This window comes from Saccostrea cucullata, unplaced genomic scaffold, assembly GCF_032062105.1.
Source record: "Saccostrea cucullata isolate Sc308-1 unplaced genomic scaffold, CSIRO_AGI_Scuc_v1 ctg1443, whole genome shotgun sequence".
Classification (NCBI taxonomy): Eukaryota; Metazoa; Mollusca; class Bivalvia; order Ostreida; family Ostreidae; genus Saccostrea; species Saccostrea cuccullata.
Genome location: NW_026930741.1, coordinates 57,501 through 115,452, shown reverse-complemented (window position 1 = coordinate 115,452; position 57,952 = coordinate 57,501). Strand labels below are relative to the sequence as shown.

At 35.5% G+C, this 57,952-nt stretch overlaps 5 protein-coding genes across 5 annotated transcripts in view; 2 read left to right on the top strand and 3 right to left on the bottom strand.

The window, feature by feature from the left end:
* Positions 1-749: 749 nt before the first annotated feature.
* Positions 750-20,033, bottom strand: LOC134229900 (uncharacterized). The gene is made up of 31 exons (XM_062711683.1): positions 19,749-20,033; positions 19,318-19,457; positions 19,087-19,157; positions 18,602-18,762; positions 18,349-18,515; positions 18,056-18,227; positions 17,253-17,890; positions 16,806-17,077; positions 16,464-16,673; positions 16,133-16,351; positions 15,841-15,977; positions 15,497-15,644; positions 15,134-15,204; positions 14,779-14,936; positions 13,444-14,640; positions 13,260-13,354; positions 12,628-13,161; positions 12,297-12,474; positions 11,950-12,134; positions 11,193-11,848; positions 10,896-11,107; positions 9,406-10,638; positions 6,099-9,229; positions 5,714-6,016; positions 5,320-5,616; positions 5,110-5,199; positions 4,761-4,896; positions 4,400-4,536; positions 4,148-4,221; positions 2,888-4,047; positions 750-1,219 (listed from the first exon to the last, which is right to left on the bottom strand). The coding sequence occupies exons 1-31, from the start codon at positions 19,968-19,970 to the stop codon at positions 871-873; spliced, it is 12,753 nt and encodes a 4,250-aa protein (XP_062567667.1). The 5' UTR covers positions 19,971-20,033; the 3' UTR covers positions 750-870.
* A 10,828-nt stretch (positions 20,034-30,861) lies between these two features.
* LOC134229889 (uncharacterized) lies at positions 30,862-32,592 on the top strand. Its single transcript, XM_062711671.1, has 3 exons — positions 30,862-31,376; positions 31,802-32,059; positions 32,537-32,592. Exons 1-3 carry the CDS (start codon positions 30,977-30,979, stop codon positions 32,590-32,592), a joined length of 714 nt encoding a protein of 237 aa, XP_062567655.1. The 5' UTR covers positions 30,862-30,976.
* Positions 32,593-40,100: 7,508 nt separating this feature from the next.
* LOC134229899 (uncharacterized) lies at positions 40,101-44,563 on the top strand. The gene is made up of 2 exons (XM_062711682.1): positions 40,101-42,613; positions 42,734-44,563. Exons 1-2 carry the CDS (start codon positions 40,334-40,336, stop codon positions 44,285-44,287), a joined length of 3,834 nt encoding a protein of 1,277 aa, XP_062567666.1. The 5' UTR covers positions 40,101-40,333; the 3' UTR covers positions 44,288-44,563.
* Positions 44,564-46,721: 2,158 nt separating this feature from the next.
* LOC134229898 (uncharacterized) lies at positions 46,722-54,034 on the bottom strand. The gene is made up of 19 exons (XM_062711681.1): positions 53,802-54,034; positions 53,227-53,447; positions 52,823-53,146; positions 52,677-52,737; positions 52,324-52,585; positions 52,071-52,198; positions 51,893-51,966; positions 51,667-51,801; positions 51,356-51,538; positions 50,733-50,944; positions 50,138-50,500; positions 49,899-50,052; positions 49,609-49,820; positions 49,439-49,514; positions 48,486-49,355; positions 48,167-48,351; positions 47,595-47,795; positions 47,172-47,362; positions 46,722-47,037 (listed from the first exon to the last, which is right to left on the bottom strand). The coding sequence occupies exons 1-19, from the start codon at positions 53,973-53,975 to the stop codon at positions 46,765-46,767; spliced, it is 4,299 nt and encodes a 1,432-aa protein (XP_062567665.1). The 5' UTR covers positions 53,976-54,034; the 3' UTR covers positions 46,722-46,764.
* A 1,482-nt stretch (positions 54,035-55,516) lies between these two features.
* LOC134229897 (nuclear speckle splicing regulatory protein 1-like) overlaps positions 55,517-57,952 on the bottom strand; it is a 14,050-nt gene continuing 11,614 nt past the window's right edge. Inside the window, exons 6-7 of the mRNA XM_062711680.1 lie at positions 57,450-57,561; positions 55,517-56,312 (exon numbers count right to left, since the gene is read on the bottom strand). Of these exons, the coding sequence (XP_062567664.1) occupies positions 55,601-56,312; positions 57,450-57,561 (824 nt within the window). The 3' untranslated portion in view covers positions 55,517-55,600. The remainder of the gene's footprint in view (positions 56,313-57,449; positions 57,562-57,952) is intronic.

Here is a 57,952-nt window from a genome sequence, read left to right as displayed (position 1 = left end):
ATTGCAGGAGACATCGATTTTCAATGGAATGATCTTTTAGGAAACATGTAGCACATGTATCACCCACAAAGATTTTTAAATACATATATGTCCTTTTTAAAGCATTTTACACAATATATCCAAAAATTGAAGTGGGTGATGGCTGTAGATATCATTTTCTATATGAAAATAACCACAGAAATGAGTCATTATAAGGCTTTTTTTTGCAGAAAGCCAATTTCATAAATTTTTAAGAAAATTTAATTTTAAGGGCACAATACAGACCAAACTGTTCCTTCTTCTTATTTCTCATTATAATAGTCCAACCGCTCCTATACAATTTATCATCTTTGGGTCACAAATTTTCACAATTTTGAAAAGGATATCTTGATCACCATAACCATACAGCTAGTTTTTCTGCTTTATACACGTAAAGGGGGAAAGAATATTTAAAAAGAGTTTATGCACTTTCACTATACGATCATTGGAGCCACACCCTGACTCAATAACCAATGTCTGTATCCCATAATTGGTTCAGTGGTTCAGGAGAAGAATTGAAAATATTCAAATGTTTTTGAATGATACACGACGTACGGCTGAAGATGATGTAGACGGAAGAAAACGATAGCAATAGGTCATGTGCACCTGAGCGACGCATGTGACCTCAAAATCTTGCTATACCCTAGCCTTAGTCAGTTAGTGAAAACCAATTGTAAGCTTGTTGGACATTTCCTCCTTCTTTTTTTACATGAATTCAAAGTCAGCAAGATTTTTAATGATGCTTTAATAAAGATTCTAAACTAAGTTCAAAACAGCAAACAAGAAGTCACGTTGTTCTGAATTGAAAGAGAAAAGGTAAAAAATAAGAGTTTTTTTTCATGTCGATTACAATTATTCGACTGAAAACATCCCAGTAATGCCGCTCGGAGTTGCAACTCTTTGTGGTGGCTCGGGAATTCCAGATTCGGTCGAAGAAATTCCATCACGTTTAATAAGTTGTCTGCCAGTAAATATCTTTTTCCGAGGCATTGCCCACTTTTTGAATGCAGTTTCAGACATCGATGTTGTGTCGTTCTTTCTTATATTGGCATTGTGTTCTGCTAAAGAATTCATGGCTGACATCCTCTGTTCTTCGCTCTCAAAGGGGAAGGATTTCCTCCAGGTTTCATCACTTGACGTTGTTGGTATATCGCTTTTAGGAGCTAAAAGCTTTGGATTGTATCTGCCTCTTCGTGCAAGTCTTACAAAAGAGATAAATGAAAAAGATGTAATAATGTCTGCACATTGAAAGAAAAAGCATTTTACAAGAGGCCCAGGGGCCACATCGCTAACCTGAGCACATCGGCTAGGAAAACGCACAATCAGATCGGAATTGAAATGTTTACTAAAGAGGGGGGGGGGTTGAATTCTAATACTACTTGAGAGTGCCTCCATATCAATTCTGCATATAACTTCTAAAGAAAGTTTTTAAGAAAAAGATTTTTATAGATTTTTTAAACCTTTTGTTTGTATATTACTTTGTAATAATTTGAATTTGACTCCCCATCATTTCCCTCCCTATCCTAAAGGGTACTCATGATTTTAAAATAAATTAAATCTTCAATACATGAGGATTAACATGTTAATATGACTTAACATAGCTTCTCTGTTACTGAGATTTTTCCCTTTATTGTCCTTTGTAAAACTTTGATCTACCATTGGTACCCTTCCCAACTCTTCGATGTTATGATTTGTATAAATTTAATTCTACACTTCATAAGGATGCTTCCATATAAATATCACTAATCATAATTTGCTATTCTAAAAAAAGGATTTTTAAAATATATTTTAATGTAAAACTTGAATCCCCCATTGTTGCCCCACCCTTTCCCTGGGGGTTATGATTTGAACAAACTAGAATCTATAGTATCCGAGGATGCTTCCATAAAAATATCACTAATCATGGCTTTGCAGTACTTGAGAAGAATTTTTTAAAAATTTCCCTACATATTCATAGTACATTAGCTGAGGAGGATTCAACATGAGTTTCATCTTTCCTGTCCCAATGGTTCTTGAGAAGAATGTTTTTAAAGGTTTTTCCTTTATATTCCGATGTAAAACTTTGATCGGCCATTTTTCCCCATCCCTTGCCCCAGGGGTCATGATTTGAACACACTTAAATCTACACTACCTGACGATGACTCAACATGAGTTTCATCTTTCCCGTCCCAATGGATCTTGAAAGAAGATTTTTAAAGATTTTTCTTTTATATTCCTATGTAAAACTTTGATCGGCCATTGTGGGCCAACGTACTCTATCCCCGGGGGCCATGATTTGAACAAACTAGAATATACACTATCTGAGGATGATTCAACATGAGTTTCATTTTTCCTGTCCCAATGGTTCTTGAGAAGAAGATTTTTAAAGATTTTCCCAATATATTCCTATATAAAAATTTGATCGGCCATTTTGCCCCAACCCTTGCCCCCAGGGTCATGATTTGAACAAATTTAAATCTACACTAGCTGAGGATGATTTCACATGAGTTTCATTTTTCCTGGCCCAGTGTTTCTTAAGAAGAAGATTTTTTAAAAATGCCCTTAATTTTTCACTAATTCATAATAATGTCCCCTTGGAAGAGGGCGTGGCCCTTCATTTGAACAAATTTGAATTCCCTTTACCCATGAATACTTAATAGCAAGTTTGGTTTTTCCTGGCCCAGTGGTTCTTGAGAGGAAGATGAAAATGCCCTTAATTTTTCACTAATTTATAATAATGTCCCCTTGGAAGAGGGCGTGGCCCTTCGTTTGAACAACGAGTGATCAGAAAAGCTCACTTGAGCCTTCGGCTCAGGTGAGCTAAAAATGTATTTAGAAATTGCATTTAATTTCTTCATGTACATGTAATACTGTGGATGTGATAGATTACCTTCTATTTGATGGTGGGAGAAACATACTGTCAGAGACTTTGCTACTGGGTCGACGCTTTTTCACATGTCTCCAGAATAACAGGACGGGGAAACCAATGATGAAGAGGAATCCTATCGCTAGTCCAAAGGTTTTAGGACCATTCAAGACACATTCATACCGACCAATTAAGTTTTCACAGTCGTAAAAGACCGAACAGGGGTTTGGGTGACATTCATTAATGTCAGTTTCACACCATTGTCCATCGTAACCAAGGCTACAATCGCAGGCAAAATTATGGAAACTATATGCACGTGATGAATCAGTGCAAGACGTTTCTGTTAAGTTTATGCATTTACCGTGAACACAAGGATTTTTCAAAACAAAAACTTGGATAGTTATCTCTTTACTGTAGCCATACAGATTTCGAGAGTCAAGCTGGTCGTCATGGGCTCTGATTCCAACTTCACTGAGGCCACTAAATTCTTTACTCAGATGGTGACTTAGATACATTTCAACATGAGAACTTGAGTGAGAACTTTGAATGCGGTTAGTCCCAGATTTTGTCAGCTTGAATGAAGAAAGTTGGCTTGCGGAATCGTTTATCAGCCTGATTGTTAAATTATTGTTTTTATCAACGTCATCGGCCGAGATAATTCCATATATATTATCTCTTGTGATATTTCCCTCAAAAACAATTGTATGCGTATCTCCACTAGAATTTAGTGGAAAATGAGGATGGAATTCTATTGTGGGATCATCATTTGTAGGATCGATTTCAATGTCAAAGACCTTGCAGGATTTTGTTGCTACAAACGGTGACGATACATTTACTTCGGTTACGCATATCTTTACAGAGTCATTTCCACTGAAATCCTCGTTTGGAACATAAATAAACCAACCGTCTAATGATATATTAGCTTGACCATTTCTAGAGTTTTCTTCTATAGAATAATGCAAACTGTCATTCTCAATATCATAGGATTCTATTAGAACCTTAGCAGTAGTTGTATTATCTTCCAGGTAGTGCAGAGGACCGTTTGTGGTAATGATCGGTTTGTTATTTTGTGCATCTCTTTTGATTTTCATTACTGTAAACATTCGAGGATGGCTTTCCAATGTTTTATTGCCTGTACTTCTTTTGTTTCTTCTAAGATCTGTTTGGAATACTTTAGAGCAGACCTGAGGCAAATATAATTCAATAATTACATCATCTCAATGTACAAAATGTGTCTTATTACATTAAAAACGATAAGTGAAATAAAATAGTTTTTGAACATACCAATGTATCAAGAATATTTGTAGGGATGTTTGAACCCTTGCACATTTCCTCAACGGAGACCCATTTCTGTATTTCTAAGGAACAGAGTAAGCCGTGCATTGAACAATTGATATTTATATCAACACAAGTGATAACTGTACTGTTTTAAATTTGAGCAATCTATCTCTATCCAGGTATACAAGGATAGAGTTGCTTGAAATAACATTCCATCTATCAGATAAACACAAAGCCAGGAAAGATTGGATAACTCACCTCTATCCCAATACACAAGAGCTGGAATGTTCATATTTATATCAAAATCGGAGGAGTTTACGGCAATTTTTGTGATGACATCCACCAATTCCTCTGTGGGTGTGATATAAAAAGAAGGTCCTGTGTTCGAAAGGATTCTAAAAAAGGGACTAGGAGTCATTTTCTTTTTTACGTGATCTTGATTTACAAACTTTCTTAGACTAGATTTTTCTCAATAAATTGTTAGATAATTTGCATGTGACAAGAATTATTTTCGGACGTCATATATTTCGTGTACTGAGTACTATCTTGAAACTTAAACTTGATTTGAGATATCTTAAAGTGCTTAAATAGTTCATTTATATTAGTTTTCAAAGTTAACCTGTTCCTCAGAAATCGAGAGGTATCAGAAAATCTTTCTGTTGGGTTCACAATGTATCTTATGTAACTTCCGGAGGCAGCAGACCCGTACTCCTCTGTGTAGTCCTTCTCTGTTAGAATCCCACTCAGAACACCGCCTATTATCAGTCTCATTGATTAATCAATGCACAAATTATAATTGACAATATAACGTGATAAGTTTACTATTAAATAAAAACCGAAAATATAGCTAAAAAAGAGAGAAAAGATTACTTTAGAAATAAGCTCCTCCTTAATTTTTTTTTATTTATCAATTATTTATATAATATGTTTAAATTTCAAAATTTAAATGATTTCAAATTGCGTTATACCATTTGGGTTGATTTCAAGATTTCTTCCAACATGAATTTGATTCGAAGTTCTGCGTCTTTTATGTACTGTAAATTCTTTGTCTTCGTTGCCTGATGAAAGATAATAAAAGCATAAAAGCTTTTTATGTACATTTGAATATTAATCAGAATTCATTATCATTCATCCTCACGAAAATTCACCCCCAAAAAAAAGAATTTTGGTTAACATACGTTTTATACAGAATGGCTCAATTTGTCTGGAACTTGATAAGTGAGACCTCCCTACAGCAAACAACGTAATATAGAGACAAAGCCCTGGCTCCATATTGAAGAAAGTGTTTGCTTTGGCTTCTTTAAGTGTTTCTTCTGTCCAATTCCGTTTTGCGTATTCGCCAACAGTTGCATTTAATGATTTGTCATCAATTCGCAGCTCCCCGTTCTCAATAGCAGCTTTCTTGGAATTTTTTAATCCTATCTTCACCCGTGGAAATATGTCATCTCCCCTTGGCACAGATCCAACTTGCCACTCTTTAACAAAATTCAATTTAAATTTTAAAAAAAAGTCAAATAATGAATTTCAAGATAATTGTTAAACGATTCTTCAAATTTAGAAACCATATCCTACCATAAAATTCCACATCAGCCTTTCCACCTGTCCATGTTATTCCAAGTTCTCTACTATTTTCAGTTGTGAAGCGACCTTGACTTCTTGATTTACCAAACAGAAGTTTAACCTTCAGGCCACTGATATCAGGGGCTTTGGTTTCTACCGTGATGTTACACGTTTTCGTTGCCGTTAAATCGGCAGAGTTAATCGCTGTTATTGTGATGAAGTAAGTATGATCGTGAAGAAGTTTACCATCTAGGTCATCAATTTTTATCTTCGTAGCCAAACCAACTCCTGTTTTATTGTATATGTCTTCTCCACCTTCAAAAAATAACATTTTATTTTACCTTGTTACCTTTCATTTAAAAGTATTATTGATATCAATGTTTTTTTTTAGATTTACCTGGAGTTGTTCCGATGGAAATATTATACGCTACGATATCCCCAACGTCTTCAGAGCCATCCCAGTACGCAGCGATACTTTTATTTGTCCCCTGGAAAAGTGAAGGAGCGTCCATGGAGTCTGAAGGATCAAGGCAACGAACAAAATCAAGAACAGGTGGAGAAATGTCCACCATAACAGCATCGGAAGAAACAACGGTTTCCAGTCCTGCATAATTAATCGCTTTCACATTAATGTAATAGGTCGGAGCATGGAAGCTGGATCCATTGGCTTTGATATCTGTTTTATCGATTGTTGCATATTGCAGATTTACATTATTTATGGTAAAAGGCAAAATATTAAAATCTGCTTGATGAGTTTTACATAAAGAATCACAATCAATGTTACAATCGGATTTACAGGGTTTACAAAAAGTTTTAAATCTGGTGAACGGAGAAATTGATGCAGTGTTATTGGTGCTCTTGGTATCCGACAGACCAACAAAAATCTCTTTTATTCCACTCTCGGTGTCTGAAAAGGGTAAGCCGTGCATACACGGTTTTTCCATTGGTAAAGGTATTTTAAGGTCAGAAATAACAGCAACTGATTTGTAGGCAACAGGAAAGTCGGGGTCTGAAATTGGTGGAAAGTAGTTATCCTTATTCCAATTGTAAATGCCCATTATCCCTTCACTTGAAAGTCTCAAACCACTGTATTCCCCCTTCAATACACCATTAATGAAAAATCGCAATCCCCATGTTGTGTGTGTAGCCAGTTCATTTTTTGCTGTGCTGAAAGAAAATTCTGTCCCTGATGAAGTAGGGTTATATTCGAGAACAACTTGCTTTACCTCAGATCTATATTTGTCCTTTATCCAAAAGAAAGCGACCCAGTTATCATCAAACTGATAACCAGGAAGGTGGACGCCGAAGCTGTATTCTCCTTCCTTTCCAATACTCATGGAATTTCTTTTAGACTTGTTCATCGCATTTTCATTATTTTCAGGGTCCTCTTGTTTGAGAGAGTCTTGTGTTGTCCATGACTTGCTAATGTGGGTACTTTCTGTTGTCATGGTTAGGTTTTCGTTATCAACAGAATTCGTTATATTTTTACTCCGGTAATCAGATTTATCATTCCATTCTTTAAAAGATGAGTTAACTCTCTTTTCTGGTGTATATTCAAAGTTGGATACAACTGAATCTTTGTCCGATCCAAAGAATATTGTAGAGACCATATTAAGGCCCAACACAGATTTAATGTTAACAGTGTAATTGCCATTTCGTAAATCTTTATTTTCCACTAAAATTCCTCCCTTGATAACGCTTCTCAAATTATCATCGTGACGAATTAACAAACTTATTTTGTTTCCATCTGTTTCAATACACTTGGGAGAAAATTGATCATCTAAAATAGAATATGATTTCTTTTTATCTGCAAAAGGAACCAAAACTTCCTGAGATTCACATCTAAAGGGAGCATTGTTTGAAGGATTTGATATACCAAACAGTCCGTCCACGTGACTAGTGAATGGTTGGAATGAAAGTTCTTTGAACCAACTATTTCCTCTTTTCACTGCTCCTGGCATAGGAGATGAGAAATCAAATCGAATATGTTTTGAAACAATGTTTGCTTCCAAGCCTGCTTCATTCCAAGCTTTTACTCGTCCAATGTAGGAAACTCCTGGTTCAAGTTTTAAGTCATAGAAAACAATTTTATTATCATTTTCAACGCGATCCTCTTTCACAAGAGTATAAAAATCAGATGTTTCCGCATTTTTTGCATCTTTATCAGAGCAAGCCATTGTGCTGAAGATTGATATTTCGTATAATTTAACTTTGCTTTCCTTATCTTGGAAAGGATCCCATTCAAGTAAAAAGTGATCAGGTTCTGTTGAGTAAAGAACATTATCACCCTCGCTACCTTCAACAAAAATACCTCCCGGCTTTGGAGGAGTGGTGTCTATAAGAATAGGATCACCATGCACGCCGATGCAACGCCCAGTAACATCCGTTGCCACAACAGTAACAAAATAGTTGTGATTATGTTTTAAATGCAGATTCTTAAATTGGAAAAAAGTATCTCTCTCGACCTTAAAAACTGGTACTTGATCAAGTTCTGGTAAAATGCTATTAAATTCTACACAATTTAGAGTTCCGTTAGGTAGACTGGGGGAAAATGAACTTAATCCAATGCGGAAATAGTCTATACCCATGTCAGCCTGGAATCCAGTCCAAGAAACAGCAAGATCGGAAGTAGAGGACTGTATATTTGAAGACTCGATTTCCCCAGGAATTATTTCGTTTCTATACCCTACACGGATTCCATTAGAATAACTTTCCTGTGTACTCCCAGCACGACTCATTGCTCGTACAGTGATATAGTATTTGACAATTTTGGCGGTAAGGTTTAGCCCAGTAAATGTATATGTAGTGTTAAGGCCTACGTTTTCAAAATAATGAACGTTCGTTCTCGTATTTGGAAAACGCCTGTCGTTTCCAATGGCCACTTCGTAATATACAATTTGCTGGGTCGGGTCTCTGGAGTTCAAACTTTTGCCAAATGCATCCCAGTTAGCACTTAAAGATGTTACTGACTCTTGGTAGTTTAGATCCTCCTGAATACCATCACGAACATCGCCAGGAATAGGTGGCTGTATTTTAACCGCCACCCCATTCGATCTACTGATTCTCGTTCTATTTAAAGCATCAGTTGTTTTGATGACGTTAATATATGTTATTCCATTCTGAAGAGTCACTAAATCAGAATAGAAATGAGTCAAACCTTTTGGGATTAAAGATGGCGATTTAAAAATTGAACCATCTAACATTTCTACTGACCATTCAGCACTGATGATATTACATGGATCAGAATATATCCATCGTCCTTGAAGAATACCCAACGATGACTGGAAATCAATATCTTCATCTGAAGGCCCATCGATAACCATTAGAGAAGGCTGTGAACTTATCACAACTGGATCTGATCTCATTTGACCATATAATCCAGCTTTGTTGAAGGTTCGAACGGTGGCGTAGACTTTACTTCCTTCAGGCATAAAAATACCGTTGATCAAAAATTTCTCTGGATTTTCAAGGGTTATAAAATCTTTTATGTTTGTCGTTTTGCCATTCGTTCCAACGGCAACCTCATACCTTGAAAATAAAATGAACTATTAAGATTGTTTTCCTTTGAAGAGGTCTTTCAGAATCGATTTAACGTAAGAAATAATGAAATCAATTTTGTGCTATTTATCTTTTTAATCACGGTAGAATTATAGAAAGACATGGTGTCATAAAAACATTTATCAATTTATTGTAAAATACGATACCTCAGTAGTTCCGATTCCTTATCAATCCAACCAAAAGTCCTTACTTCGATAAATGTTTGAGGGATCTGGCATAACTGTCTGTTTGGCGGCTGGTCCAGGTCAAGTGAAGTGATAATTTCAACTCGGCCTTTCTCGGGTGGTGTTCTGTCTACACTTATTTCATAAGGTTTAACAGAAATTAAACCAACCCCATTGATTACCTTTATAATTATATAAATTTTAGAAACTAAATTGTTTTTAAGTTTGGTGTGCATATCTCGAATCCAGTTTCTCTTCAGCATTGGAATTTCATGAAATTCAGAAATATCAGGGACCGTTTCATTCGTTCCTACACCAACAAATACTTTTGTGATCATACTTTCTTGATCTTGTACCATTCCCCATTGGCATTCCACTAGAGATCTTCTATCTGATATAAACGGGGTGCAATGGTAATCCGTGATGACTGGAGCCGTAATGTCAATAGTGATAGCTGGTGAAGTAACAATTTTTTTGTTCCTGGCATTGTCTGTAGCGCCAATGTTAAGATAGAAAGTTTGACCGTTTGTGAAAGATGCTGCTCCAGCCGGAATGAAATTTATTCTTGTGAAAGTTCTTTGGTGAAGATCATCTTTTCCAGGCAGCGTTCCGATAGACCACCATGTTTCTGCTATACCCGAGGAGTCTGAAGAATTCCAACGGACTGACGCTGCATCAGTTCGATCTAGATAAAGAGTTTCTCCTTTCAGATCGGAATCAATGATTTTTTCTCCAAACTCGATTATCTTTATTTCTGGAGGTATTGTGTCCAATTTTATTCCGTCAGAAGTTGAAACGATATATTGTCCAACTTTGCAATTATAACCTGTTCTAGCCCGAACGGTAATATAATATGTAGAATCTTCGTATAAACGAAGGTGCATTTGGCCTTGACCAAAACTTTCATTATGCATGACAATACCGTAATCAGTGAACGGTAGAACATCGTATACAAAAGGTTGATAACCTATAGCCCACTCATACTTCACAATGTTACAACTTTCGCTTTTAAAACCGACAAAAGACATCGCTAAAGATGTCCTGTCTTCCGTGAAGTCCTCATCCACTAAAAGTTGTCTTCCATCAAAAACTGTTCCGGGAATATTCTTCTTCATGATGTAGATTGTTTTCTCTTTATTTATTGTCGAATTTATGCCAGCGCCATTCTCAACAATAACAAAAATTCGGTACACGTTGGAGGGTATTAATTTTAAACTAGGAAAATAAGAACAAAAAATTAGTTAAAGTAACATTAATGTCAAACAAATAACAAATAATTGAAGAAAATATAGTTTTACTTTTTATCCTATTCTTTTTTCGTTTACTATATATAATAAATTTTACAAAGAAATAAACCTCTCAAACGTGTTGTCAAAATGTATATAAAGTACTAACAACATTTTTGATTTACTCATTTTTATGCATAATATTTAACCTAAACTTTTGTGAAACTCAAGATTTAAATGATTTACTTTTCAATATCTATTGTGTGGGAGAATGCATAGGAACGATAATCATTGGGACTCGCTTGTCTTCCTTCTGAAAGAATTGCAACAAAAATCTTGGAAACACCACTTTCAGCATCTAGTGCTCGAAAACTGAGAGTAATTCGCTTTTCATCCGCATGCATGACCGTGCCATTATCAAAGGTATCTTCTGGCACGTTTATTAAACCAACGTGGACCTGAAAAATAAAATTTACATATCATTTTAAAAAAGCTTTACTTTTAAAATTTGATATCTTTTTAACGACAATTTCACAAGTTTACCTCTCGTATTTTCGGTGGTGATGTGTCTATCATTACACCTTCAGATTCCTGGGAGATTGGCATATCTGCATTATTTATTGCGATTACCTTTACAGAATAACTATGGCCTTCTGCCATCTGCAGAGGCAGTTTCACAGATGTCATATTTGTTGCAAATTCTTTCGTTTTAGGTGTTTTCGTTCCTTGATAAAAATCATAAATTCTATACCTATACAGTTTCATACCAGATTCAGGATCGATAAACAACCAAGAAAGAGATAAACTAGAATTATCAGTTTGGTACTTTCTCCCTTCTTTAGACGAGTAAATAAACTTAATGACAGGAGGGGAAAGGTCTACTACGAAGCCTGAGGATATAACCGATGATTCCAATCCAGCCTTGTTTCTAGCAGTGACTTGGGAAATAACATGATCGCCTTGTTGAAAGGACATCGAGAAGTCTTTAAATGTTGTGGAAAGTCCTGCTTGAAATGATCGTCTTTTCTCGCCGTTGACAAACACATGAATAGCATACGCAGCAATACTACTCTCTGGATCTCTGAACCCCCCAAAGTTAACGGCAAGCTCTGCAGTTTCTGACGAAAACTCGATATCTTCTGCCGGGTTATCGCCATCCTTTACGTATCCTGTGACTGGTGATGTTGTATCTATCAAAACTACAAGAAGGGAATAAATTATACATTTTTTAATAGTAACAAAGAAAAAAGGACAGCTTTAAAACATAATTGAGCTAGCAAGTCCAATATTCGAAGCATACCTCCATCAGATGAGGATTTTATAGTCTTTGGATTGAGTGCACTATTTTTGGCCACAACTGTGCTATAGTATTTTTTGTTATGGGTCAAATTGGCTTGGGAACATTTTTCTTTGACATCACGAGACAAAACAATGAAATTGACGATGTCATCTTTTCCAGCTTCAGTTCCAACTCCCCAGGTGTATCTGACAAAAATTATTTTATACTCTTCATCTCTGCTTTTCAGGCTTCTCCATTTGAGTGAAAAATTCTCCAGAGGGACGTTAAAAACATTCAATAAATCAATCAATCTCTGTTTTTCGAATAGGGGAAAAGTAGGACAAAAATAACTACTTTGTCATACATACTGACTGATTCCTGATTCAGGGTCATAGAATCCCTTCCAACTTGCACATATCTCATTAGTCTTTGATTGGTATGCTTCATCCTCATCAAGGGTGGAGCCATCCAAAACTTTACCTGGATATGGTTTCGTTCTATCAATTAAGATGGGGTCATCACTGTGACCGGCGGTAAAAAGTTCAACTAAAAAAAGATATATGAAGGAAAATATGCAGTACCCTTTAACCTATGCATTCATTTATCGAAAAAAAAATCATTACGAATAAGGCGGCTTAACATGCTTTCTAAAAGGAAAAAGGAGGGAGAAAGTATGCCATTAATTAACATCTTGCATACCGTTGTTTACAGCACGTAGGCGAATCCAAGCCGGTTCCCCATCAGTTAAATTCAGGTCTTTAATGACAATGTATGGATTTTCCGTCTGCTTGTAGTCAAATTTCGAATATCCTCGTACTTCCACGTCATGCTTTGTTTTTCCCAGTCCAAAGTCTACTCTTGCAATCTTTGATAATTGATCTTCCGCACCAAAATAGATGGCCATCAAGTTAAAATCCTCATCAAATATAATATCTGTCAAGCCTTTAAATTCTGGAGGTGAAGTATCGACGGTTAATGGAACAGAATGACAAACCGTTGTGACAAGAGATCCGCCATGCACAACATTGTTCAGTGACTGCACAGTGACATAATACTGACCATCAGACAGGTGTACGTCTCTAGCGTAACCGGTATTAGTCCAAAACTTTGGACTTGATAAGTGAGCATGGGGGTCAGCAAAAGGAGAAATGTCAGTTCCACAAATATGTCTACCTACTGCCCACGTGTAACCGAAAATCCCACTCTCTTTATCCACAAAACTGTCAAAATTAGCTGCAAAAACAAAAAAATTGTTTAACATAATTAAAGTATGAAATATTTTTTTTCGTACAACTTCCTATAAAAATACCTAATGGTGCCTGTATAATTACCTGAAACAAAATGGTTGGTGATAGTATATAACGTCTCCTTCAAAGATTCGTGTCCATTAAATACAGTACTTGCGTTTGGGCCGTCTATGATATGCCTGCAACAAAGAGCAAAGATCAACAACATTATACACTGTAATTCATTTCATTGCTTGTTATTGCTTCTCCAAATTTTTACTAAAATCACCTGTGGTTAGGATTTGTGGTAACATCAACACATCTTTGTGTTATTGCAGCATTACAAGCATCGGCTTTCACGTAGTCTTTTGTGGCATTTCCAACATTGACCGGCTCAGGTGGAGTGTAGTCAACCATAGTCCCCCTAGATGTAATGAATGCTTTGTATCCTAAGTCATTTGTTACGTCTGCGTTAATGAAGTATATCACCCCGTGTTGAAGGGATATGTTGTACGACACAAATGCATCATAGCCCAGTCCTAATCGTTCGTAGTTCTTGTACGTTCCACTTATTCTTAGTTCAGCATTTGGTCCCTCAATAACAGATTGGAGGTCACAAGTTTCAGTATGAAATTCAAAATCAAACGAAATGCATTTGTCTCCATAGTTGAGACAGTTTTCAGCGCATTCATCGGCAGAATTAACTTTTGTTCTTCTCATAAACATTGAAGTTAATTTTCCTTCCCTTGGAACAGTGAAATATTGAAGATGTCTGTCATTTGATCCTTCTCTTTTATGGGTGGACTGAAGGAGAAGAAGATCCCAGTCTACAACTTCATTTCCTAACTCCCCATGAGAAAACCCAACACTATGTGAATGTGTTTCAATGAGTTTGGAATCATCGAAGACAATTACTGTTCCTGAAAGTAGGTTTGGATGACTGGTAAATGGGTATGAAGCTTCGATTCGTCCATCAGGTATGGTGTTATCATAAGTATTTAAAGAGCACTCGACAACCGCAGTGCCTCCATTGCTGTTTTGAGCTTTCACTGTCCAATACAGAGGAATACCATTTGGTAAAGTAACAGGTGCTGTCAAAGAGGAACCTTTCATTCCCGTCCAATTAACAACGTTAGATCCACCTCTGTGTGTCCCGATTGCATACGTGAGGGTGACGTCACTAACCTCGTCATCAGCACTTACTTCCAGAAGAAAAGCCGGATCAGTAGGATCTCTGTTTTTAAACTGAGTTATGTCACAACCACCTTCACCACTTCTCTTGCGTCTCGAATTTTGAGAAACATGCGAAATATTTGGTGGGGAATCGTCTTTTTTATTGTGTTCCTTCGTAATCAAGTTCTTCTTTATTGTATTCATTTTGTATCTCCATATGCAAGCATCAAATACAGTTATAGAGAAAAGTCTGATTTTTGCGAATGCTTTAAGTCTCAATTCTAGAGGCACAAGTACCAAATCAAGTTTGAATCTGAAATATATTTGTTAATAATTGGTTAATTAAGCATTGAATCTGAGATATATTTGATAATTATTGGTTAATTAAGTATCCCTTAATTAGGAAAATATAGATTTTAAGAATTAAAGATTTTGTGTGGTTTAAACTTACACTGTAGCAATTGGGAACTTAGAAAATGTTAGTGAAATGGTTATTGGAAAAGATGTTTGGACTAAGTGTCCCTCTAGTCGAATTCCACCATAAGCAATACCAATGTCCACATTAAGTTCACCCCAAACAATTGCCCCAATGCGAGGAATAACCGTGCCCTGCAAACAGATGTTTATGGTAATTGATCATGAGGTAATGCTTTTTTTAAATGTCATCAGTATCTTCTATTAACTTGGATATGACACAACTTATTCTTAACTGTTATATAGAGGATAAAAATGAGTTTTTAGATAATGTATCCTCGTAAAATAAAACCTCTTTTTGATGCATAAAAATCAACAGATGATATACATACGTTGGCTTGCAAACTCATTAATGCCAATGAAATTTCTAAATCTGCTCCAATATTTGCTCCTGCTCCAAAGGCTTAAACGAGAAAGAAAAGACAAAATCCAAAACATATATGAAAAAATAGTATAATTATGTTTTAAATAGTACTATTATACTATTAAATAGCACAACCTATTCTCATTTTGAAATCAAGGACATTTGTAAAAATAAACGATGTCCTTTCAAAAATCATTTTTGAAGTATTGTAAAATATCAAAGTATAATTGAACTACATATGTTTAAAGGCAGTTGCATTCCATTCTGAATGTATGTCAATTTAGTTGCGTTAAAATATCTCTAACGTCTTTTAGATCCATTTCAAACTTACATAATTCGAGTGGAATGGGTCCAACCATAAAATGAAAGCTGATTTCAAATATCGTAATATCTATGTGACCAAGAGGCATAAATTTGCTCATTTTGAGATCCATTGCCGCTGGAAAGGCGTTCTCCATAGCATCAGGATCAATGGCATTCTGATGTAAATTGAATTGTCGTAACCTGGAGGATGAACAATTACATAAAAATATGCATATACCTTTTGTTCTTTTCTTGTCAATGTGTAATTTACATGTAAAGTTCATGAATAATCATACATTGTCTTTCATCATATACATTTTTTTTTTGAAAGTTCATTATTTTTCGTTTCTGTCTTTATGTAATGCTCTTTACCTCTTTGATTATTTCCTCTCTCAGCTTATTCACCAGAATTAACAGTGAATGGATATCTAGACCAAACTCAGAGGTTTCCTCAATAAGGTCCTGTAGGTTTAATGCACGGATTCTTGCGATGTATGGGTCATAGTCACCTGTAGTGATAACATAACAAATTCCATCAAACCCAGATACTACAGTGTATCATAGATGAAAATATGTTTGTATTCAATGTGTTTGTATAATTAAAGACATATGAAAATACAGAAAAGCGTATCAAGATATCGTTTGTTATCTAACAGTTCTTTACCTTGTCCTTTGCAGTGATCAGTTGAGGTGTTGTGCATTTGTAAATTGGACAGTATGTATACGTCAGCGTAGCATGAAAAATAGTCGGAGTTACACAATGATCCTGACATGTTAAAAAAATAAGTCGTCCCATTGGTCAGATTCCGAGCAGTCACAGACATAAGAAAAATTATATCTTTACTTGTCTCGCCATGAAGTGTGAAAGGAAGTTCCTTTGTTTCTGGAATAAAGATTAATAAAAATAGACTTTGCCTCTTTCAGTTTTTCCTCAAAAATCATTAAAGAAAAGAAACAAGCAAATGAAAATATGTTCCTAAACTACACTGGTTTACCGTTTATTGAGACATGAGTGAGTCGCTTCATTCCGTCCATTGATACTTCAAACTTTTGATTACATTGATTCCAGCGAACAGTTAACTTGATAAGGTGTCTCTGATATCCCTCTTTAAACACCGCTCCACAAGTCAACCCCAGACAGTCTCTGTGGGCATCACACAGGTGTCCATACTCCAAAGCAACAGAATCCAGGAAAGATGGGCACTCTTAAAAGATTATTGAAACAGTTTTACTGGAGTTAATCATAGTAATGGTGAAAAAGAAATGTCAAATGAGAAGGATCTAAAGACTTTGTATTGAATAGTGTTTTTTTTTTTTAAGAAATATGGATTCTTTACCTTCTAAAGGCTTCGTGAGAAGTTTATCCACAAGCGTTAACCTGTCTGCACTGGCTATATCATGATAGTCAGCTCCAGCTTCACGAAGCTTATGTCTTATTCTGTGGATAGGTAGACTGTCTGGGTATTCAATCGGCGCTTCTTTCATTGCTTTACTCAGTGACATTATACTGTTGTTCAACTGCATCATTAGAGTCCCATTGATGTTCAAGGACTGGATTTCCGAAATGGAAATTTCAAAAATGTCAAAATTTGGCATGATGGCTCCTTTTCTGTAATTAGATTATTTCATTATTTTGAAACTCTTGTGTATGACATGTATTCTTTTCAGTGTCTGAAACACATTTTGCTTTACTTTTTTTTTTTAATATCAATTTTTTTCTTTTAATATACTTACAATTACAGGTATTATCATTCTATTGTTTGAATTCAAAATAAATTACATACGTCTTCAGTATAAGTGATTCTCTCATTTCTCCAACTTTTGTACCGAACCTCTTAAGTTTGCATTTGAAGGATTTATCGTTTTCGTCGTTGCATTCTACAGCTCTTTTATCACGTATCCCCTTATATTTGATTTCTAAGGACCGCTTTCCCACATGATGTCGATGCAAGAACTTTGGTCCTTTGATTTTCTTGCTGTCTACTTCTCTTGTTGTCTCGGTTTCGTCTTCCTCGGGTTCATCTCCCATGTCAAGGTCGTCTGCCACTTGTCCAATGTAATGATAAAATGCCTCTTTGCACACTGGTTTCCAAAACGATTTTGGTTTTTTCTTCTTTATGTATTTAGAAGGATCGATGTATTCATAATTTTCCTCTGCCAAACCTGTTGAATTCTCTACTCTCTTTCTCATGGACACAGTGATAAAGTTAAAATCGCAATTTTCAAGATTATCAACAACCCTGCCAATTTTATGACCGCCAAGGAAGAACTTTTTCTTCCTGTTTCTAGGAATTTTTGGGCTTACTTGTTTAAGGTTTGACACAATAATTTCATACATGCTGACGTCTACTCTGTGAGGAATGATAAGAACCTCAGTATCGCTGTACCAGGAGACTAGACCAGTCATAGGATTAAGTACGTCCTGAAAGATGACAGATAGTGCATTAAATTTTTAATTTTGAAAAGCAACAAGGAAATATAAGTCGAGAGGAAGAATAATGATAAGATACGGTCGAAATTATATACCATGCACGGACTTAATGCGTTAATACATATCTATATGAAAACCAATACAATATAAACATACCATTTTACTCTTGGAGTCTATCATCAGATCTATCCCCATCATTCCGTTACTTATCTTCCTGTATTCACCACAGGCACATGAAGGTACATCACAAGGGCCGGGAGTTTTTGGAAACTTTCTGTGAAATTTGGCTCCGAAGATTTTTTGGATAAAGAATTTTCCTTTGTTAATGCTGTAATAAGGTAATATTCATAATTGTTTCCATAAATATTTCACTCGTTATTCTTAACTTCTTTGTTGGAAGACAGTGAGTTTATGTTAATGAAAGGTACATTATAAATACTAAAACTTACGCCTCTCTTACGAAGTCATAAGAACTCTTGATTCTCTTGAAGAGGTCAATTACTTCTGTAACTTTGTCCCAGAAAGGTTTGGCAATCTCTTTAACTCTATCCAGTGTTTGATTTAAAACAGGCATAACGGCATCCTTTACCAGATCATGGATGATCCTTTTGTTTTCCTGAGGAAATTAATTTTAAATTTACTTTGAACATTATCTAATCAAAGTGTTCCCGTATTTGAATCTTTTGTAACGTTTGTACTTACACACATCATAAGTCCGTCCGTGATGTCGGCCACGGAAAAATTTGAGGCTGGATCTGTTTTGTAGTGGAATACTTCGTCATTGATCAGACCCATAATGTCCATAACGTCGTTCATCATGCCTTTAACTTCTTCAATGGGGTGAAACCAGTATGGAAGTCCCCCTTTATTTGTAACATATAAAATTCAGCTTACTTAAGTTAGACATGAGGAGTAAATGATAATGATTTTTCCTGATTTGATTTTATCGCTCTCCCTCCTCCATAGCATTTGATCCCACTTCTGATGTTTTGGAGGTCCGTGTTTGCTCTGTTCCTATTTTGTTATGTTTAATGGACTTTTGAACTCGAATACTGTTCGTTATCTCCGCATATTTCATTGCTTTATCTTAACGTGTACCTGAAATATTGCAAAATGAGTTACAGCAACTGGTACATTTCGGGGCTCAAGAACTATCTGTTGATACATTTAACTAACAAAATCATTACCTTTAAAAATGTTTAAGGAATCCATTACTCTCTCTTTTGCTTCTACGAAAGTTATAACAGCTAGTTTAAACCTAAGGAAATCAGAGGGAAAATATCAACAGTGTTAATAATGTCATATTTTTGAAAAAAAACTCACAACACATTATCATAAACCATAATTAAAATCTAAGCATTCCTCAGTGATGATCAGTCACAAAGTTTTTATAAACGAATAATAAATATATATCTTACTTCAGAAGTGCGTTCTCCATGCCATGAAATGACGCTATGGGGTTTTCCCAGAATTTCCAGGAATCTCCGATGAGTTCAAACCCTTCCTTTATTTCTTTGCCGACAAAAGGTAAGGACACAGTGATGGCATCTGCCACACTCTGTCAGGAAAGTTATTAAATGTCAATTTATAAAGATTAAATAGGATAGAAAATTGAAGAAGCTCATATTTATAAATAGATTCATTAGAATAGGGCATATACATGTAAAGCTACTTCAGAATATCAAAATATAATCCATTACAATGAGCTAAAATCTACTTATAATTTTCTTAAATTCCTTCCAATAGCTTAAAACAGGAATTAAGGTTTTTTATTTTATTATTACTAAACAGCTCTTCGTCTACATGATTCCTGATAAAAGTAAAATGATTATAATGAACGAAAACTCACGTGATAGAATCCTAATATGTCACCTTTGACGTCATCGATGAAAACTTTAACACGGTTGATTAACTTTTTGACTCGGTCTGCCAGAGGGTTACCATCAAAATTGTTTATCTTCTGCAGCGATTTCCATACGTTTTCCGCCATCTCTTTTATCAATGAAGGTAAATCCTTCAGAAGTTGTACAAGGTCTGTGATCATCTTTTCTAAGACATGATTCCTTCCCATGTCAATGAGGTCACTAATTAGATCTACTGCTTCCTTTATTGGGTCCACAATATTGTGATAAAGTCTGTCAAAGGCCACCCTGTTATGGCTAAGTGCTGAATGCTGTTTTTCGCCCGCTTCCCATAATAATTGATAATTCATCCAAAAATATTTGATTTTTTTTCCCTAATTATTTTTTTTATCATTTAAATAAATCTATAAATTATTGTACTGGTTATGGATCAAAATTCATGAGATCGGTCTCTATAGTTCTAAAATCTTTTCTAAAACCTAAAATTTTTTTTTTTTGGAAAAAAATAATCTTTCATAAAAATACATTTTTATATGCCATTTTTGTTATCTAGTATTATATATGATTTACTAAAACACCCTGTTATGCATTATTTTAAAATTAAGATTTTCTACGTATTTATGAATTATGCATTTTAATAACATATGAAAATTTTACCTTTAGAATATTTAAGTCGTAGTGAAAGTTTATTTGGTAGCAGACTTTCACTCTGAAGATGTCTATGAATTGATTGATCAATCCCAAATTTGCAGTAGCCCAAGCTTCGTCGTGAACTTTTAAGTCAAATAAACCGCTAAAGGGGGCTGAAAAAGAAAAAACAAATTAACATCAATATTATATTCTTTACACATATATTTCATTATGTAGCTAATTCGAAGGCAAATTTTCAGAAACCTAATTTAAGTTTGATGTAGTTTTCCATAAAGATTCCAAACGATGCCCCAATCTTATTGCTTCCGATGATCTTCTTCCAGTCGACCTTTGGAAGGACAAGTTCAAAGCTCAGAGCTTTCAGGATGTCTGCAAAAGTTCCTCGTCTGACCCGCGTAACAACGGGATAGGAGTACCGGGCCCTGCATTATATATATTTGATGTTTTTTACATTGTTTACAGAGAGTGTATTTTTTTTTCAAATTTAAAGCGAATAACAGAAAGGGCATTTACGCTAGAATGATATTTTCTTGTTCGTGAGTGAAAGATTTTCCGGCAGGGTGAGAAGAATAAACTTCATATGATGCCTGTTTCACTATATTCTCCAGATCGTTCACAGCCGACTTCAGTAAAGCATTGGCGCTCTAAAAATTAAAACAAGAGATGTGTTTCTAATTAACTAAGTTAAAATGTTTATTTTTTATTTACAGTTGACTTTATTAATAAGTTACAGTTTACCTCATTACAAGAAAAATGTCTGAGGGCATAAGCGGCTGCTCTCCTCAATGACGGTGTGGCTTTGTTAGCTTCCATGTACGACACTATGTGCTGGACAGAACTGGGATGACCTGCATTACCTAGAGCATGGACCAGCATTCTCTTCTTTCGTAAGTGGTTGTTTTCTTTTGTGTGTGGTTCCTCTGCAGATCGGCGGTTCCTGGGCTTGTACAGGTCTTGAAATTCAGCTGTGTTATTTTAAAATAATTTCTATTAGACAAGAATCGATTAGGCCTGAAACTGTATTTTACAACATGAATTATTGAAGACAAGTTTACTTAATTTGGAGAATGAATATTATTAAATCACACTTTTTTTTAATATTACTTTCATTATGATGCCCTAAAGCTTCCTCCAACTTATGTACAAGCTGTAAAGCCAACGAAGCGTTTCCATTCTGACGAAGGTTTTTCACAATGGCACCAAGAGTAAGGCATGCACGCCTTTGTGTGTCACTGACAAAACTAGGCTCTGAATATATGTTAAAACAATGATTTTACAATAGAATATTAATATTAAAAACAATGATTTACATTAGAATAAAATTTATAAATGAACTTAACTTTTTAAAATAAAACAATGTCAGACTTCAAGTTACCTAGCTTTAAATTCCTTGAAAAGCATAATGCATTTACTGCAGTGATGAGTTCCTGAAATATATTAGAATGCACTCTGCTATTATTGACGCATTTAAATCAACTTTTTTGTATTTTGGATACACTACCCCAGGATGCTTCCACATAAGTTTCAGCTTTTCTGGCCCAGTGGTTCTTGAAAAAGATTTTTTAATGACCCCACCCTATTTTTGTCTTTTCTTGATTATCGTGAGGGGACTTGAAACAATTTAAATTCCCCTTTACCCAAGGATGCTTTGTATACTATTGTGAATAGACGGACGGACGGCGGACAAAATGTGATCGAAAAAATAAGAAACACAGCAAACACATTTATCTTTTTTATCACTATGAATACGTTAGATAATGAATAATCTGCTAGTTTTGTAAAAAGAAATCGGATGCCTTATATAGGAAACCTACATAAACTGGATTTTGAAAACTTATGGAATGAATGAGAGCATGGCGCATCTCCTCATCACTAGCAGCGCTGTTATTGAGAACATGTCTTATGACAATCTGTTGTGCCACGTCACTTCCGACACGTGCTATAACATCTATCATCAGATGGCGCTCGTCAGTGCATCTTGTATAATTTCTATCACACTCATTTTTAAGGAGGAATTTTTCAGCTAAAGCTATCAAGTCTGAGTCAATCAGACGGGTAACATTCTCCTGAAGCTGCTTGACACATTCAGTTCTTCCCACGGCAGCTGAAAGAACAGAATACAAAGGGTTTCACATTATGTTTTCAATTTGTAAACATTTGTGGTGAAACATCATAAAGTAAGCAATGTTAACAGATGGTTTGATTATCCTTTAAGCCATTTTAAAAAACCTTTTCAAGTTCAAATTTCAATCACAATGGACAAAACCAGGTTCCCTGATACAACAATTTTTAAAGCGTAAAACTTGTCCATAGAAAGAACAAAAAAAATTCTTAGACTTCGATATAAGGCAAAAACACTACTGCAATGCGTACACGGAAAGTCGGGGAGATACATCATCGAAGATGTAAAGATTTACTTACTTTTGTCGTCGTATCTATGTATGCATTCTATCATAGCATCTATGTTCTTTTCTATCGTCTTCAACTCTAGAGGTTTTTCTGGTCTCTAAAAATAAAATATTTATGAAAATGATACAAGTTGACCCAACACTCCTGTATGTTTTGAGTGGATAAATTCAATTTGATAGCTGACCTTTATAACTGTTAAGATGTCCTTCACTAAGGCTGCTATCACACCTTGTACCCCGTCTTCTTTATATTTCCTACATAACAAAATAAAGTCACTTGAAGATTTTTGTTTATTTGTATACGAAATGAAAATTATAAAATTGATTTTTGTTTATATCATAGTTATTTTTCTTTCTTAATAAGTGGTAAGACCACTGTTTTTAATTTACTTTTTCTCCTGAAATGTGACATGCGTCTCTCCTATTGTTTGGATGGTAGGAAATTCTGGAAAACAATTGTTGGTTGGTCATTGTAAATAAACTAATCAATACTTTTAATTAAATATCAGAACCTTATTTTTAGTTAACGAGGTGTACCTATAAGTACGTGTAGAATTGTTATTATACAAACCTCCTGATGAGTAGATCTTTATAGCTCCATTGTCATGCAACCCATTACTGAAAAATATTTCAAAGACATCTTATAGTTAGCCCTTCAACAAAGGTGACATACTATATCAGTTTACCATTTTAATTTGTATTATTTCTTCTAAATAATAATATCGACTACAAATTATTGCTTTTATGACACTACTGGGCTCCTGACTTCTTGTTCATGTTCTTTTCACATATTTGTATTGTTTATAGTTATTTTGAGATCGATCACCGTTCGTTATTTCTACCTTTTGTACCTCTTACTCCCATAAATTACTCCCTTTCCCTATACTTTGCTATGGTATATTATACTTCCAGTAGTTGCCCATACAATCATTTCGAAGAAGTAGCGTAAAAATTGAGAGAGAGGAGAGAGAGAAAAGACAAAAGGAAAGAGAGACACTTTACTGGAATCTAGAATCTTTTGTGTCGTATGTTGTTATGTTGTCCACCAGATGGATTCTGTGTATCATGCCGTTATTGTTGTAATGCAGGACCTAGATAATCACACAAATAACCAAAAAATATCAAATAATGCATTGTTTATGACAAAAGAAAAATTACAGAATAAAATCACTTAAATATGCTTCAGTATTTCAGAGAAACGTATCGCCGAAAGCCGTGTACTGTGTGTTTTTCCACCTGACCTTTTTGTGTGTACGAATGACATTGTCATCGCTATAGTGGTATCTGGATAACATGTGACCTTCAGACGTCTTCTGCCCCTCGTAAGTATGTAACAGATGTCCTGAAATATTTTACCGGTATTTACATGAAATATTTTACAAGCATGCATAAATTGAGAAATAACTTGAAACTTATTTTAATCATTTAGAATACGAAATCTGAAAAGATGAAATATGTACCTCCGTGATCTATTTCGTTTGAAGTGTATGTCCATCGATCTTTTTCTGATACCTTACGATGCAAAAGAAAGGAAATTTGAAATTTGAAATTTTTAAATGAATTGATCAGGAATAGAGCTGATAAAATACTGAATGATATTTTAGAGGTTGAAGGACAAAGTATAGATCAATCATTTACCTTAATTGGCCTGATAAAGTACGAACACAATTTTACATGGAATTAAGTTCACAAAGCTAACTGCCATTGTCCCGATCAATCCTTTACCTGGAGATGAGCTGACATTGTACAGACCAATCCCTTACTTGAAAGTTATCTGACATTGTACCGACTAATCCCTTATAACTGGAAGTGAGCTGATATTGTACCGACCAATCCCTTACCTTGAAGTGAGCTGACATTGTACCGACCAATCCCCTATCTGGAAGTGAGCTGACAATGTACCGACCAATCCCTTAATTGGAGCTGACTCTGTATTGACTAATCTCTTATCTTGAAGTGAGCTGACATTGTACTGACCAATCCCTTACCTGAAAGTGAGCTAATATTGTACCGACCAAACCCTCACCTGGAAGTGAGCTGACATTGTACAGACCAATCCCTTACCTGGAAGTGAGCTGACATTGTATCGACCAATCCCATACTTGGAGCTGACTCTATATACTGACTAATCTCTTATCTTGAAGTGAGCTGCATTGTACCGACCAATCCCTTACCTGAAAGTGAGCTGACATCATACCGACCAATCCTCTACCTTGAAGTGAGATGATATTGTACCGACCAATCCCTTACCTTGAAATGGGCTGACATTGTACCGACAATTGCCTTCTTCACAGTGACGACCTCCTCTTTATCCTCTGGATGGTAATGCACAAAATGAACCACTCCCGTCTCCCCCAGCTCAAACAGGAAACTGTAATAATCGGAGTTAAAATGAACCAATTTCGAACTTACCACACCCCGGCTCAAACAGGAAACTACCAATAAGATATTTGAAACAGCCCTGTCCTGTCTATCTCAATCGGAAACTGACTAGGGGAAGCGGGACTGTTTCATCTTGGTCTGATTTTTATAGTTTTTTCTGTTTAAGATGAAGGAGACAAGGCATATTCCTATTTCTCCTGTGTCCCACAGTCCAAACAAAATACTCTAAAATTAGACGGAATTTGAACAAGTCTTGTCTCCCGAAGCGCAAACAAAATATAAAAGTCAGACTAAAAATGAATTAGTCCTGTCCTATCTAATCAAACAGAAAACAGTCAAATCAGTCCAAATATTAACCACGCACTTTCTCAGCTCAACCCAACTGTACAAGGGCACATCAAATCGAAACCTCCCCTCCAAAAGGATATATAAATCAAAACAGCATTCGACATCGATTCCGATTTTTAAAAAAGTTACTACCAGTGCGCACAGTACTAACTCACTCACCCACAGACACACACACACACGCACACACACAGAGATGATTGGATTTCTCTCCCCTTGTCATAAGAATTACATAAATTTAAAAAAAAAAAAACAGACTAAATATGAACCAGTCCGGTGTCATCTAGCTTAAACAGAAAACTACAAAAAAAGATGAGTTTGTGAAACACTGATACCCCGTATGGTAACATAGCAAAGTTAAACTTTCTCAAATGCAAATCAGATTTGGTGGTACGCAAAGTTCTTTACATCCAAATTCAATCGAAATATAAGTCACAAGCATCTTTTCAAAAGTTATATGTTGGAGTTTGTTTAAAGGTAGATCAAACCCTTCAAAGGATTTTAAAGAAAGTCAAAGTTTGTTACATGTATGAAAAAGGAGGTTCAAAAATTATGGTCAAGGTTAAAGTTTTTAAAAAGTAGGTCAAACTCCAAGATCAAAGGGTCAAAGTTCTTTACATCCAATGAAAGGTCTTGTCACAAGGATTAAATATGTGAAGTATAAGAGTCCTAACCCTTCAGAAGTTAAAGTCAAAGTTTGTTTTTAAAAAGGAGGTCAAACTCCAGGGTCAAAGTAAAAGGGTCAAAGTTCTTGGTATCAAATGAAAGGTCTTTTCACTGGAATTTCATATATATAGTATAGTATAGTATTTGAAAGTTATGACCTACGTTTAAGTTTTTTTTTAATTTAAAAAAAAAACAGACTAAATATGAACCAGTCCGGTGTCATCTAGCTTAAAAGGTCAAACTTAATTGTTGGTATCCAATGAAAGGTCTTGACACAAATAATACATATTTGAAGGATGAATTTCCTAGTCATAACCATTCAAAAGTTATGGCGAAAGTAAAACTTTGGAATTTTTTAGTAAAATTGTTTCAAACTCCAAGATCAAGGCCAAAGGTCAAATTTGGTAGTACACATAGAAAGGTCTTTAAAAGGAATACACATGTGAAATATGAAAGTGATAGCTCCACTAAATCAAAAGATATGGGCAAGGTTAAAGTTTTTGCGGACAAACAGATAAACAGACAGACAGAGAGGAAGACACCATCTTTTTGATTACAAAAGTTATTTGAGTCTTTGATGAAGATTTAGACAGGTAGTTTGATCAACAGCTCACTGTCAAATGAAGAAGAACATCTACGCTGACACATTTAAAGGGGCATGGACACGGTTTCAACTGAATTCTTAAAACCAATTTACAATTTCTAACTAAAGCATCATCTAATGATCAGCAAAAAATTAAACACCATTTGTTTATTAATAAACGAACTTAAAAATTATAATGTAATGAAGTTAAAGTTTTTGTTTACAAAAGTAGAAAATTTCATATCTATAACAAAATGAAGTTCAAAATCAAAGTTCTTGAATTAGAATTTACTTCAATTGAAATTATCTGCTTTGAACAAGGATATATTAATATTTCAACCTATGTAAACAAAAACATGACACCTTGTTTAGAAGTTAAAGTCAAAGTTTGTTTTTAAAAAGGAGGTCACATTTTTGATGATCATAAGAAGGTCAATCAATTATAAAAATGTCAATGTATTTTTAGTAAACTGTGTCCAATGATAAAGGTCTTTTCACTGGAATTTCATATATATACATGTAGTATAAAAGACCTAGCCCGTATCATTTGAAAGTTATGACCTAGGTTAAAGTTTTTTTTAAAATACATAAATCTCCAAGGTCAAAAGGTTTTAAAGTTTTTTAATCGTTGAAATGTTTATTTATTATTGAACAAATTTCTAATTTTGCACACAAATAAAAAAATATATATTTTTTTATATACTTGACTTAATTTCAACATGAATATTTTGACTTAAGCTTAAGACGTTTCATGATCTTTCAAAATGTTTTTATATTTCATTACCGTTTTTAAAGTATATATTTTTAAAATTTAGAACTCACTCTCTACTTCCAATGTTTTATATTTCATACATGGTATATATTTTTAAAATGAACTCACTGTCTACTGAGGTTCCATTTCAGTGGATTATCCGCATCTAAAAGAAATCACCTTTCATTTAATGGCATTCTGTTTAGGAAAATTTTAAGAATTTATTTCATAGGCATAATTGAATCACATCTTGTTTTTTTAACGTGTATAAGCTTTTTGAAGACTTTTTAAGCTAATCTCTTTCAATTCAAATTGGCAAGCAGCAAAAACTAAATTCCTGCCAGTCAAAAGACATTATAATTTGAAACTGGACAACAGTATAAATAATTGAATTCTTACAGTAGCCTCGTTGTGAGTGCTGGGTGAATGAGTCCACTTTCAGCTCGTACAAGGTGTGGCTGTCACTATGGTTGACATCTCGAATTTGAAACTTTAAAAAAGAGGGAAATCACTTTTTGTAAGTTTCAAATCACTTAACAGTTTTTATGTGTAATTGAAAAAATAAATCAATATAAATGCGCATTTAAAAAAAAAAAACTCTGAAGTTCATCTTTTTTTAATCAATTTAATCCCCCCGGGCCATTAGCTTACCCTTATGACAGTGGTGATATTATGCATCCCCAGAGTATCCGTGGTAGAGGAGTAGGTGTAGTGATGTGTATAGCCGGGCTCGAAAAAGTAGCCCCCTGTTACATCCACGGTCACCCATAGACACAGGTAAAGTAAAAGCGAACCGGCCGCCATCACGGCCAGAACAGATCTACCTGGATTTCACACTATCTCGCATATGTACGTAGGTTGCTAAGGGATTATGTTTTGGGGCGAAGGAGGAAGTTCTTCGTCCGAGTCAATGTTTCGTCTCCAATACCGAAGAGATGTCAACCATCTGTGATAACCTTGTTTGTAGGTATTGATTATCGTACCCTTTTTGTGTCATGTTGAAAGATTTTGGCCCCCATGACACTCAGAAATTAGATAAAAGCAAACATCTATTCAGATATGTCTCTTTATTGGAAAACTGTAAATCAAACAAATAGAAAAAAATCTAGAAACAGAGGGATTCAAAAACTGATTAGCAAATCAGAAAGAAACACAAATTCCTTTATCTTTGACTGTTCAAAGAACTTAACTAAAGGGTATATTTATTCAATCAAACATATTGCACAATACTGATAAGATACATGTACTGAGTATTTGAGCATGAAAAATTAAATGCATACCCTCAGTTCCTATTGACAGTTTTAAAATCATTTTTGAAAAATGAATAAAATTGATGTTATCAGTTTGATCTATACATAGCTATCACATGTATCTTAAATAACCTTTTTTAATTACTTGGGCTATAAGAAGAAACACTCACTAGGATAATTTGAACCCATTGTGTGATTTCTTTTGGAAACATCTCAGAGTAAGTTTTCCGTAAGAGAAATCCTATTTTAAAACCATATTTTGGGCGGCGGGAGAAGGGTTCAGAGAGAAAACCCTTCTCTGCATAAGCTTTCGGTTATTCAGCCATTTAAGGACGTTCTAAACACTTCACACTAAAGAGCTCCAATTATTCGGTAGTTTTATGCAGTTAGAGTGATCTGCCCGTAGATGTAAGATTAAAGAAATTGCTATTTACCATTAATTACACGATTTGTAATAGATTAAAATATTTTTAGCGGTATATAAGAGTAAGAAGAAGAAATTTAGTTAATTATTTTCATTGATTTTCCCAATGTAAGTAAACAACAGTGATTTCTGCTCACAAACAATCCATTGTCTTTGAAATTTTTTCCTGCGCAAATAAGGCACGTGCCCTATGTTCTAAATGAATGCAAAAGTCTCAATATGCATATCTTTACATGATATATTTTTCTCTGAGTCTAAAAAGCAGTTACTATTAGTGTTTAGAGCTTCTTTAAGATAGAGAAAAAAAATCCCTCTGATCCAGCATAATGGTTCGCTTCATGATCAGGAGACCCGTGTTTGGATTGCCTTTGGCTGCACCGCGTCAAAACCGCGTTAACATAGGATGGTATTTTAATCATGTTCGTGATATGACCAATGACTACAGAGGTTTCTAGTTTTTTCTCGGAGATGCAAATTTTTAATAATAAAAATGTATTTTTCAGGTATAGTGGGTGTTTGGTCCATTTTTGATTTTTTAGGATTAGCTATCAAAAATATGAACCTAAAACACACTAATATTGACAATTTTTGTTACAGTGGCCAAACTTTTTCTTTTTACTCGTTTTGTGTGTGTATGTTATTTTGACCTGCATATATTTTTTGTGACATATTAATTTTGCAAATTTACATAAAGTTTACTTCAATGTTAGATTAAATAACAACGAAAATTTTGTTATAATTGTGTTCAGCTTCATTCGTACTACAACGTTAGTAATTCGTCGGCCTTGTTCACCTGTTTTTTTAAAGAAGGATTGAAACATGTAGATGATACTGGCTATTTTAAATATCAAAAAATACTGATCTCTTTGATTATAAGATATTACATAACTGTCTGAATAATCACACGATAAATACACAAGATATACACACATTTCCAAGAAACTTTCTTCTTGTTCACTTGTTTATTCATGCTTAATAAAAAGACTGTTGAAAAAAGATACATAAAATACAGTGTGTAAGCAAAGAGGCCATTTTTTAGAAAATCAATAATAAGTAAAGAGATGCATGAAGTTTTGCTGACAGTATTAGCTGCTAATATTCACTAAACATGGAACACAATATTTCAGTTTTGTTTCTCATTTTAATTTCAACCTCTAAAGAATTGGTATTCGGACTGGAATATCGGAAACCTTCTTCAGCAGTACTTTACGTTGTAAGGCCCAAGTCACTTTTGCTTTATGCATGATTTTATCTTTCCTTGGACAACACAAGCTGATGATATCACGCATAGCGGTCCGCCATGTTCCTGTCAAAAGAAATGCTGGTCAGATCGCAACTGTTGCCCGGATTTATATTTTCTCTCATCCAGAGCCATTCTGCACATCTGCTGCCATTCTTAATAGATCATTAGACATTAAAGAAAGTTCAACATTTCTTATGATCGATTCCTGCCCGAAAAATACAGTCGAGGAAACAAAACGGAAATGTGAAGGGGATTTGAGTTCCATTGAGAAAATTCTCTATCCTCCAGTGACCAGGCAAACCTCCTCCCTGGCCTACCTAAACCGTTACTGCACTGACTGCAATTTTGAATTCAGTTACGATCCCTGGCCTTTGAATATTGTCTGTGATGAGTTCTTAGACATCAACTTCTTTTCTTCCTATGATGAATTGATTGAAAAAGGGAAAAAGAATCGATGTATCATATTGTCATATCCTCCGCAAGAAAAGATCAACTACAATTGTACACAAGGTATGCAAGAAAAAGTGTACTTTGACTCTTGTAATAAAACCGGAAGCTGGAAAATATTTGACTCCCATATAAAACGAAGCTGCGAATCAAGGTATATCAATAATGACAAGATGTATAAAAACATGTTCTGTAAAATCTGCAACCCTCCTATCTATACAGAGAATGTGATTGGTCGATGTAATGTCACAGGTATGTATGATGACTATAATCCAACACAGGAGAGAGCATGTCTAAATAATGACGCCAACCAAGGTTCACTTCCGTACAAAAATGTATTTTGTTTATCGTGCAATAAACCATCACAATTCAATTCCAATTTTCTTGATGTCAGCGCGGAAATTAAGACAAAAATTGATGATATTAAAGATACCGGAAGGACTACAACTTTTTATTCTGACATTAGTATTGTGATTTTGATGAGGACTTCTTTTTAACTAAAATCACTGGTGAGCAATGGGACTAACAAAACCGCGAGAGATGCAGTTACCCAGTCTCGAAACATAAGTAACCTTTTATCTAAAATGATTTCTCTAGAAGGAAACGTAAACACCTATGGAAAGTCTAGCATTCCAAGCCTGTTTTCGTTGTCTTCATTCGAAAGTTATTGTTCTTGTGACCCAAAATGCATTTTACTGATGGTCTTTCCAGGTCTCAGAGCTGTTGTGCTGATGTTGCTCTGAACTACCCTTCAGTTTGCCTGAGTGAAAACAAATAATCGAGGAAAGACGCACAAAGGAACGCAGAAGAACTTCTGGTTACAAGCCGGTTCTATGGAAGTAAAGAATTTCCAGAATTTATTGTAAGAGGATGTCATCAACAATTTGAAGATATTTTTTCAATGCACCCTGTCACGGATCCATCAACTGATATTCCGTATCTGAATATGTATTGTTTACTATGCAAACAGTCTTCATCAACGAAAGTAGCAAGACACAAACCATGGGATATTAAAGCGAATTGCTCTGTTTATATAGACAAAACAAATTTTCTACTTTTTTCGGATTTTCTAAAAGCATTACGAGCTGCAGGCTGTGATACATACTATCACCCTCCTCGTTCAGTGACTTCTTGTCAAAATAGCAAAAGTAAAACGTGTTTCCGGAAATCTGACAACATAATAGACAAATGTAATAAAACAGGAAACTGGCCACATAAAGATCCGGATATTATCTGGGCATGTGAATTGATACCACCTGGTTCCTTACCTTTGTGGCACGAAAATGTCAATGGTCAAACGAAAAAGTATAAAAATGTTTATTGTGCGTTATATAGCCCCCAAGAATGGTCTGATACCTTTGTAGATAGATGTTTGTATCATTCCAGTAAAATCCACGTAAAGATGTGCAACTTTTCCCCCCAAATTTATTTTCTATATCCTTACAAGAATATCTTTTGTAAATTTTGCACATATGGACCTCCTAGAAGACACTTTCACGAAGTTTGCTATCGCAAAGAATCCACAGATCCAATCCTCGAACCACTTATAGAATAAGACTTCTCACCGTCAAGACTTGTCGTGAAATCCTTAAAATATTATATAAATATCCGAGTGACAATTTCAGCTCTGGAGCAGCCAGTGATGGTCAATGTACGGAAGCACAGAACTTTTACTCAATGATGATATTTGTATTTCTGTATTCTATCTCAACAGTCAATTTTTGCTTTGTTTATGCACGGGTGCAATAATTTGTTTCTAAATTTATCATGAAAGCGTTTACATTTTCTGTTTTTTGGGAGGCTGCAGAAACGTCACATGTTATCCCGGGAAAAACTTTGAATTTAGGTAAATCTTGTGTGCCACTATTTAGAGAAGCACGAAATCTCCGGTACAACTTGGATGCCTATTTCAACTGCTCTACTCAGTATAACGCTTCTTTAGGGGATATTTTGACACATATTCACCGATTTACATTTTCCAAACTGCAATCTCTTTTTGGATAAAGATCTGTGAGAGAACTAATAACGAACATTGATATACCTTGTAAACAAGGAATTTTTCTGGAGAATTATTTTCAATTGCATTTGAGTTTCAAATTATTTTTTGAAAATCCAGTCCAGAGACTTAAAGAGAATTAAATCTCTTGAATATCAAATACAACTTTAGCATTCCTGGATTTACCCTGATTTCAAATGTTCCTTCCGATGAATCTAACTGGTCTTGTTCCTTTAACTATGATGATGGATCTTACGCTTGGACTGAAGTTCGAGTTAGCAACATTTTAGTTTGCACTCAAATTGAGTTTAATCCACAAGAATTGGAAATTTATGAAACTGAAAAAAATACTTATATGCTTCTAAAAATGAACAACATGACTTTAGATGCTGATGATTTTGACATTTTGCCCGAAGGCACTGCACGAGTATGTGTCTCTATGTTGCGTCAGATTCACGATGACACAAGAACGACTTACAAACCTAATTTGAAGAAAATCTCACAGTATTCCATCACAGACTTTACCTTACTGACTTTATCCAGAATTTTTCTTTTTAATACGTTTTGCACCTACTGTATATTCCAGGAGCTTCGGACATTGCCAGGAGGAACTATTATGATTCTCATTGCCGTTTTGCTCACGACAGACGTTTTCATCCTTACTGGTAGCGGGAGGGAGATCAATACTACAGGATGTGTAGTTTACAGCATAATTACCCACTACCTGTGGCTGACCTCATTCTTCTCTATGAACATATGTAGCTTTCATTTGTATCGGGTTTTTCACTCAAAAGTTGCTCTGGTCAACCAAACTAACAAATGGTGTATCTTAGGTAAATATTCTACTCATATCTTTGTTACTCCACTGGTGGTGGTTTTAAGCAACATAGCAGTGACGATGGCAAAACAAAGCTATATCGGATACGGAAAAGTAAAATGCTTTATAGATGAAAGCCTGTACCTGATAGCATTTTTCCTCATTCCTGTTGGGCTGCTGTGTATAGCTCATTCCTGTTGGGCTGCTGTGTATAGAGAACTTAGTTTTCTTTATTAAAACCTTGTGCACAATAATTCGATCTCCCAAAGTCCGCAAGAATAAAGCAAAGACAAATGAGTTCTCCATATTTGCACGCTTACTCACAATAACCGGAGCAACATGGTTGTTACAGATTCTGGCCGGCTTTCTAGAAGATTCGACGTTCTCCCCTGTAGTTAGCGCAATTAACAGTCTACAAGGTGTATCTATTTTCATTGCATTCATGTGCAGTAGGAGAACGCTTCAATTATATCAAAAATTAATTTTACGACGTCGGAAAAAAAGGTTCCACAACGCATGTTACCAAAAGTACCGATAAAACGCTCATCAAATCCAGTACTTCAGTGTGACAAATGACTATTCAGTGCTTTATTTATACTGCGCATTCATAAAGTTAATTTTTATGTGCAGTTGAAAATCTCTGAAAATATATCAAAGATTAATTTTACGACGTTGGAAGAAAGAGGGTTCCACAACACGTGTTACCGAAATTACCGAAAATCGCTCATCAAATCCAGAACTTCAGTGTGACACATGACTATTCACTGCTTTATTTATACTGCGCATTCATGGAGTTTCTTCTTCCAATCAGTTTAGAATACACTGTACATATAAACCATAGTAGCATCCTAATACTAAGTCTTACTAAATGGCCTCATGGAAGAGCCTAATACTAATTCTAACTACTAGGCCTTATGGAGGAGCCTCATACTAAGTCTAACTACTAGGCCTTATGGAGGAGCCTAATACTAAGTCTAACTACTAGGCCTTATGGAGGAGCCTCATACTAAGTCTAACTACTAGGCCTTATGGAGGAGCCTCATACTAAGTCTAACTACTAGGCCTTATGGAGGAGCCTCATACTAAGTCTAACTACTAGGCCTTATGGAGGAGCCTCATACTAAGTCTAACTGCTAGGCCTTATGGAGGAGCCTAATACTAAGTCTAACTATTAGGCCTTATGGAGGAGCCTCATACTAAGTCTAACTACTAGGCCTTATGGAGGAGCCTCATACTAAGTCTAACTACTAGGCCTTATGGAGGAGCCTCATACTAAGTCCAACTGCTAGGCCTTATGGAGGAGCCTGATATATATAGTCTAACTACTAGGCCTTATGGAGGAGCCTCATACTAAGTCTAACTACTAGGCCTTATGGAGGAGCCTAATACTAAGTCTTACTACTAGGCCTTATGGAGGAGCCTCATACTAAGTCTAACTGCTAGGCCTTATGGAGGAGCCTCATACTAAGTCTAACTACTAGGCCTTATGGAGGAGCCTCATACTAAGTCTAACTACTAGGCCTTATGGAGGAGCCTAATACTAAGTCTAACTATTAGGCCTTATGGAGGAGCCTCATACTAAGTCTAACTACTAGGCCTTATGGAGGATCCTATTGTGAACCCCAGGGGTTGTTTTGATATAATTCAGAATCTCATACTAAGTCTAACTATTAGGCCTTATGGAGGAGCCTCATACTAAGTCTAACTACTAGGCCTTATGGAGGAGACTCATACTAAGTCTAACTACTAGGCCTTATGGAGGAGCCTCATACTAAGTCTAACTATTAGGCTTTATGGAGGAGCCTCATACTAAGTCTAACTACTAGGCCTTATGGAGGAGCCTCATACTAAGTCTAACTATTAGGCCTTATGGAGGAGCCTCATACTAAGTCTAACTACTAGGCCTTATGGAGGAGACTCATACTAAGTCTAACTACTAGGCCTTATGGAGGAGCCTCATACTAAGTCTAACTATTAGGCCTTATGGAGGAGCCTCATACTAAGTCTAACTATTAGGCCTTATGGAGGAGCCTAATACTAAGTCTAACTACTAGGCATTATGGAGGAGCCTCATACTAAGTCTAACTATTAGGCCTTATGGAGGAGCCTAATACTAAGTCTAACTGCTAGGCCTTATGGAGGAGCCTCATACTAAGTCTAACTACTAGGCCTTATGGAGGAGCCTCAGTGCCTCTTTATTTTAATCCAGTGTTTTAAGGACCAGTGTGTCTGAGCAATGATGACAATGTTAAGTTCTAGCTGAGAAATGTAATATTATCTAACGTCAGACAAAATTAAAAACTAAACTGCTCTGGGGAGTTAATTTCAAATTTCAAATTTGTATATTTGTAGGGAAAATAAAATAATTATCTATTCCCCTTTTTTTAAATCCAGAAAACAACCCCCTCCTTTCGTTATAGGTACGTACATGTATGAAAATCAACAATAGATATAAATGTGCTACTGATAAGAATTCAGTTACTTCCTGATATAAATTATAACAAGAGGCTCATAGGTAGCAACCCTAACCTGAGTAACTTAGGACCTGCTGTTTTTCATCTGACTTTCCCTCTTGTAATACCTATTGTGACACCGTCCTACCCCAGGGGTCATGTTTTGATATAATTCAGAATCTGCACTACCCCAGGCAAGCTGTTCTTTAGAAAAATATTTCTCCTATATATTTCAAGGTAAAACTTAGATTCCCCATTGCAGCCCCGCCCTACCCATAGGGGTCATTAAATAAGTTAGAATCTACACTACCCCATTATGCTTCTACATAAGTTTCAGCTTTTACGGTCCAAAGCTTATGGAGAAGAAAATTTTTCCAATATACATGTATTTCAACGAAAAACTTAGATTTGCTATTGGGCCCGCCCTACCAATTCATGTCCAGTTCACGTTATCAATTCGATATTGTCGACATCGCAATGATGACAATGTTGACACGATATTGTGATTAAATTATCTACATTGTTTTCATTCATTATGAAGACATTGCAATGTAAACAATGTTGATGCAATATCGCGTTAACATCGTCTACACTGTTATTGTTTCTACATGACGACATCGTCAACGTCGACATTGAAATGTAAGCAATGTTGATACAATATCGCGTTTACATAGTCTACATCGTAATTATTTTTACATTGCGATGTCGACGATGTCGAAATCGCAATGTAAACAATGTTGAAACGATATTCTTCTATATCGTCTAAATTGTAAATATTTTTATATTGTATATCGACATCGTCGACATCGCAATGTAAAAAATGTTGAAACGATATCGCGTATACATCGTCGACATTGTTATTGTTTCTACATGTCGACATCGTCGACGTTCACATCGCTATGTAGGCAAGAAAAATAAGAAGGCAATGTTGACATGATGTCGACTTGATATCGACCAACATTGCAATGTTGACGATGTGAACGATGTAAACAAGAAAAATAAGAAGGATGTGTAGACACTATACCGACTCGATATCAACCAACATTGCGATGTCGACGATGTTAACGATGTAAACAAGAAAAATAAAAAGGCAATGTTGACACGATGTCGACTTGATGTCAATCTACATTGCGATGTCGACGAAGTGAGCGATGTAAAAAACAGAAAAGGGGAAGGCAATTTTAACAAGATTTGGACTCAATATCGTCAAACAATGTAATATATAGAGAGATAAACAAAGGTATTATCCAGCATTGTCATGTTGAATATGTAATGATAGTAGGAGAACTGGTATTTTTACAGCGATGTCGACAATATCGGAAAAGAAACATCGTGCACTGGACATAGCCTGGAGGTATGTGAGAGCATGCTTCAATTGTTAAAATAAAGGTAAAATTAAGCTCATCGAGGTCATTTTCTTGTGTTTCTATCATAATATGTTTAATGCTTTTCTTCCGATAAATCTGTTAAAACAGATATTGTATGATAAAAAATAATTATAATAATGTATATTCTGTAAGGCAGCGAAAATCAACATTTATCAACGAAGCCACTTTGATGTTTAAAGTGTCCTTTATTAACTTAACCTAGAATAATTTGTAGTATATCTTCCACTCAAGTTATGTAACAAAAAAATATTTTGTTAAAAAAACACTTTTTTTATCTAAAGTTGTCATAAATAGATGAGAATATCTATGATCGTACAATACACAAAGAGTTTAAAGCATTGCATGCGATGAATTATACAAAGATTTAAAAAGCATAAGTGTCACTGAATGTTGTCAAGATGAATACAATGGACAAAGGGCCGATGTGACCGCTCGACAGGGGCAAACAAAAATCATCTTCAAAAAAATCAAATGCACGTTCTAGTTCAGCAGCTTTTCTTAACAGTTAAACTTTTGATAAATGAAGGATATGAAGATAACGAACAGTATTCAATTTCAAAGTCCATAAAACAATACAAAATAAGAGCAGAGCATACACGGACCTCCGAAACATCAGAGGTGGAATCAGGTGCCATGGAGGAGTGAGCATCCCCTGCTGACCGGTCACACCCGCCGTGTGCTCCTTGACATGAACAGGAAATAACAGAAAAATCCGTCGTCAATTCAGTGTATAAATAGTGGACTAACAATTGGTATGAAAAAAGTAAGTCAGCATTTGACTCAATTATAAATTGTATTTGCTGACAAGGTCATTGTATCGACCATAGAACTTACGAAATGATGACTTTAAACTAGACTGTTGATATTCTTGTTTCATCAACTTGCTTGTCAATAATTTACCTCGTTTTAGAAATTGTTCATACGTAGATCATGCTCTTGCCTATCAAATAAACTGAGATATATACACTCCGTACGCAGGTGATGAAGGTCGAATAGCTTAATTCTATCTTGTTTTCCAAGCCTAACAAAACGCTTTCGAAGTTTGTTTTTTGGATATTTTAGTAAGTAATGTTAAAAGTAAAGAAATTCTTAGACCTTTGAAGAAACAAGTTTCCCCTAAAATAAAGTTTTTTACTTTCATTTCTGTCAGCGTTCTACGGCTATAATCTCTAGTTAAGCCACCCACAGTAAAGCAAAAACGAACACGTCGCCATCATGGCCAGAAGATATCTTCCTTGATTTCACACTATCTCGCATAAGTTCGTAGGTTGCTAAGGGATTATATTTTTGGGCGAAGGAGGAAGTTCTTCGTCCGAGTCAATGTTTCGGCTCCAACACCAAAGAGATGTCAACCTACTTTGATAACATTGTTTGTAGGTATCGATTATCGTACCTTTTTGTGTCACAATCTTTTTGAAAGATTGTGGCCCTTGTGACACTCAGAAATTAGATAAAAGCAAACATATAATGATATGTCTCCTTATTGGAAAACTGTAAATCAAGCAAATAGAAAAAAAATCTAAAAACAGAGGGATGCCAAACCTGATTAGTAAATCTGAAAGAAACACAAATTCCTTTATCTTTGACGTACTGTTCAAAGACCTCAATTAAAGGGTATATTTAATCAATCAAACATACTGCAAGATACTGAAATATAGATAAATATATATCAGCATGAAAAATTAAAATACACAAAGCAAAGTTCTTTAAGCTATACGAAAATAAACCTTTTTGTAAAGCTAATACGAACCCCCTCAGTTTGATCTAAACATAGCTACCATTTTTTTAATTACTTGGGATATAGGAAGAACCACTCACTAGGATAATTTTACTCATTGTTTGATATCTTTAGGAACATCTTAGAGTAAGTTTTGCGTAAGAGGAATCCTACACTAGAACACATGTTCGGGCGGCGGGAGGAGGGTTTAGAGAGGAAACCCTTCTCTATATGATCGGTCGGTTATCCAGCCATTAAAGATAGAATAAAAAACCTCTGAACTAACCAAATGACTCCTTCATGATCAGGAGACCCGTGCTCGGACTGCCTTCGGCCGCACCGCGTCAAACCTATGACGTTAACATAGGTAGTAAGCTTTCCTTTGTTAACTGTTCAATGGCACTGACTGCCTTATATAGGTCTTAATGAAGCCCTTAACCCGTATTCCTCTATATGAGTGAAACAAATTTTCGAAAGGCAGGTAAAAACACTATAAAATCAATCAATTAATATTAAATATTTCTACTTATAAATTGATTAATAATTTTTAGTCTTCCTATATTTTATTTATTTTGAAGAAAAATTTGCATGCTTTTAAATACTTAATAGTTAAAGAACCAGGTCAATGCAGTGGCTAATTTATTAACCATGCAATCTCCTTAAAGAATTTTTAAAAGGACAATAAACAAAAATTGAAGTTAAATTCGCAAAAATGTCAATATTTCATACAAGTTTTAAAAAAGAAACCTTCATACATTAACCATATATATATCGGGTCTTTTAAATATTAAAAATACTAAAGTCTTTGTTTATAAAATAAAGTATAGCTGCCTGAATAATCACACGATTAATACACAGGAAAAACGCAATTTAATAGACAATTTACGTTCTTTTTCTTCTTCACTTGTTTATTCATAGTTAATAAAGACTCCATTGAAAAAGAAACATAAGAAACACTTTGTAAATTGTAAGGCAATTTGAAAAAAATATTTATAAATAAAGAGATTCACGGAGTTTCACTGAAAATATTAGCTGCTAGCATTCAATCAACATGGACTACAATATTTCAATTATGTTCATAATTTTACTTTCAACCTTTAAAGTGGGTGCATCATCAGACTGGAATATCAGGAACCTTCTTCAGCAATACTTTACGTTGTGTGGCCGAAGTCACTTTTGCTTTATGCATGATTTTCTCTTTCCATGGACAACACAAGCTGATAATATCCAGCACAACTGTCCGCCATGTTCCTGTCAAAAAAAATGCTGGTCAGATTGCAACTGTTGTCCGGATTTGTACTTCTCCTATCCAGAGCCTATCTGCACATCTGCTGCCATTCTAAATGAATCATTATACTACGACGGAAGTTCTACCTTTCTTGTGGTCGATTCCTGTCCCAAAACTACAGTCGAAGAGACAAAACGGAAATGTGAAGGTGATTCGAGTTCTACCGAGAAAATTCTCTTTCCTCCTGTGACCAGTCAGAACACCCCCCTGGCGTACCTTAACCGTTACTGTGCTGACTGCAATAATGATTTCCAGTACGATCCCTGGCCATTAAGTATTGTCTGTGACGAGTTCTTAGACATAAACTTCTTTTCTTCGTACGAAGAATTGATAGAAAAGGGGAAAATGAATCGGTGTAACATATTGTCATATCCTCCGCAAGAAGAGATCAACTACAAGTGTACACAAGATATGCAAGTACAAGTGCACTTTGACTCTTGCAATAAAACCGGAAGCTGGAAAACATTTGACTACGATATTAAAAGAGGTTGCGAATCAAGGTATATCAATAAGGACAAGATGTATAAAAACATGTTCTGCAAAATCTGCAACCCTCCTATCTATACAGAGAATGTGATTGGTCGATGTAATGTCACAGGTAAGTGGGATGAATACGATCCAACACATGAAGGAGCATGTCTAAGCAATGACACTAACCCGGGTTCAATTCCGTATAAAAATGTATTCTGTTTTTCATGCAATAAACCTGTACGATTCAAGTCAAATTTTCTTGATGTCGACGCAGAAATAAAGACAAAAATTGGTGATATTACAAATACCGAAGTATCTACAACCTTTCATTATGAAATAAACATTTTTAACTTTGATGAGGACTTCTTCCAAACTAAAATCAATGGTGAGCAAGCGGATTTTAAGGAGAGGTCTAACGAAACCACAAAAGATGCAGTTACCCAGTCTCCAAACATAACAAACCTTGTATTCAAAAGAATTTCTCTAGAAGGTAACATGAACACTTGTGGAAACTATGGTATTCCAAACCTGTTTTCTTCTTTCGAAAGTGATTGTTCATGTGACCCAAAATGCATTTTTACTGATGGTCTTTACGGATCTCAGAGGTGTTGTGCTGATGTCCCTCTAAGAAATCCCTCGGTTTGTCTGAGTGAAAAGAAATTATCGAGGAAAGAGGCACAACGGAACGCAGAAGAACTTCTGGTTACAAGTGGGTGCTATGGAAGAAAAGAAATACCAGAATTTATTGTAAGAGGATGTCATCAACAATTTGAAGATGTTTTTTCAATGCACCCTGTCACAGATCAATCTGATATCCCGTATCTAAATATGTATTGTTTACAATGCAACCAGTTTCCATCAACCAAACTAGTATGGCACAAACCATGGGACATCACAGCAGATTGTTCCTTCTATATAGACATGTCCAATTTCTTACTTTTTTTGGATTTTCTAAATGCATTACAAGCTGCAGGATGTGAATCATATTATCACCCTCCTCGTTCAGTGACTTCTTGTCAAAATAGCAAGGGTAAAACGTGTTTCCGGAAATCTGACAACATAATAGACAAATGTAACAAAACAGGAAACTGGCCACATAAAGATCCGGATATTCTCTGGGCATGTGAATTGATGCCACCTGGTTCCTTGCCTTTGTGGCACGAGAATGACAATGGTCAACTGACAGCTTATAAAAATGTTTATTGTGCGTTATGCAATCCCCTGGAATGGTCTGATGCCTTTGTTGACAACTGTTCCTCTGGAGTCAGTGAAATCAGCCTTAAAAAGTGCAACTTTTCCCCCAAAATCTATTTTACATATCCTTACAAGAATACCTTTTGTGAAATTTGTACAAATGAATCTCTGAAAATTAAAACAGACTCTAGCAAAATTTGCTACGGATCCGAACACCCAGAAGTATCCGAGAGAAAAGACTTTCTTTTGCGATATTATTTCTCACCGTTCAGACCTGTTATGAAATCCTTAAATTATTTATATAAATATCCGAACGACAATTACAGCCCCGAAGAAGCCAGTGAACGTCAATGTAGGGAAGCACAAAACTCATTGATGGTATTTGCATTTCTGTAGTTTGTTTCAAAAGTCAATCTTTTGCTTTACTTATATACAAGTTCTTGTACTATACTTTATTCCCAAATGATTTTGTTAAAGCCTATACATTTTCTGTTTTAGGGAGGCTGCAGAAACGTCACATGTTATCCTGGAAAAACTCTGAATCTTGGTCAGTCTTGTTTGCCACTATTTAGAGAAGCACGAAATCTCCGGTACCGTATGGATGCCTATTTCAACTGCTCTACTCAGTTTAACACTTCTATTGGGGATATCTTGACACATATTCATCGATTTACATTCTCTAAATTGCAATCTCTCTTTGGACAAAATTCTGTGAGAGAACTGATAACGGACATTAATTTACCTTGTAATAGAGAAACTCTTCTGGAAAATTATTTTCAATTGCATTTGAGTTTCAAATTATTTTTTGAAAATCCAGTCCAGAGACTTCAAACAGAATTAGATCTCTTGTATATCAAGCACAATTTCAGCATTCCCGGTTTCATCATGATTTCAAATGTACCTTCCCCCGAATCTAACTGGTCTTGTTCCTTTAGCTACGTCAATACTTCTTATGATTGGGCTAAATATCGTGAAGTTCGAGTGAGCAAGCTTTTAGTTTGCGCTCAAATAGAGTTTAGTCCACAAGAATTTGAAATTTATAAAACTGGAGAGAATAACAATATTCTTCTAAAAATGTACAACATAACTTTAGAGGATGACGATTTTGATATTTTGCCCGAAGGCCCAGCAAGAGTATGTGTCTCTACGTTGCGTCAGATTTATGATGACACAAGAACGACTTACAAATCTACTCTGAAGGAGATTTCACAGGATTCCACTATAGAATTTGCCTTCCAGACGCTGTCCTGTATTTTTCTATTGATTACGTTTTGCACCTACTGTATCTTCCAGGAGCTCCGGACATTGCCAGGAGGAACTATTATGATTCTTATTGCTGTTTTGTTCGCGACAGACGTTTTCATCCTTATACGCAAAGGTAATGAGGTCAATACTAAGGGATGTTTTGTATATGGAATAATTACCCACTACCTGTGGCTTAGTTCATTCTTTTCTATGAACATATGTAGCTTTCATTTGTATCGAGTATTCCACTCAAAATTTGCTCTGCACAACCAAGCTAACAAATGGTGCATCTTGGGTAAATATTCAGTTTATATCTTTGTTACCCCGATGGTGGTTGTTTCAAGCAACATAGCAGTGTCGGTGGCAAAACATAATGATATCGGATACGGAAAAGTAAAATGCTTTATAGATGAAAGCCTACACTTGATCGTATCTTTCCTCCTTCCTGTTGGGTTGCTGTGTACAGTGAACTTAATTTTCTTTATCAAAACCTTGTCCACAATAATTCGATCCCCCAAAGTCCGCAAGAATAAAGCAACGACAAATGAGTTCTCCATATTTGCGCGCTTACTCACAATAACCGGAGCAACATGGTTGTTACAGATTCTGGACGGCTTTCTAGAAGATTCGGGGTTCTCCGATGTGGTTGGCGCAATTAACAGTCTACAAGGTGTATTTATTTTCATTGCATTCATGTGCAGTAAGAGGACGCTTCAATTATATAGAAAATTAATTTTACGACGTAGAAAGAAAGAGGGTTCAGCAACACATGTTACCAGAAGTACCGAAGAAACTCGTATCAAATAGGGAAATTCGGTGCGAGACATTTTAAAAGTGCTGTATTTATTCTACGCATAAGGTAACTTCCTCTCTTTGATACCCCTAGAATACATGTACAAAGTAGCATCCTAATACAGAACCTAACAACTCGGCCTTATGATGGAGCCTCAGAGCCAATTTTGATTACAGTGTCTTGCAAATCTGAAAAATTATTACAATGTTCAAGCTAATAAGTGTAACATTATCAAAAGTAAGACAAAATAAATATTAAAATGCTCACTGGAATCTGTTTTAAATTTCAATTTTGTGGGGGTTTTGTTAATTTGTAAGTAAAATAAAATAATAATCTATTCTCTTTTTAATAAAATCAGACAACAACCCCTTCCCAACCACCACCATACGTTGGAGGTGCCTATAAAAATATATTACACGATAGATATAAATATTACGCATATTTAAAAGAAAAGTTAAAATTATCAGTTTATCATATAGGGTTTTTATCAATTATTTACAATAAATTGAAAACTTTTTCTTTGATGTATTATATTTTTTTGTACTTAAAATTTTTTTTCAAAAAATATATGTTAACATTTCTTTTGAAAAATGTTCTGGCTTTAATATTGCATGTTTTCAACATTTTTTTGACAAAGGAAGGCAAGATATATAAGAAAATAAAATGTATCAAGAGGCCAATGAGCTGTATTGCTCATCAATCATTATAAAATCAGTTCAAAACTGAAAAGTACAAAAATGTATCTGGTGCAATTTCCCTCTATATTTAGTGGAGGAAAAAGGAACCGATGATTCTAAAACTTGTTTCCACAATGTATCATTATCTGCTGTTTCTTAAAATACCGTATAGCGGGTTATTTTAGCGGGGTGCTAATTTTGGCTTCTTTTGGCGCTTAAATTATTGGCATACCCTTAAGCAGGCAAAACGCCAAATTTTACACCCGCAATAACCAATGACAAGTTCCATTTTTATTGAAAACGCAGCTGTCAATGATATCAAAACTCCTTAACTGTAATTTATCATGGGGAATGGTTGTGAATAAAGTTTGAAAAGTCGTGAGTTTTTTTAAAGCTGTTGATTTTGGTAAAATCTTGTGATTTCAAATAGGCTTAAAGTTAATTAGAATTTTTAAGTATCCACATCTGGTTAACACCACTTCTGGAATATATTGTTGCACAGTACTCTTGAAGTTTCTCTTTCACTACTGTTAATGTTTTAGTGAGGAATAAATTAATTTATATTATTTAAAAGAGAAAATTGTCTATTGACTGTGCTGCTCTCAAAAAAAAATATTTTTAAGACTTACCGTGTATAATTTTATTGTATTTGCTGCAAACATTAAGGGCAATGAATCTATATCAACTATATGACTGTGCTTCTAACCAAAGCTTTGCTGTTCTGGGAAGAATGTTTTTAACCGATTTTTCCTATATATTTCATCAACTTGTTTGTCAACGTAATATACCTTCACTTGAGTTTCTGTTTAAGTGTTTTATGAAGGTTTTTGAGTGGTACATTAAATATTCAATAAAGAACTACGAACGATAGTATTGTTCTCCCGCCTACCTCCAAGTCAATTTTCAAAAGTTAATATGTTTGAATGATTTTCCATATTTATATTTATATTCATATTTTCATGAATTTCCATTAAAAATTACTTATTTGGGAAAACAAAAAGAGATAACCCCTTAATTTTGGTCACATAAAATAAGGGAAGCTTTTTTACCCCCCCCCCCTGTGAAACAAAAATTCCATTATACAGGTAATATACGTCAATTATCATACCAAAGCTTTTTGTGTTTCACGATTACCAAAAAAATGATTAAAGTTAATTTTTCACCAATTTCAAAGGGGTTAACAACTAAAACATAATACATGTGTATTTCATTAATGATATATGTTTAATTTCATATGCTTAGAACATGTGTCATTTATTCTTCAGCTACTTTAAAATACGGTGATGGTGTAAAGCCGGGTTTTTTTTTTTTTAAAGAGCTGAAGGTAATTAACTATTATACATTGGTATTAAAATAATTAATCAATTATAATTGAACAGATCTTTTCATTCAACAAAGATTTTATGGCCAAATTACTATTAATATTGAATGAAATAGGTTTAAAATGTAGGGCCGTGGCTCTCCTGTCTGGATCTGGATGAAAAGTTTGAATTCTCTTCAAAAAGAATGCTTGGGAGAAGTTGACATTAACTTTAATCCCAATGTAAACAAAACGTTCTAAACTTAGCCTCCGTAATGTACAAAAAAATTCTCGGTCGTATACAGTCAATAACGTACTTCGGTCTTTACTCAGTGCTTCTAGAGAGAAAGATAACATGGTAAAGGTTTAGGACCCCAACAATGACAACGGTGACAGAAAATGGACAAATTTTGGTGAGAAAAGATCACTTGAGACTTTGGGTCAAGTGTGCTAAACAAAAGACGATATTGATGCTGACAGATATACTTTATTAAATCATGTATAAAAAGTAGTTCTAAGTTTGCAATATCCAGTCCCGTTCCCAGTCTCGTTTTCGTTTCCGAGCCTCGTTCCGCTGCCTGCTGTCCTCAATACTTCTTTTCTTTCTTTCCTTGGATACAATCTCAATAGTGAAAGGAGCCGCGGCGAACCTGCTCCATTTGGGACAGGACAAACCAGACCAAGTCTCCAGCTTCCGTTGTAGAGTGGTCACGATCTTGTCAGGATTCACGCCGTGCATAACGTGGAAGTTTACAAAATTGACTTTCCGGTTGTGGATCATCAAAACCTTCATAATTGAAATATAGATTATTTGCATCCAAACAAACACTTTTTTTAAAATTTCTATCGTATGAAATTCTTAAAATACGTTATGATATGGACAAAAATACGGTTAGATATCTCTCAGGACCAGACTGTTACCTTGAGAACACTCCGAAGAGCAGAAATATCTTTGTAGCGGTCTATTACAACTGACACATTTCCCGAGACATTCATGGCGATCTCCTGTTCCACGATCTGTAGAAGAGGGCTAGGATTGTCTGTGGCACCAAATACCTCCTCCTCGATACTCGTGTTAGGATTCGGTTTGTAGGTTTTCGCAAGTAAAGTTTCTTTTAAATGAAAAATAAATGTAAATGTAAACATGAGTTGGATGAAGGATATGGAGATAACGAACAGTATTCAATCTCAAAATCCATAACACAATACAAAATAGGAGCAGAGCAAACACGGATCTCCGAAAAATCAGAGGTGGGATCAAGTGCCCTGGAGGATAAAATGAATTAAAAATAAGAAGTAATGATAAGTTGCTAGAAGTGTTAACTCGTTCCAATGCCAACTTACGGAATATCGAGTATAGTTGTACGGTCTCTTGACATTTGGTTCCATCTTTCTTACAGGCATACGCATGTGCAGCTGAGTCAACATTATCCGGGTTAAAAAAGGACATGCTCTCTGTCGGCTTGATCAGTGGTATACTTGCATGCTTCATAAAGTTATCCACGAGTTCTGAACATGCTCTTACCTTCCCATCCCACTTCTTTCCTAAAGTTAGTTAATAAAGACTAAGATATAGGTAGCAGAGTAGTTCCTCAAAACAGAGAATTTCCAACATCATTAAAAGTTTAAGGACTCTTTGATATCGAAAAGCAACCTATGTTTTCATTTTCAATGTTTTTTTCTTTTCAAATTTTAATGTTTTAATGGTTTTAAAAGTTCAGTTTTTGAATTTAGCAAACTTGAATGAAAAAAATGCTTCATGATTTTCACTGAAAAGATAGATTACTGATATATTTCTCCCTTGTTCTTCTGTAATTTAATCGAATGTTTCTTAAGTATATATTAGTTAATAACACCTTAACACATGTTCGGAGTCGCGATAATAACTGACAGATACTTCTTTATTGTTTCTTTACCCGATCCTGAACATCCCCCACAGCCAGTGACGATACACTGTCTAATCTGTTCTCGAGTTGTTGCTATGTCCAGCCGATCAGTTCCCGCCACACTCTGTAATTGTTTCAGGAGATCCTCCGCGAGTTCTTTTCGGGCCTTGGTAGAGTTCTGGCAGAACTTAATATCATGGAATTGTAAGCAGAATCTGCAAGAAATGAAATTAAAAGTACCGATCAACAAATATCAATGAATTTCTATCTATCTGGTATATAGCTACTCCAGACAAATGTTAGTTTAATTTTTTTTTATTAATATCCATTTATTTTCAATAAATATTACCCTGGTCTGTTCAGATTAAAGTTGAGATAAGTTTTCTTTTTGAGGTCAGGCTTTTTACACGCACTCTTGACATCATATGGTATGATACCTGGACCACCCTTCGTTATTTCTGACCAGTACAACTTAAGCTCGTTCCACATGCACTCTGTTTCTTTGTTAACCGGACATTTTATCTTCAAATCAATAACTCTATTATCGTCACGGAGAGGATAAAGATCAACATAGATGCTAATTCGTCCGATTTCTTCATTTTGCTTTACATGGATACCTAGTCCTCTTCGCTGAAGACGGAGGAACGGGGTGCACGTAACCATCAACATTTTAGCCAAGGATAGGACTTCATCCTCACTGCTCGACATTATTTCAGCTGCTTGACCCATCTGGAATCTAGCTAATTGTCGCCTACTCCATCCAACCTCTTGTTCGTTAGCAGATTTTGGTCTATATCCAGTGAGAACTTGTATTTTTCCTCTAAAGTCCTGCTGTGTCAGATCTAAACATTCGACGAGAGAGGGGTCAATGCGCAGGAAACGATGACCTTCAAATTTAAAATCAGCTAATTTGAAATGTTTGGACAGTTTTATCTCTTCTCTTGCACCATCTACTAAGAGAGGTTTCTTATTCTCGTGGTCAAATTCTGCACTGTAGGAATACTCATCTTCCTCTGATGAAGGGGGAGCAACGGCAATAAGCACGTCACCACTGGGATAAGGAATCAGAGTGGTTCTAAACCCATCCTGTAGTTTTACAAATACCTCTATTGCTGCATTATCGATATTGCGAACAAAATCAAAACCAGCACATATCGCAGCATGCCCAAGAATAGGAATGCTAACATTAGGGTTTTCTTTAACTGTTAGTCGTGCTCCCCTGAAAAATAGAAATCATCAATGCCTTTATTGGTCAAAGAATTCTCCCCTCTTTCTTAAATGCAAACCATTCAAATGACTTGCCTTCCTTCAAGAAACAGTTCGGACTCTCCTCGATCCACTTTATCTGCAAATGCCCTCTCCACGGTGACGTTCAATCCTACAATACATTAATAAGGTTATAAAATTGCTGGTGATATTTTGTTTTTTGTTTTTTCACAATAGGAAATGTCAAGACACAACCATATGCTCACCCTGCAACTCATCTTTTGCTATCAAGGCTAATCTTCTCATGCGAAATGCAAGTCTTGGGGCCATAACTCGATTGGCACTCCAGCTCCAAGGGTCGTCTGCATTAGAAAAGCTTCCATCCTGGCACTTTCTCATTGTTCCACATTGGTCATTGCTTTGATTTTCTCGTCTTTCATGTAGGAACTCGAAATCGTCAAACTGATATTCATACAATCTAAAGCAAAGGTAGAAAGTTAAATTTAGTACTCACGATATAAGTTGTCCTTTATTTGTTTCTCTGTGAGAAACCTACTTGTTCATTTCCTCGGAGTTCTCTCGATGAATTTGTCCTAAAGCAGGGCCGACGGCAGCCTCCACCTCGCCAAGATAATTAGAAGGAAAAGATTCCCCACGTCCAAGCTTCACCACGTCAAATTTAGGACACTTCTTTCCAGGCAATATAGACTCTAAAATTGATAATGCAAGGATTATAAGTACAAATCATATGCCAAATACAAATACATGTAATCATTTTCAGAATAAATTACAAACCAAGGCGTTTCATTGCGTTGACCATGGCTTCTTTATCCGCCGCGTCTTTGCCACTAAGAGAAACTTTCTTTGTCCTCTTAACTTCCCTTGATGGAGTCTGTTTATCACCCACTGCAACCTCTATGCCTGCTTCTAGTTTCACCTTTGACACATATTGAAAGCCTGAGCATACTGCCATTTGTTCAAGGCGCTTATTATCTTTATCATCTTTAATAACAGGCGGAGGAACTGAAAAGTTGTTGTTGGCGTAAGTTATAGCAAGTTGAGCAGCTTTTCCCTCATAGTACAAGCTTTTATCGCCATGTTTTCCGTGTGGATGTGACGACGTAGGTTCATCCCAAGCTTCAACAACTACCAGTTTTTCTGAAATTAATGAAAATAAAAATTGTAAATGGCATAAAGCTTTGAAATAAGTTTCACAGCAATGACCTGAGTCGGATATAAACGGATGATGGGCAAATTGTAAAGGGAAAAAGATTGCTTTGGTAAACTTTATAGATTTGTACAATATTAACTGTGCAAAAGTAATCAAATACTGAGCGTAATCTTTGACATCGTATCAAGTCGGTTTTAAAAAGGTATTTAATAAACTTACTATCTGGCCATTCTGCAGATACATATTTCCCTAGAAGGCTGATTTTTGTAGCTAGTTTTGGAACCATCAGACGGTCAGCACACTCCTGGTCAATGTCGTCGGCGCCCTGATAAACACAACTTCCGCAGGGACGACCAGGGGTCCCGCACCAGGAGGAAAAGTTCGCCTCCTCAGACGAAAACAGGACGTTGTCTCCCCACATCTGTGTCAAACTAGAAAATAAAATGAAATCAGAAAGGAGTTATTAGAATGCAGAACTGTACCTCTATGAAAAAAATCAACAGATTGGAGAGCCGCTATGCCACCCAATAAAAAAAACGCCATCTCAAACGACTACAAACTTCGCCTATTTATACAGCCAATTTGTATAGAAAGATAGCTCTGTGCAACGCGCTCCATGCAAATGTCAGCTGCGAGAGTGGATAATAAAGGTTTAAAGAATTTTCCGAAATTAAGCTTTTTGTAAAGCTGAGGTAAGTTGGAGAAATAAATCCAGAATCGAGCGTAATTAACAGGTGGCACTGTAGCTCTCTGGTTCTCCATACCAATTACTTAAGACCAACAAGCTAGAGATCTACTGATATATTTTAAAATGATTAGGAAGTATTGCACATCGTACTCACATTCTGAAGTCGGGATCTTTTCTCCTGATCGACATTCTGGGATTTCCTACAACATCCGACATTGTTAGTCCGTCGTATAAAGATATCTTTGTTGATGTTGGACAATCCGCGGAACATTTCTGATACAAAGTTTCATTCTCAAAATTCACTTTCTTATTGAAGCCCTTTGCAATTAGACTATTCCTAAAAAAGGAATAAAAAAATACGTATTTTACATGTGTATTTTTAATCAAGGTATGTACAAATGATATATCTTAAAATATTTCATTTAAAATTGTTAGACTAGATGTGTCTCCTTTTCGGGGTTATACCATATCGACACTCCGAAGGCCTCCACCGTGAGTCTGGCCTCTGTAACATTGAACTCTCCACCAAGGTCGGCTGATTTCGTGGTGCACCGCTGGACGTCATTAACGGCAGATTTACCGCGAATAGTCGGTTTCAATCTTTCAAAGAAAAATCCAAGAAAAAGATTACTTTTTTATACATTTTTGTTAATGTCCGAGTATATAAATGAAGTGCAGATTTATTTTTTACCTATAGTTTATTGGAGGTGAAAAATCAATCTCCATGTCCCGAGCAAACCACCCAATTGTTGTGTTAAATAAAATCTAAAATGTCAAAAAATAAGAAAATACTCTTATAATCATGAATGAGCAGAATCAAGTATTAAAAAATCTACTGAGTGGATTAACAGAAAAAAATGTGCCCCGACCTGCTGATACACGGATATGTTGACGGACATGTCTTTGTCGCTGTTTACAGTATTGCGATCGGTGGTAGACGTCCAGTTGTGTGGTACAACGTCTCCTCCTAGAGACGAAGTTCCACTGTATTCATGAACTAAAAGAACAAAAGGATGTTTAATTTACTCTAATTACATGTAAGATTGTTCTTATGGTTTATATTTTAAGAATATAACTTCCATTATTCGAAATGAGTAGAATTTGAAATTATAGCAGACTTGCCAAAAGAATATTTTCCTCCAACTTTAATGTCCGTTTCCATAGTAACGGCTGATCTTGTGTCAACTTGCAAGTCAACATAAGTAGATCCCGTATATTTCACCGTCAGCATCACTGGCGGGAGATTTCGCACATGCGCAAGAGGCACCGAAAACAGCATTGTCGGTGGAACACGTAATTCTTCCATTTCTTTATGCAACTCAAACTTGATATCTTTTGAAGTCTGGAAACTTGTTTTCAAATTCATTGTAGTATTTGATTCAAGCTATAACAAATCAATTATGAAACAATTTTGATTTACTCTTTTAACAATTTCATGCATGAAAGTAGAAATTTGAGATAAAATCATGACAAACCTTGTTGAGGTAGCGATGAATCTCTGGTTCATTCATGGCATTCTTCTTTATGATTAAGTCACTGGAAAATTAACACAATTTGTCATAAATGTATACATGTTTTGTACATTGCAAGCGTGCTAGATACTGTCAAGTTTGGCACTTACAATTCATACGACATGTGGGATGTTCCACTGCAGTCCTCGCAGACGAAGCTCATGACTTCACTATCTGTTACGTTCTCAGTATAACGGTAGTCTGTGTCGTTTTCTCCAATTGCTAAACCAAACGATCCAATCGCCCTAGAGTCGTCTTTATTCCACGGAATAGAAGTCGTGTCACTGTACTGCCACGTGATGTTTCCCAGGAGTTCAGACAGTACATTGGCGATGTATCGGCGATGTCTTCTCCGCGTTTCTGGTGGATGAGATGCACTGTTTCCAGGAGTATAGCGGAACTTAATGTCCGCTTCGTCTATCACATCGAAGGCTCTGAAAAAGTTTAATATTTCAATTTCTCAGATTTAAAATTATGTCCTTTTTTTCTATTTTTCAGAATAAAGAACCCTTACCTAACCGACTGGGTGTGAAGGACTACTCCGGTTTCCGTTGGGAAGAATATTTCCTTAATTTTGGCGTAGACCCCTCTCTGTTTTGACGAACCCCCTGGTAACGTGTTAAGGGTGCAGTCCCATTTCGGACTGCCCATCACCACCTGACCTTTCTTCCAGCTTCTCCCAATCCCTTTGTGTTCCACGGCGATTAAAATCTTTTGATCCTGACATATCACTCTCTGAAGACGAAGGTAAGTCGTATTTTATTTACGTAATTTGAAGTGATTTCTTTTCACTTTCCTTTTTATCATCATTTAAAAATTATAAGATTTTAACTATACTAGTATATCATTTACTGCATGCTGATATTAAAGTGATAGAATTTTTTTGGTTGAACGAGTCACTCCTTTGACTATAATGCACTTTTTACAGTTTCTGTTAATCTAACTCACTACATGAATCGATAAAGAAAATTAAGCCATGGCATGCAAATTCATCGTATTTAATTCCAAATTAAGATTTTTTTTCAGTATGCTTTAAAAATATTAATTGTCGCTTTATACACCTATGAGAATATTATCTAATTAAATTACCTTGATTCCAGACACCCTGTCCAAGTCTATGGTTTCGCTCAGGCGGCCCTTACTTCTAAGCTTGACATGCTCCCCACTCTCTGGATGCTTGACATCAACATCGTGATCAAAGTGGTGGCTCTGAAGCCCCGCTATCAGAGGCAACAGAGCAAGTCCCAGTACTGCGCCTCTCATCTCACTAAAGCCCCTCGTAACTATGCCCCTATATCAGTATTACCGATAGTTTCTAGACAGCCTCGCGGAGGAATATCTGAGTGACGGTTATAAGGGTCCACCCTCAAATCTTCTTTATCTATTGATTTTTTTACTTCAGAATGAGGATTTTAAATCTTGAAATGTGGATAAAGTCTGTACTTTGTTTCTTTAGTATTCAGTGCACGTGTTTATTGATTTCAAACAAGGAAGAGAATATACATCACTGATAAACTTGTCTTATTTGACTTATTTAAATGCCTTTAGATATACAAGTATTGTCTATCGAAAATTTCTACATTAAACACTTTTCAGTATATTGCGTTTTGTGTTTTTCTTTTAATTTTTTTTTTTAATTTCATTTTCATAATCATTTCCTTATTTGATAGTTTACCACTTGTCACTTCAAGTTGCATTAAAAAAACATGTTTTAATCATTTTTAATTAAACTCTTGACGATGTAAGCAAAGACAAGATGCCCATGAGTCACAACGCTCACCTGAGCAACTTCCACATAAGGTTCAACTTTACTGACCCAGCAGTTCTGGAGTAGGAGATTTTTCAATCACCCCACCTTGTTTTTGTCTTTTTTTTATTATCTCCCCTTGAAAGGGGGCATGATCCTTCATTTTAAGAATTTAAACTTCACTTCAACTATGGAAGCTTTGTAGCAATTGGCCCTGTGATTCTTGAAAAGTTGAAAATTTGAAAAGTCTAAAGGCAATGGACGAGGGGTGTTCTAAAAACTCACTTGAGCTTTCAGTTCAGATGAGTTAAAACTATATATGTACTAGAATATCTTGTAGGTACATAAACTGAAGAATAAGTCTGCTCCCAAACATTTAAGAAGAGAGATGAATAAATTGACATGCTTTTCAAAAACTCAAAAGAAAACCAATCGGTTTCTCACTTTTGGTCTTGAAGGGAGTTGTTATCTAGCACACCATGGACTCCAGAAGGAAGTATAAAACTTAACAGTGACGTTATACACAAAACTTAGAGACTATCTTTGCCTTTGGCCTTTTAATCCTGATGTAGGTATGTTACCTTTAAAAACTATAAATCTCTGTACCTGTAGCCAGTATGAGACTGAAGCGACAAATAAAAGTCTTCAGATCTTGTTCATTAATTAACCGACACCTATCAAAGTCTTTAGCCCTATGACTATCCTGAACATGGTAGGCTTCCTTCTTTTATGATTCTGAAGCAAGTACCAGTTCAAGACTGAAAAGTTAATCAGTATTCTAAGACCCCCTGTAAATACAGTGACATAAACCTTGATCTGTTGTCAAAAAATATTCCTGATTCTCTTGTCAACTTTTGACCACTTCTTTTAGACTAAAAGGTCAAATAGAGCTCCACATAATCAAGGGCTGGGGTCTAATCACTAACCACTTCTCTACAAAGCCGGAGACTAAATTTTTGGGAATAGACATTCCATTATCTTGAGTCTGACAGACTGACAAGCATGTATACAGTGATTAATTTATTGGAATCGAAATAAGAATTTAACAAAGCACAACATTTGTAAACTTTATTTTCTAATTATAAATAAGCAGTAGATGATCATTGTTAATTTTCCTATTAATTCATCATTCAACTGAATTTTATCCTTCCTGCTGATTTAGCTTTGCTCTTTCCTTTGCGAGTTTCCTTTCTAAATATCTCTTTCTTGCTTCACTTGCTGCAGAGTCTGTAGTTTTCTTTGACACTACCCCTGACTTCTTTATTTCTGTGCTTTCTGGTTTATCCTCTGACTTTTTCTCCATTTTTGTTTCCGTTTCTGGAGACTTTTTCCTCTCTTCCTTTCTAGTGTTTTTATCTCTATCGTGCCTATCCTCCTCTCTGGATCTAGACCGATTCCCTCTTACCCTATCAGGACCCTCACTTTCCGAATCACTTTCGTTTCTATGTCTCTGTTTGTCCCTTCTGGCTTGTTTTTCATGAGAACTTTCTTTCTTTCTATTGTCTCTATCAGAGGCGTTCTTTCTGCTGAGTTTAGGTGAATCAGGGGAATGTCTTCGTTTTCTATGCCTATCTTTTGATTCAGTTTTCTCTCTCACTCTCTGTCTTTCCCTTGAATCATCAGATGAATCCCTGCTCTTCCTTCCTCTGTCACGCGATGAAGATCTCCTTCCTCTGTCACGTGATGAAGATCTCCTTCCTCTGTCACGTGATGAAGATCTCCTTCCTCTGTCAGTTGATGAAGATCTGTTTCTTTCTTTTGAGGATTGTCTTTCTTTAGATATGTCTGGTCCTGATCTGGTTTTCTCCCCTTGGCCACCAGAACTGGACTGGTTGGGACTATCTGGTTCTTCTCTGCAAGAGAGTACTAATCCTTTTACTCAATCATTTGATTTCAGGGGAAAAAATTCTCTTTATGTGTTTGATGGTGCCATTACAAATCATCCATAATAAAAACTTTTTTTGAATTAATACTTTTGTTTTGTTACATCTCTACATAAACTTAACAATGCACCTGTTCATCCTATACATGTATCTCTCTTTAAAACCAAAGGAACATACAGTTCATATTGCAACATACTAATAATAAGAAATGCTTTACTTTCATATTCAGATCTTATTTAACTTTAATTCCTATGTCACTAAGAGCATTGTTACTTTGTAATGACCTTTCTCTTACAACATCTACTTTGCATGAACCTTTGCCTTTACTAACATCTTCTTCACATGGATCATTGTTTTTACCAATATCTAATCTGCAAACACCTTTGCTTTTACCAATATCTACATTACACAGATGTTTGCTTTTGCTTTCACATTATATCTACTTTACAGTGACCTTTGCTTTTACCATATGTACTTTGCAATGCCCTTTTCTTTTACATTATACTAGTAACTACTTTGCAGTGACCTTGGCTTTTACCATATCTACTTTTTAAGGACTTTGCCATTACTAATACACTACATCTACTTAGCAGGGAGTTTGCTTTTTCTTAAACATAATATCTACTCCACAGAAATCTTTGCTTTTACTAATAATTATTTCCTAAGGTACTTTTAATTATTTTCCAATATCTACTTTGCAGAGACCTTTGTTTTTACTATTCATGTAATTTGAAATTTGAATGTCTCCTCACTTGAACTGTGTAGAGGATTGTTTCTACCAATAACTGCACCGATATCTTCTATACAAAGGCCTTTGTTTATACCAATATCTACTTCATTGAGACCCTAGCTTTTACTGGTATCTACCTCTATTGTTTTACTGATATCTACCTCTATTGTTTTACTGATATCTACCTCCATTGTTTTACTGATATCTACCTCTATTGTTTTACTGATATCTACCTCTATTGTTTTACTGATATCTACCTCCATTGTTTTACCTATATCTACCTCTATTGTTTTACTGATATTTACCTCCATTGTTTTACTGATATCTACCTCCATTGTATTACTGATATCTACCTCTATTGTTTTACTGATACCTACTTCACAGAGACTTCCTTTGTTTTGTCTTCTACGGTAGCTCCACCACTTTGTTGATTCAACATATAACGGTAAAAGCCACTCATGTCCTTCTGTTTCTTGACATCTAGTAAATCTGCAATACAAAGTTTAAATATAAGGAATTCAATCAGTGCTATGATGGACATTCAATGACACTTCCTATGAATTGTGAAACTAGTGACACAAAAAATTATAGCTCTATAAACAAGAGGCCCATGGGCCACATCGCTCACCTGAGCACTAAGGGTAGGAAATAGTAGAAAATGGCTTTCTATTGTAAAGTTTAAATCCAAAAGTAGTCCCATGACAAATCATGGATTTGCTATTTTTAGAAAATGATTTTTAAAGAATTTTCCTATATATATCTTTAAAAACTTTGGTCAGCCATTTTGACCCCGCCCTACCCCATGGGGTCATGATTTGAACAAAATTGAATCTACACTACTTGAGCATGCTTCCATAAAAATATGATGAATTATGGCTTT

Coding starts and splice junctions, on each gene's coding strand:
- LOC134229900 (XM_062711683.1), bottom strand. CDS start 19,970: ATGGGAAGGAATCATGTCTTAGAAAAGATGATCACAGACCTTGTACAA. Junction 18,228..18,348: donor TATGACTTCGTAAGAGAGGC/GTAAGTTTTAGT, acceptor ACCTTATTACAG/CATTAACAAAGGAAAATTCT. Junction 11,849..11,949: donor AAAATCCTCATCTGATGGAG/GTATGCTTCGAA, acceptor CCCTTCTTGTAG/TTTTGATAGATACAACATCA.
- LOC134229889 (XM_062711671.1), top strand. CDS start 30,977: ATGCAAGAAAAAGTGTACTTTGACTCTTGTAATAAAACCGGAAGCTGG. Junction 31,377..31,801: donor AACTTTTTATTCTGACATTA/GTATTGTGATTT, acceptor AACAATTTGAAG/ATATTTTTTCAATGCACCCT. Junction 32,060..32,536: donor TTCTTGTCAAAATAGCAAAA/GTAAAACGTGTT, acceptor TGACAATTTCAG/CTCTGGAGCAGCCAGTGATG.
- LOC134229899 (XM_062711682.1), top strand. CDS start 40,334: ATGGACTACAATATTTCAATTATGTTCATAATTTTACTTTCAACCTTT. Junction 42,614..42,733: donor AAGCACAAAACTCATTGATG/GTATTTGCATTT, acceptor TTTCTGTTTTAG/GGAGGCTGCAGAAACGTCAC.
- LOC134229898 (XM_062711681.1), bottom strand. CDS start 53,975: ATGAGAGGCGCAGTACTGGGACTTGCTCTGTTGCCTCTGATAGCGGGG. Junction 53,147..53,226: donor CTTCACACCCAGTCGGTTAG/GTAAGGGTTCTT, acceptor AAACTTTTTCAG/AGCCTTCGATGTGATAGACG. Junction 51,539..51,666: donor GCCTTCGGAGTGTCGATATG/GTATAACCCCGA, acceptor TTCCTTTTTTAG/GAATAGTCTAATTGCAAAGG.